General features: G+C 46.7%; 1 pseudogene; it reads left to right on the forward strand.

The window, feature by feature from the left end:
- Nucleotides 1-26784: 26784 nt before the first annotated feature.
- On the forward strand, nt 26785-49763 carry LOC140219575 (putative nuclease HARBI1; annotated as a pseudogene).
- Nucleotides 49764-72089: the final 22326 nt, after the last annotated feature.

The following is a 72089-nucleotide window of genomic DNA, read 5'->3' on the forward strand; positions in this document are numbered from 1 at the left end:
GCTTGTGCTGGAGTTCTAGGAAATCAAGTTCGTATTTCGATCTCTGGTGCGTGTTTTGTTACTTCTAAAAAGGATCTGTCACATTCTATGACCTGCCACTCCCAAGGCGGTAACAACTTGGTTGGATTCATTAGGCGAAGCTCGAGGAGTGGGACATGTATCTCATCACTAAACTCCCTCACTCGAAGCGAGAAAGGCTTTCTTACAGAGGGGCGATTATGGAAAAGTGTAGTGCTGGTCATATCGTTAACACTGTTAAAACATGGATGTTGATTATTAGGAGTGTATTTTTAGGAAATATGTAAGGCTGATGTAAGTTCTCTGTAGATGGAGGGACCATTCATATAAGCTTTCAATCGGGCTTGTTGTGAGAGCGCCAGAGGCTAAACGGATACCTAGATGGTGGACAGGATCTAGGATCTTTAGTGCGCTCGGAGCGGCAGAGTTATATACGACGGCACCATAGTCCAATCGTGATCGAATTAGGCTCTTATAAACATTCATCAGACGCTTCCTGTCGCTACCCCATGTTGAGTGCGATAGAATTTTAAGGAAGTTCATTGTCCTTAGACATTTGTCTTTAAGATATTTAATGTGCTGTATAAAAGTAAGCTTGGAGTCAAGTATAATACCTAAAAATTTGTGTTCTTTGTTGATAGGCATTTGATGTACACACAGTTGAACACAAGGATCTGGAACCAGGCCTCTCTTTTTATTAAAAGAACACAAGAACTTTTGTGGGGGTTAATTTTAAACCCGTTTTCGTCTGCCCACTTAGATATCTTGTTCAATCCCTGCTGTACTTGTCTTTCGCACACCGCCAGATTACAGGATTTAAAACCTATTTGTATGTCATCTACGTAGACGGAGTAAAAAATAGCTGGTGGTAATGAAGCGCGCAGTGTGTTCATCTTAACTATAAAGAGGGTGCAGCTGAGCATACCTCTTTGGGGTACACCAGTTTGCTGAATAAACGGACGTGAAAGTACACTCCCGACTTTCACGCGGAATGTACGATTGGACAAATAGCTTTCTATTAGGGCTAGCATATTGCCACGGATGCCCATTCCCGACAAGTCTCTCAAGATTCCGTAGCGCCACGTTGGGTCGTACGCCTTCTCCATATCGAGGAATACGGATAGGAAATATTGTTTATGTAGAAAGGCGTCGCGAATGTTTCCCTCAATGCGCACAAGGTGATCGATTGTGGACCGCCCTTCTCTGAAGCCACACTGAAAGGGATCAAGCATTTGGTTTAATTTCAGGAAATGTATGAGTCGCCGATTAAGCATTTTCTCAAACAGCTTACAAATGCAACTTGTGAGGGCTATCGGGCGGTAACTTGACGCCAACGAAGGATCTTTACCTTGCTTCAAAATGGGAATCACAATTGCTTCTCTCCATGCAAGTGGAAGATATGCAGCAGCCCAAATCGTGTAGAAAAGTGCAATTAAAGTCAGTTGTGCATCAGTGTGTACGTTCTTAATTATGTCGTACATAATTCTATCAGCTCCTGGTGCAGAGCTGTTGCATGTGATCAAGGCAGCTCTCAGCTCGGCAATACTAAAGGGACGGTTGTAAGGCTCATTCTCTCGACTTTTTCTTGCTAATGGCTTACGTTCTTCTATTTGTATTTGAGAAAGGTTTGTGAATAATTTGTCGGATTTGACACGCTCTCAAAAAAACTCCCAGAGTGAGTCTGCCTGATCTTGCAGTGTATCGCCCTGTGTGTTTACCAGTGGGAGTGAATATGCTTGTCGCCCTCTTATCCTATTGACCCTGTTCCAGGCTTTGGCCTCATCAGGAAACTAGTTGATACGCGACAGAAACTTCTGCCAACTTTCTCGTCTGGCCTGTCGACGGGTTCGCCTGCCTTGGCATTTTACTTTTTAAAGTTGCTAAGATTCTCCGCAGTGGGAGAAGCGCGTAGCAACTCCCACGCCCTCTTCTGTTTTTTACGAGCGATCCTACAATCGTCGTTCCACCACGGGACACGCCGTTTGCACGCCAAGCCATTTACTTCTGATATGCAGTTAGAGGCGACGTCAATTATGAAGGCTGTAAAGAACTCCACTGCAGCATCAATTCCTGACGAAGACATGTCAGCCCATGAGATACTAGTAAGAGATCGAAATTTCTACCAATCGGCTGTCTCATTCTTCCACCTAGGAGCGTGTGGTGGATATTCGTTTTCTTTAGGTGATCTTAGCAGTATAGGGAAGTGGTCGCTGCCGTAAGGGTTGTCGGTAACTTCCCATTCAAGTTCAGGCAGTACAGACGGGGAGACTATGCTAAGATCTATTGAAGAATAGGTTCTGTTTGCAAGAGAGAAATATGTGTGTTCCTTCTTATTCAACCGGTATGCACCAGAAGAATAAAGGAACTGTTCAACAAGACGTCCACGCGCATCTATACGAGGGTGCCCCACAGGTAGTTATGTGCATTGAAATCGCCAAGAACAACATCGGGTTCTGCCAATTCATCTATAAAGGACTGAAATGATGATGAATGTGGTGTTTTGTGGCGCAAGGGCCAATTATGGCCAAAGAGCGCCAGGCCGGTGCTAATGAGTTAGCAATGGAGCTATGAATAACGAAAGGCAGATGCTACGGTGGCTGTATAGGGGCCTAAAAACAGTTGCTCTAAAGTACATAAAACTTACAGAAGATAAGATTATGCCAATGATTAATGGGCTGCACAATGAACACGAAATACACATTGTAAGATAATGATCAGATAATGACATATCTCACAGAGAAACGTTTTGCAATAAGCACTACTGCCTTAACAGAGCCCTTGGGATGCAAGGGCCTGGAGGCATGTGCTTTACAATACAACCATCACAGCGGCATCCTCTAAAAAGAGGATGTGCTATGAATTTATGGGGCTAAAAACTTGCAAGTCTACATCTTTCAGGAAAGCTATGACTGCTGTGGTGTCAAAGAACGCTTCTTCCCCAAGAAACATTGCTGGATGGAGAGGGGTGTGCTGACGATATACAAGAGGAAAATGTCTCTTTCTCTCAGCTTCGGATTCCCGACACTGCAGTAGTACGTGGAGAACGGTCAGCCTCTCAACATCTACCACACGTTGGAGGCTCATTTCCTGTCAGTAAAAAATTGTGGGTGCCATAGGTGTGTCCCATCCTGAGTCGACAGAATAGGACATCAGTACGTCGTGTTTTCGTTTTCGGGGGCCAGAAACCTAACTTTGGCTTAATCAAGTGAAGCTTATTCTTAGTTTCAATGTCCCATAAGCGTTGCCAGTGGCTTCGCAGATTCTTCCGTAAGAGAGGCTTCAGATCTGTAACAGGTACAGCAGCCGTAGGAATAATTGCTTGCGAGGTGAGTGATGTAGCCATTTCGTCAGCTAGTACATTCCCCTCGATGCCTCTATGGCCAGGTACCCAGCATATAATGACATGCTGGTCAGACATATACGCTCTACAGAGAATGGAGTATAGCTCAGTAAGTACAGTGTTTTTGTGTTTACAGAGTGACTTCAATGCTTTTACGACGCTTAATGAGTCTGTGAATATAATTGTATTTTGAAGATTTGATTTTCTTGTATGTTTCACAGCCGACAATAGTGCGTGGGCCTCAGCCGTAAATATACTTGTTTCAGTGTGCAGTACACCGGATTCAGAGAAAGATGGACCAATGGCTGCATAGGACACCCCGGCATGCGACTTAGAAGCGTCAGTGTAAAACTCTGTGCACGAGTACTTGTACTGTAGTTCTAAGAAGTGCATTTTAATATGTGTCTCTGGCGCATGTTTAGTGATCTCTACAAAGGATGTGTCACACTCTATCAGCTGCCACTGCCATGGCGCTAACAGTTTCGCTGGAGACATAAGACAATATTCAAGCACCGGAACACCCATTTCCTCACTAAGGTTCCTTGCACGCAAAGAGAACTGTCTTCTCGCTGCAGGTCGGTTATTGAAGAGCATGGCATCGGTCATATCGTTTACGCATGAATAAGAGGGGTGTTCAGGGTTTGAAATTACTTTGAGGAAATATGTAAAACTGCTATATGATCTCTGAAGATGGAGTGACCATACATTTGCTTCTGCATAAAGGCTTTGTACGGGGCTTGTCCTGAAGGCTCCGGTCGCGAGGCGGATTCCTAAATGATGGACAGGATCCAGCATCTTTAAAGCACTTGGTGTAGCGGACTGATATACTATAGCGCCGTAGACAAGACGTGAGCCAACAAGACACCTATACAAGTTCAAAAGACATTTCCTGTCACTGCCCCATGTTGTACTTGATAGAAGTTTCAATAGGTTCATTGTCTTGAGGCACTTAGCCTTCAAGTATTTGATATGCGGGATGAATGTCAGTTTAGAGTCTAATATAATGCCGAGAAACGTTTGCTCGGCGCGTACCGGTAATCTGCTACCAGACAGCTCAATAGCAGGACATGATACTATTCCTCTCTTGTTCGTGAAAAGGACGCATGTACTTTTCTGTGGGCTCAACCTAAAACCGTTTTCTTCAGCCCATTTTGCCACTTTATTTAGGGCATGCTGGACATGTCGTTCGCAGATAGTTAAATTGCACGATTTGAAGCCAAGCTGCACATCATCTACATATACAGAGTATGACATTGTTCGTGGGATAGCCATGCCCAAAGAATTTATTTTCACAATAAAGAGTGTGCAGCTTAGCACACCGCCTTGTGGAACCCCAGTTTCCTGGGTGAAAGACCTTGACAAGGCATGGCCCACCCTTACACGATATGTGCGGTTAGAAAGGTAACTTTCAATTATACTTAACATACTCCCGCGGATACCCATAGCGGAAAGGTCTCGAATAATGCCGAAGCGCCATGTGGTGTCGTATGCTTTCTCCAAATCAAGAAATACGGAGAGAAAAAACTGTTTGTGTATGAAGGCATCCCTTATATTTGCCTCAATGCGGACAAGGTGATCTACGGTCGATCTGCCTTCCCTGAAACCACACTGGTGAGGATCTAGTAGTCCATTGCTCTCAAGGATATAGATTAGGCGTCGGTTTATCATCTTTGCAAAGAGCTTACAGAAACAGCTTGTCAAAGCGATAGGTCTATAACTACAAGGTACGGAGGGGTCCTTACCTTGTTTGAGTATGGGTACTATTATAGCTTCTTTCCAAGAAGATGGAATATATCCAGCGGCCCACATGAGATTAAAAAGTGAGAGGAGTGTTTTCTGTGTTTCAGGGTGCAGATACTTGACCATTTCATATATGATACGGTCACCACCTGGTGCTGAGCTGTTACAACAAGCAAGAGAATTTTTGAGCTCAGCTAAACTAAACGGGCGGTTGTACTCTTCATAATGGCCACATTTCCGATCAAGGGGCTGTCGCTCTGCACGTTCTTTGAACTTGAGGAATGATTGCGTGTAATGAGATGCACTGGAGATATAGGCAAAGTGTTCACCCAGGCAGTCTGCCTGGTCTTCCAGGCCATCTCCTTGGGTACTTAATAAGGGCAGGGGGTTCGTCTCCCGGCCTTTTAGCTTATTTACCCTATTCCACACCTTTGCCTCGTCTTTGTAAGAATTTATCCCTGATATGTACCGCTCCCAGCTCTCTCTCTTTGCACGTCGACGTGTTCTCCTGCCTTGTGATTTGACCTGTTTAAAGTTAAGATTTTCAGCTGTTGGAGAATTGCGAAGCAATCCCCAAGCTTTGTTTTGATTTTTGCGTGCTTCTCGGCATTCGTCATTCCACCAAGGGATGCGGCGTTTCTTTGCCAGTCCGTTAAATTGTTTAATGCATTTTGTTGCAGCGTCAATAATAAAACCAGTTAGGTATGCCACAGCATCGTCTATATTAAAATTAGAAATGTCATCCTCGCCTAAATATGTGAGTTCTCGAAACAGTTCCCAGTTTGCTGCTTCGACGTTCCATCGAGGGAAATGGGGCGAGCATGTATCTGGTTTTGTTAGATTTAATGTAATTGGGAAGTGGTCTCTCCCATAGGGGTTCTTGAGAACAGACCACTCCAGGTACGGAAATAGTGAGCTGGAAGCTATGCTTAAGTCAATGGACGAGTACGTTTGATGTGTAACATTATAGTACGTTGGTTCTTTTTTATTCAATAAACATGCACCTGAGGAAAATAGAAAGTTTTCTATCAGTCGTCCACGTGCATCGGAACGCGTGTCGCCCCACAGGGGGCTATGTGCATTTAAATCACCAACGACTATATATGGTGGAGGAAGTTCATCGATGAAGCTTTCAAAGCCTGTTTTAGTAAGGTGACAAGATGGGGAGACGTAAATCGAACTAACCGTTATTAGCTTACCAAATAGCACAGCTCGTACTGCAACTGCCTCGAGGGGGGTCCGGAGACTTAATTGCTTACATGCAACACCCTGATCGACTAATATGGCTACACCCCCCGAGGAGGTGAGTGCATCATCGCGGTCTTTGCGAAAAGTGGCATATTGCCTTAGAAAGTTAGCCTGCGTTAGTTTTAGCTGTGTCTCCTGAACACACAGCAACTTGGGATTGTGTTTGCGTAGGAGTTCTCTAATGTCGTCGAGGTTATGGAGAAGTCCTCTCACATTCCATTGTAGTATTTGTGTATCCATTATGCTATATGTGTAGGGTGCTGTGTGTTTAAGAGACTGAGGTTAGCTCATGGGCCTTTTTCAGGCGCCGTGACGGGAGTTTTGTCTCTTTTGGAGCGGTCGAGAGTACCTCGCCGCTCCTTAGGCGCTGGTGGCGCCGTCTGGCTGGTCGTTGTGTCCATCGCCTCTTGCGAGGCGCTGGACACGCGCTCTTCCGAGCGCTTTGTTTGACGAGAAGGCCTCGGCACGTTGGACGAGGCCTTTTGGGGCACCTGCCCGGAGGTGGATGGCCCCTTCTGCTGGGGTGACGGAGCAGCGCTCACTGATTGTGGGTCGGACAGCTGCCGGAAGCCGTTGTGGCGCTGCCCCCTGACGCACCACCTCGGCAAAGCTGTTTGGCAGGTTGGACACCCGCCTACGCGCTTCTTTGAATGAGAGGTTCTCCTTTACTTTAATTGCTACGATTTCTTTCTCTTTTTTCCAGGATGGACAAGACCGCGAGTATGCCGCGTGGTCCCCATCGCAGTTTACACAGTGTAGAGGTTTATCACAGGATTCAGTGGGGTGTTCGTGTGCACTGCACTTAGCACAGGTCAATCGGCCTCGGCAGTTTTGCGAGCTGTGGCCGAATCTTTGGCACTTGAAGCAACGGAGAGGGTTAGGAATGTACTGCCTTACTCGGATCTTAATATAACCTGCTTCTATTGTTTCTGGTAATACACTGGAGCCAAACGTGAGAATTAGGTGTTTGGTATCGATTTCTTTCCCGTCGCGCCTGATTCTAATTCGTTTTACGTTGATAATATTTTGGTCCTTCCATTCTTCCAAAAGTTCAGGCTCGGTCAGGTTCATTAGGTCGTCCTCAGAGATCACACCACGGATGGTGTTCATGGTGCGGTGTGGGGTTACTGAAACAGGATTGTCCCCAATAGACACTAGGTTACTTAGTTTTTGGTACTGGTTTTTGTCATGCAGTTCTAAGAGGAGGTCGCCACTTGCTAGCCTAGATGCATTATAGCCTGGGCCAATTGTTTGCGTTAGACATTTGGAAACCAGGAAAGGCGAGATCATTCTCGTTGTCTGTCCAGGTTTTTCAGAATGAATGACTTGATAGCGGGGAAAGTTTTCAGTGTGTCGGCCAAAAAATTTAAATACTTCTTCGGTGCGCCCTCGCTTCTGGGGGCGATCAGGGAGTTTTGGAAAGGAATAGTCCATAAGGGAATGTTCAGTTTTCGGCAGTAACGGCAGCCGCCCACCATGGAGCCCAACAAGGGGACGCCACAGGTCTTATAAAGAAACAAGTCCTGCGGACGCCAACTGTACGTTTCCGCTATAACAAGATATGTACAACCAAGGTTGATTGCAGCACACATGGTTAACCCTTGCTGCCGGGAAGAGCGGAAGTAAAAAAGAAATGAAGAGAAGACAGGAAAGATCAAAAGTTAGAGAGAAAGACGAAGATTGGAGAGAAGGACAGGAAAAGGCAACTACCGATTTCCCCCGGGTGGGTCAGTCCGGGGGTGCCGTCTACGTGAAGCAGAGGCCAAAGAGGTGTGTTGCCTCCGCCGAGGGGCCTTAAAGGTCCGAACACCCGGCATCGGCTCAACCCCCAGGATCCCCCTTTCCCCGGACACGGCTAAGCCGCGCACGGTTACACGCGGGAGGGTCCGACCCTCGTGTGCTCGGGTCCGTGGTGTCGCAACACACCAAACGCCTGCTGACGCAGACGCCCCTGCGGGGGATTAGCATTATGAAACATCGTTCCAGCGCACAATTGAACACGGACGAGAAAAGAAAGACAACACGAACGCCGGTTTCGGTAGGCTAGTACATTGGGCCCTTTCTCCCCTCCTCCTTTATGTGCAAACCCTTGTCAACCTTTTAGTTCCGGCGTTAGTGTTGTCTTCCTTTTCTCGTCCGTGTTCAATTGTGCGCTGGAACGATGTTTCATAATGCTAATCACAACCAACTAGCCCAGCTGTCCATACTTTGCGATATACTTTCTAGTACATTGTGCCCTTTCTCCCCTCCTCCTTTATGTGCAAACGCTTCCTCTACCCATGTCAACCTTTTAGCAGTGACCACATGCCGTGCAAGAGAACTCACGTTTGCCCTTGACCACCGTCTTGTTCTTCCTGGTGTTCATACCTTGTTTGCGCCCTGCTTCCCATCTGCCCGACATTCAAGAAGGATAATGAAGATAATGCGCTCCGAGCTGTGGCGACAGATCAGACGCCTGCAGAACTGCCTGCGCACCTACTCCGCTTCGTTAGTGCCTGGACAGAATGGTGACCCACTTTTCCGAACGCTGAACCGTGAGGCGACAAGGACTTCCGAATTTTTGTGGTGCATGTGTCTTACAAATCTGTGTGCGTTGAAGAAAGCGCAAGTGCGACAGCAAGTTGCACCAAAGCAAGTTGCCCGCATCGGTGAGTGTGACCTACCTGAAAGGGTTGTCCGGCGTTCGTGTTGTCTTTCTTTTCTCGTCCGTGTTCAATTGTGCGCTGGAACGATGTTTCATAATGCTAATCGAAGAAAAACATACACGACTGCTGCGAGGCGCTCGAGGTGCGTAGCGAATGTTGAGGAGAATACTATAACGTCATGCAAGTAGCACAGGCACGTGGACCATTTGAAACCGTGAAGACGGGAGTCTATCATACGTTCAAAAGTGGCAGGAGCGTTACATAGACCGACCGGCATCACTTTGAATTGATAAAGACCGTTGGGTGTTACAAAAGCAGTCTTCTCGCGGTCGAGATCGTCCACGGCAATCTGCCAGTAGCCGGAGCGAAGGTCAATAGAGCAGAAATAGCGAGCACCGTGGAGGCAGTCAAGGGCGTCATTAATCCGAGGTAGGGGATACACGTCCTTTTTGGTAACCCTGTTAACGTGCCGATAATCCACGCAAAAGCGCCATGAGCCATCCTTTTTTACCAGTACAACAGGTGACGCCCATTGACTATATGACGGTCCAATAATGTTCTTGGCAAGCATTCTGCGAACTTCGGCGTGAATAACTTGACGCTCAGCCAGTGACACTCGATACGGGCGGCGATGAATAGGAGGGGCATCGCCGGTATTAATGCGATGTTTAACAGCTGTAGTTTGGGCCAAAGGACGATCGTTAAAGTAAAAAATATCATGGTAGGAAAACAAAACGCGGTAGAGCTCACAAGCGTGCTCGGACGGCACGTCGAGCGCAACCATTTTCTGTAAGTCGGCGATGGTACAAGTTGCCGACTGCGATGGTAGAGGAGGATCGGCTGAATTGTCTGCTGCAATAGATGCTACTGAGTGATCCCCGAATGGGAGCAAAGCTGGGCCAGAGACATCCCGCGTGGCAGCACTTGTGTCGTCAAGCCAAAATTGACCACTGGCAGGCAGACGCAATTCGCTGTAATAGATAAAACTGTATGAGGTACTGTGATCCCGTGTGTAAGGAGGACGTCTTGCATAGGAGCCGCGATGTAGTGACCGTCGGGGACTGGTGGGGAAGACACTAGGTCAACGTAGGTCAGTGCCGAAGGTGGCAAGCGAACGAAGTCGACGGAACTGAGGCGACTGGGGTGTGGTTCTGCGGGAGCCAGAACATGCAGGTCAAGGCGGAGAGTACTGGCGGAACAATCGATGAGAGCAGAATGTGCGGAGAGGAAGTCTAAGCCGAGGATGATGTCGTGGGGACAGTGGGCGATGACTGTGAATAACACGATAGTGGAGCGATCGGCGAAGGAGGCGCGGGCGGCACACATACCAATTACGGGGGCTGTTTCGCCATCGGCGACACGGACAACAGGCGTCGTGGCGGGCGTGACTATTTTCTTCAGCCGGTTACCAGCGCTCATTACCGACAAATGCGCCCCAGTGTCTATAAGACAAGACACAGAAACACCGTCGACTTGCACGTCAAGAAGGTTCAGATTAGTGGGCAACGTCAGTAGAGGATGATTTGGCGGCGTAGGGAGCAATGCAGCGTCACCTCGAGGCGCTGCATCGTCTAGTTTTCCGGCTAGGAGCGGCGTCCGAAGGGAGTCGGCGAATAGGAGCGACGGGGCTGGGGAGAGCGAGATTGTCGTCGTTGGGGCGAAGGCGAACGAGAATAGGGGCAGTTCGGCGCAGGAGAAACAGTGGCGGCATTATCGGAGCGTACGGCATCGGGACGAGAAGGGCCACCTGGGGGGCGAGAGTAGGCATTATAAGGAGACCGGGTCGGGGAACTCTAGCGACTGCAACAGTGCCGGGAAATGTGCCCGATTCGGTGGCAGTGTTTAAGCTTCAATGTGGTAATGCTAAAATGACGACATAGCGTACCTTTGCTTAGGTGACCTGGCAAGTTTGAAATGCTGCAATAAAGGTCGCAAGAAATGTAAGGTGCAAAAAGAAGCCTTGTTGTGGTTTATTCATCGAAATTTCGCAACAAAACGTCATGAGCTACAGGGGCGCTTCGCCGTTTAGTCTCGAAAACGTGAAGTGTAAATGACGGCTGCTTTAATGGTTAGCTAAAAAAAGTGAGATAAAGAAATTGTCTTCTACCTATGTGATGGGCTTCACAAACATGTGCTGCTTGAAAGAGTTGCTTCACAGGGGATTTCGCTTCGCTGTCATTATCAGGGATGCCGCAGAAAACACCCGTTCGACGTCAGCTGACATCGTATTCACATTGAAAACTGCATTTTCATTTTGCCTCATGTTTATAAACATCAGTCTGTTTGGCCCTGCTTCAGAGTCTGCATTCACGACGGTGCTGACGCTGTCCTGCCCTAACAGAGCCCCCCTCGCCAGCACAGCAGAAAGCATCTGCCCCGTTGTTGCAACTGAACACCAGGAAGACTTAAACCGTGGATCTAGGAGGGTACCCATAAAAAAAGCAGTCAGTCCACTTGCGAACCGCATCTCCAGGCTACGCTGTAGGCTTTTAGCCACCTCTTTACAAATAAGTGCACCTTTGTTTTAAGATTTGTTCGATATTTCGCAACGCGGAAAGGCAAGGTCCGACTGTCTCCTGCCTTTTCTGCAACTCCGTGGCTCCCTCTACAAAGGACAGATGCTCAATCAAGTGTGTCGCCAGCCTCAGTTCATATTTAGACAGTTTAGCCTTCTTGCAGGCGTGCAGAGTTTCTGTCAGGCTGGATGACTAAAAAAAGCGGTAACGAGCTTTCTCATCATTTGCAGCTGCAAGTTCCACCTCTTCGTATTGTGAGATTCCAAATGCAGACCGGCCACAATCAACACTTGTTCCGTGACGGCCATGCTGTTGCGTATAGATGCAATGATGACGCCGCATTTTGGTACGAGTTCCTCGGCATTTGGGTCATAAGATAAAGCGAGGACGACAATCAGTGAATCTTGCCACTGCAAGTACAGGTGGCGCAAACGGCAAACATGCAATGCAAGATTTTCAGAAAAGGAATGATGGCTTTGTAATCGTATGGTTTTGCACTCGACGACACAGTCACACTCTTTAACACTGCATTAGACAAAATAATGTGGGACCAGACAGAGCCATTTTCTCCAGCCCTTCGATCAATTGAGTGCACAATAATGGATAGGCTGCACCTTCCTGTTCTGTAGGAATAAATGTCGCGCACGTAGTGTCATGGCTACGGCACTTCACCTGGTATTGTCTTAATGAAATGCGCTTCGTAATTCAAATAAACAGACTAGCAGCAGACTGCCGCCTCGCTGACTGCTCTTATATGCCACGCAACTGTGTTTACGGGCAGAGCGATTTATACTAGGAGTGACGTATGCAGGATTTCATTTTCCCGGGCGGGGAGGCGTGGTGTAAGCCACAGAAGAAAAGGAGAGGGAAATCACGAAAGGAGAAAAATAGCAAGGAGCGCAAAATACAGTAAGACAAAAATAGCTTAAACAAGGAATCAACCACATCGAAATCTTTGGAAATGTAACTTCGGGACAACGTGGGCGTTCTTTACATGATGCGCCACTTTTTGTTACCCCGCAGGGGCGTCTGCGCAAGCAGGCGTTTGGTGCGTTGCGACACCACGTACCCGAGCACACGAGGGTTGGACCCTCCCGCGTGTAACCGTGCGCGGCTTAGCCGTGTCTGGGGAAAGGGGGATCCTGGGGGTTGAGCCGATGCCGGGTGCTCGGACCTTTAAGGCCCCCTGGCGGAGGCAACACACCTCTTTGGCCTCTGCTTCACATAGACGGCACCCCCGGACTGACCCACCCGGGGGAAATCGGTAGTTGCCTTTTCCTGTCTCTCTCTGCCTCTAGTCTTCGTCTTTCTCTCACTTTTCATCTTTCCTGTCTTCTCCTATCTTCCGCTTACTTCCAGTTTTTCCAGGCAGCAAGGGTTAACCTTGTGTGAATAGCCAGCCTAGGTTATATCATATTTGGTTATAGTGGTAATGTACAGCTGGCGTTTGCAGGCCGTGTTTCACAGGTCCTGCAGCGTCCCCTTGTAGGACTCCACGGTGGGTGGCTGGCGTTACTGCCGAAATTACAATCTCTTATGGCTTCTTTCCCCCCCTTACCTGATCGCTCCCTCAAGAGGGGGCGCACCGATGATGTCTTCGAATTTTTTGCCCGTCAAAAAGAAACTTTTCCTCGTTTCCATGTAGTGCACTCCGAAACACCAGACAAACCCGTGCGAACAATCTCACCATTCCTCGTGTCCAAGTCTCTTACCCAAGTTTTTGGTACAGGTTATAAAGCATCTAGGATGGCAAGCGGCGATCTCCTCTTGGAACTCCGCAACCAGAAACAGTATGAAAAGCTACCCAATCTAGTTTCATTTGGTGACGCCAAAGTAACCGTAACTCCTCATCGTACAATGAATACCACCCGTGGCGTAGTGTCTGATGATGATCTCTTGGAGCTGACTGAGGCTGAGCTCTTGGAGGGCTTTAGCGAGCAGAACGTCATCAACGTTAGGCGAATTAAGATGAGGCGTGATAATAAGGAAATTCAGACCAAACACCTGATACTTACTTTTGGCACAAGTGTTCTGCCCGAGTCCATCGAGGCCGGCTATATCAAGCTCCGTGTTCGGCCATATGTTCCGAATCCCCTGCGTTGCTTCAAATGCCAGCGTTTCGGTCACAGTTCACAGAGCTGTCGAGGCCGCCAAACCTGCGCGAAATGCAGTGCTCATGAGCACACCTCTGAAACTTGTGAAAACTCTCTCCGTTGTGTAAACTGTGAAGGGGAGCACGCTGCATACTCGCGGTCGTGCCCATCGTGGAAGAAAGAAAAGGAAATAGTTACAATTAAAGTAAAAGAAAACATAAGTTTCAAAGAGGCACGCAGGCGAGTATCCTTCCTGCCAAAGCACACCTTTGCCGATGTGGCGCGTCAGGGGGCAGCGCCACAACGGTCCCCGGCGGCTGTACGACCCACACCCAGTGAGGCGGCAGTGACGCCATCCGCCCCCTCGGTGGCTGCAGCTAACGCTGCTACGCCAACACAGCAGACGGGGCCATCGACCCCGAAGGTGGGCGCAGCCGAGGCTGCCCCAACCTCCCCGGCCCCTTCCAGCGCTGGCAACAGCCGGCGCAGCCAGATCCCTCAGGGAGCCCCATCGACCTCCGGGCTGGTGGGCGCAGGGGTCTTGCCCTCCAAGGAGGGATTCTCTCGAGAAACATCTCGCTCGCAAGAGCACGTGTCCGGCGCCTCACAAGAGGCAATGGACACTACACCCATCCTCAAGGCGCACCAAGCGCCTAAGGAGCGGCGAGGCTCCCTCGAACGCTCCAGAAAGAACAAAACGAAAGGGCTCTGTAATCTAAGGCATCACTTCCGTTTCCGTACACACAGCACTAATTTACATTAAATATGGATACACAAATCATACAATGGAACGTCAGAGGTCTCCTTAGAAACCTTGATGATGTACAAGAACTGATCCACCAACACAATCCAAAAGTGCTGTGTTTACAGGAAACACACTTAAAACCACAACACACAAACTTTCTACGACCGTATGTCACGTTTCGGAAAGATCGCGATGATGCTATCGCATCATCGGGCGGTGTTGCCATTTTTATCCATAAGAGCATTGCATGTCAACTTTTACAGCTACAAACGCCTCTCGAAGCAGTGGCGGTTCGAGCTGTACTCCTAAACAAACTCATCACCATTAGCTCTCTTTACATACCCCCACATTACAAATTAACGAAACATGAATTCCAATCCTTTATAGATCAATTGCCAGAACCTTACGTTGTACTTGGCGATTTCAATGCGCACAGCTCCCTGTGGGGCGACTCTCGTATAGATGCGCGAGGTCGTCTTGTTGAACAGTTCCTTTTTTCCTCTGGTGCGTGCCTTCTGAATAAGAAGAAACCCACATATTACTGTCTTGCAAACAATACCTTTTCTTCAATAGATCTGAGCATAGTTTCTCCGTCCATACTACCTGAACTAGAATTGGAAGTTACGAATGATCCTTACGGAAGGGACCACTTCCCCGTACTACTAAGAACACTTAAAGAATACGAATATGCACCACAGGCTCCTAGGTGGAAGATTGACACAGCAGACTGGGAGAGGTTCCGAAACTTAACTAGTATATCATGGGATGACATGTCTTCTTTAGAAATCGACGCTGCTGTGGAGTACTTCACAGCCTTTGTAATAGATGCCGCATCTAAATGCATACGTGAATTAAGCGGCTCGGCATGCAAACGGCATGTCCCGTGGTGGAACAATGAATGCAGAATCGCACGTAGAAATCAGAACAAAGCGTGGGGGTTGCTACGCGCTTCGCCCACTGCAGAAAATCTTGTCAACTTTAAGAAAGTAAAGTCCCAAGGCAGGAGAACCCGCCGACAGGCTAGAAGAGAAAGTTGGGAGAAGTTTTCATCAAGTATGATGATGTATGGGGTTTTGTGGCGCAAGGGCCAGGTGTGGCCAAAGAGCGCCATGTCTGTGGTAGTGGGTGTGCAGTGTAACTATGATTACTATGAAATTGGTGTGACGTGGCTGTAAAGAGGCCTTAAAATATACGCTCTAAAGTGCGTAAAATATGTGTAATAAAATTATGGCGATGACGTATGACTTGTACTATGAACATATAGATGGTACTATGAACATATAGATGCATATAAAAAGAATGATGCGATAGGTAAAATATATCAGTATATAAGAAATGCTAGAGCACTACTACCTCCTTAGAGCCCTTGAAGCACAAGGGCCTGGAGGCATGTGCTATTCAAAACAATTATCGCAGCGGCATCCTCTGGAGTGAGGATGCTCTACGAATTTAATGGGCTTATAACGTGTAGAACTACATCCTTTAAGAAGTCGAGGACTGCCTTGGTGTTAAAAAGCGGTTCCTTACCAATAAACATAGCCGGGTGTAGAGGGATGTAATTACGGTATGCAAGCGGAAAATGTTTCATTCTTTCAGGTTCGGCTTTCCGACACTCCAAGAGGACATGGAGGACGGTCAGCCTCTCACCGCATCTACCACAGGTTGGAGGTTCAATTCCAGTAAGTAGAAAATGATGGGTCCCAAAAGTGTGTCCTATTCTGAGGCGACAGAATAGGACATCTGTTCGCCGACATTTCGTTGGGGAGGGCCAAAAACCTAACTGGGGCTTTATGACGTGCAGTTTGTTATTTGTTTGCGCGTCCCACGTGCACTGCCAGTGATTTCGCAGTTTATTTCGTAAGAAAGGCCTCAGGTCTGTGACAGGCACATCAGCGGTACGGTTAACAGCTTGCGATGTGATAGACGTGGCCATCTCGTCCGCGAGAACGTTACCTTCGATTCCCCTATGGCCAGGGACCCAGCATATTATGATATTCTGGTTAGATGAGTAGGCTTTACATAATACCGAGTACAGTTCATTGCATACGGGATTTTTATGTTTGTAGAGTGACATTAAGGCCTTCACGACGCTTAGAGAGTCTGTATAGATCGCTGCTTTTGAGAGTTTTGATCTTCTTATGTGCTTCACGGCAGAGAGTACTGCGTAGGCCTCAGCCGTAAAGATGCTTGTTTCCGGATGTAGTACATCGGATTCCGAGAAGGATGGGCCGACGGCTGCATAAGATACCCCGGTATTTGACTTTGAAGCGTCTGTGTAGAAATCTGCGCAGGAGTGTTTGTACTGAAGTTCTAGGAAATGCATTCTGATTTCGTCCTCAGGAGCGTGCTTTGTAACTTTTATGAAGGATATGTCACATTGTATCACCTGCCACTCCCAAGGAGGTAAGAGCTTGATTTTGTGCATTAAGCGATGCTCGAGGAGTGGGACATGCATTTCATTGCTAAGCTCCTTCACACGCAGCGAGAAAGGCTGTCTTATAGAGGGGCGATTGCTGAAAAGTGTAGCGCACGTCATATCGGTAACGGTATCAAAACATGGATGTTCAGGATCTGAGCGTACTTTAAGGAAATACGTAAAGCTGTTGTATGATCTCTGTAGGTGGAGAGACCATTCATTTGATTCGGCATATAGACTTTCAATCGGGCTTGTTCTAAAGGCGCCCGTGGCTAAACGGATGCCTAGATGGTGAACCGGGTCTAGCATCTTTAGCGCGCTTGGGGCGGCAGAGTTATATACCACGGCACCATAATCTAATCGTGACCGGATGAGGCTCTTATACAGATTCATTAGGCACTTCCTGTCACTACCCCACGTAGTCTGGGATAGAAGTTTCATTAGGTTCATTGTTTTCAGACACTTTTGTTTGAGGTGTTTAATGTGTGGGACGAACGTGAGTCTATTGTCAAGTGTAACACCTAGAAATTTGTGCTCTTTGTTTACAGGTATCTGTTGTCCACACATTTGTAAGCAAGGATCCGGAACAAGGCCTCTCTTCCTTGTAAACAGCACACAAGAACTCTTTTGAGGATTGATTTTAAAACCATTTTTCTCTGCCCACCCTGACACCTTGTTCAAACCATGCTGTACCTGTCTCTCACATACTGTGAGGTTACAGGATTTGAAGCCTATTTGAATGTCATCCACATAGACGGAATACAAAATGGCTGGTGGTAAGGAAGCACGAAGCGTTGTCATTTTAACAATAAAAAGTGTGCAACTGAGCACGCCTCCCTGGGGTACACCTGTTTCTTGTGTAAAAGGACGTGACAGCACATTGCCGACTTTCACCCGGAAGGTACGATTGGACAAGTAGTTTTTTATTATGTTTAGCATATGACCATGAATGCCCATTTCCGATAAGTCTCGCAAGATCCCGTATCGCCACGTCGTGTCATAGGCCTTTTCCATATCGAGAAATATCGAGAGGAAGAACTGTTTATGTATAAATGCGTCCCGGATATTTCCTTCAATACGTACAAGATGGTCGGTTGTGGAGCGCCCTTCTCGGAAGCCACACTGATAAGGATCAAGCATTTTGTTCTGTTCAAGGAAATGGATCAATCGCCGATTTATCATTTTTTCAAATACCTTACACATGCAACTTGTGAGGGCTATCGGGCGGTAGCTTGCCACTGAGGAAGGATCTTTCCCTTGTTTTAAAACAGGGACCACAATGGCTTCTTTCCATGCGGTCGGAAGGTACCCTGCGTCCCAGAGAGTGTTGAAAAGTGTAAGTAGTGTCACTTGCGTGTCATTGTGTAAGTTTTTCAGCATTTCGTACATGATTCTGTCAGATCCTGCTGCAGAGCTCTTGCATGAGCTCAAGGCAGCTCTCAACTCTGCAATAGTAAAGGGGCGGTTGTACGGTTCATCCTGCCGACACTTTCTTATGAGTGGCTTGCATTCTTCTATTTGTTTATATTTGAGAAAGGGGTTTGAATAATTAGTGGAACTTGACACGCTCTGAAAGTGCTCCCCAAGTGAGTCTGCTTGTTCAAGCAGGGTATCGCCTTGAGTGTTTACCAGGGGGAGTGAATAAGTTTGTCGTCCTTTTATCCTGTTAACCCTGTTCCAGACTTTCCCCTCCTCTGTATAAGAGTTGATACCCGATAAGAACTTCTGCCAACTCTCTCTTCTGGCCTGTCGGCGCGTTCTCCTTCCTTCGGATTTTGCTTTTTTAAAGTTAATGAGATTCTCCGCAGTGGGAGAGGTGCGTAGCAACCCCCACGCTTTGTTTTGTTTCTTACGGGCGGTCCTACATTTGTCGTTCCACCACGGGACGCGCCGTTTGCATGCGAAACCGTTTAGTTCAGATATGCATTTAGATGCGGCATCTATAATGAAGGCTGTAAAGTACTGAACGGCAGCATCAATTTCTAAAGAGGACATGTCATTCCATGAGATCCTGGTGAGAGTTCGGAATTTCTCCCAGTCGGCTGTATCGATTTTCCACCTGGGAGCCTGTGGTAGAGATTCGTTTTCTTTATATGTTCTTAGTAGTATAGGGAAGTGGTCGCTCCCGTAAGGATTGTCGTTGACTTCCCATTCAAGTTCAGACAGTAGTGACGGGGAGACTAAGCTAAGATCTATTGAAGAAAATGTTCTGTTTGCAAGAGAATAGTATGTCGCTTCCTTCTTATTCAGAAGACAAGCACCAGAAGAGAAAAGGAACTGTTCGATAAGACGTCCTCGCGCATCTATACGAGGGTCGCCCCACAGGTAGTTGTGTGCATTGAAGTCGCCAAGAACAACATAGGGTTCTGGCAATTCATCTATAATGGACTGAAATTCATGTTTAGTTAACTTGTAATGTGGGGGTATATAAAGCGAGCAAATAGTGATGAGTTTGTTTAGCAGAACAACTCGCACCGCCACTGCTTCAAGGGGCGTTCGAAGCTGTAAAGGCTGACATGCTATATTTTTATGAGTGAGAATCGCAACACCACCCGATGATGCGACGGCATCATCGCGATCTTTGCGAAACGTAACATACGTACGGAGAAAGTTTGTGTGTCTGGATTTTAAATGTGTTTCCTGTAAACACAGCACTTTTGGATTATGTTTGTGGATGAGTTCTTGCAAATCATCAAGGTTTGTAAGGAGACCTCTAATGTTCCATTGAATAATTTGTGTATCCATTTTTAATGTAAATAAGTGCTGTGTGTACGGAAAGGGAGGTGATGCCTTAGGTTACAGGGCTCTTTCGAGGCCCTGTAACGGGGGTTCTGCTCTTTCTGGAGCGTTCGAGGGAGCCTCGCCGCTCCTTAGGCGCTTGGTGCGCCTTGAGAATAGGTGTAGTGTCCATTGCCTCTTGCGAGGCGCCGGACACGTGCTCTTGCGAGCGAGATGTTTCCCGAGAGAGTCCCGCCTTGGAGGGCAAGACCCCTGCGCCCACCAGCCCTGAGGTCGATGGGGCTCCCTGAGGGATTTGGCTGCGCCGGCTGTTGCCAGCGCTTGAAGGGGCCGGGGAGCTTGAGGCAGCCTCGGCTGCGCCCACCTTCGGGGTCGATGGCCCCGTCTGCTGTGTTGGCGTAGCAGCGTCAGCTGCAGCCGCCGGGGGGGCGGATGGCGTCGCTGCCGCCTCACTGGGTGTGGGTCGGACAGCCGCCGGAAACCGTTGTGGCGCTGCCCCCTGACGCGCCACATCGGCAAAGGTGTGCTTTGGCAGGAAGGATACCCGCCTGCGTGCTTCTTTGAAACTTATGTTTTCTTTTACTTTGATCGTTACAATCTCTTTCTCTTTTTTCCAAGATGGGCACGACCGCGAGTACGCGGCGTGCTCCCCATCACAGTTCACACAGTGGAGAGTGTTTTCACACGATTCAGCGGAGTGCTCATGAGCACTGCATTTTGCACAGGTTTGGCGGCCGCGGCAGTTCGATGAGCTGTGGCCAAATCGCTGGCATTTAAAACATCTCAGAGGGTTTGGAACATATGGTCTGACCCGGAGCTTCACATATCCTGTCTCAATACTCTCAGGGAGCACACTTGTACCAAAGGTGAGAATTAGATTTTTTGTTTTAATCTCTTTTCCATCGCGCCTTAGCAGAATTCTCTTAACATTGATTACATTTTGGTCGCTCCAGCCTTCTAATAGTTCAGCGTCCGTAAGTTCCATCAGGTCATCATCCGAAACTACACCACGGGTGGTGTTCATCGTGCGGTGCGGGGTAACTGTGACTGGGACATCTCCAAATGATAGAAGGTTAGGCAGTTTCTCGTGTTGTTTTTTGTCGCGGAGCTCCAAAAGGAGATCACCGCTAGCCATCTTTGATGCTTTATATCCTGGTCCAAATGCCTGAGTTAGAGTTTTTGAAACAACAAAAGGTGAGATTGTTCGAGCTTGTTTTCCTTGTTTTTCAGAATGGATTACATGGAATCGCGGGAAAGTTTCTTTTTGGCGTCCAAAAAATTCAAAGATTTCTTCGGTGCGCCCCCTTTTCAGGGAGCGATCAGATAGTGGAGGGAAAGAACTAGCCATAAGTGGGAGTGTATTTTTCAGCAGTAGCGCCAGCCACCCACCATGGAGCCCAACAAGGGGACGCTGCAGGGCCTGTAAAACAGGGCCTACAAGCGCCAGCTGTACGCTACCGCTATAACCAAATATGATATAACCAAGGTTGGCTACTCACACAAGGTTAACCCTTGCTGCCTGGAAAAATGGAAGTAAACGGAAGCTAGGAGGAGACAGGAAAGATGAAAAAGTAAGAGAAAGACGAAGATTAGAGGAAGAGAGAGACAGGAAGAGGCAACTACCGATTTCCCCCGGGTGGGTCAGTCCGGGGGTGCCGTCTACGTGAAGCCGAGGCCAAAGGGGTGTGTTGCCGCCGCCGAGGGGCCGTAAAGGTCCAAACACCCGGCATTGGCTCAACCCCCAGGATCCCCTTTTCCCCGGACACGGCTAAGCCGCGCACGGCTACACGCGGGAGGGTCCAACCCTCGTGTGCTCGGGTACGTGGTGTCGCAACGCACCAAACGCCTGCTTGCGCAGACGCCCCTGCGGGGTTCATCAAGTATAAACTCTTATACAGATGAGGCCAAAGTATGGAACAAGGTAAATAGAATTATAGGGCGACAAACATATTCGCTTCCTCTGGTAAATACACAGGGCGATACACTGCAAGATCAGGCAGACTCACTTGGGGAGCACTTTGAGAGCGTATCAAGTTCAAATCATTATTCGCAATCCTTCCTGAAATATAAGCAAATAGAAGAACGTAAGCCACTAACAAGAAAATGTCGAGAGAATGAGCCTTACAACCGTCCATTTAGTATTGCCGAATTAAGAGCTGCCCTGAACGCATGCAAGAGCTCCGCACCAGGATCTGATAGAGTCATGTATGAAATGCTCAAAAACTTACACAATGACACGCAACTTACACTACTCACACTTTTCAACACCATCTGGAATGCAGGGTACCTTCCAACCGCGTGGAAGGAAGCCATTGTGGTCCCTGTTTTGAAACAAGGCAAAGACCCTTCCTCAGTGGCAAGTTACCGCCCGATAGCCCTCACAAGTTGCATTTGTAAAGTGTTTGAAAAAATGATAAACCGGCGACTCATTCATTTCCTTGAACACAGCAAAATGCTTGATCCTTATCAGTGCGGCTTCCGAGAAGGGCGCTCCACAACTGACCATCTTGTACGTGTAGAAGCAAATATTCGGGACGCATTTGTACACAAACAGTTTTTGTTATCCATATTCCTAGATATGGAGAAGGCGTATGATACGACGTGGCGTTACGGAATCTTAAGAGACTTGTCGGAAATGGGCATCCATGGTAATATGCTAAACCTCATAGAAAGCTATTTGTCCAGTCGTACATTCCGGGTAAAAGTCGGTAATGTACTTTCGCGTCCTTTTACGCAAGAAACGGGTGTACCCCAAGGAGGCGTGCTCAGCTGTACACTCTTCATCGTGAAGATGAACACGCTTCGCGCTTCATTACCACCGGCAATCTTTTATTCTGTCTACGTGGACGACATTCAGATAGCTTTCAAATCCTGTAACCTCGCAGTGTGCGAGAGACAGGTACAGCATGGCCTGAACAAAGTCTCAATGTGGGCAGACAGGAATGGATTTAAGATCAATCCTAACAAAAGCACTTGCGTTCTTTTTACAAGAAAGAGAGGAATGATCCCAGACCCTTGCTTAGAACTGGGTGGACAACAAATACCTGTAAACAAAGAGCACAAGTTTCTAGGTGTTATACTTGACTGCAGACTCACTTTCGTCCCCCACATTAAACATCTTAAAGAAAAATGTCTGAAAACAATGAACATAATGAAACTTCTATCCCAGACTACGTGGGGTAGTGACAGGAAGTGTTTAATGAATCTCTATAAAAGCCTCATTCGATCGCGACTTGACTATGGTGCCGTAATTTATCACTCTGCCTCCCCGAGCGCACTAAAGATGCTAGACCCAGTGCATCATCTAGGAATCCGACTGGCCACTGGCGCTTTCAGAACGAGTCCCATACAAAGCTTATATGTAGAATCGAATGAGTGGTCACTTCATCTGCAGAGAACATACATCAGCCAAGCATATTTTCTGAAAGTCCACTCAAATCCTCAACATCCGTGTTTCAATACCGTTAATGACACAACATATGCTACACTTTTTCGCAATCGTCCCTCAATAAGACAGCCTTTCTCGTTGCGTGTGAGAGAGCTTAGTGATGAAATGCATGTTCCACTCCTCGAGCTCCGCCTAATGCCTCCAGCTAAGCTGCTACCTCCTTGGGAGTGGCAGACGATAAAATGCGATATATCTTTCATGCAGGTTACAAAACACGCTCCAGAGATTGAAATCCAGATGCATTTCCGGGAACTGCAATACAAACACTCCTGCACGGAGTTTTACACAGACGCATCGAAGTCACGCGAGGGGGTGTCATATGCAGCCATCGGTCCATCCTTCTCGAAATCCGATTTACTGCATCCCGAAACTAGTATCTTCACGGCTGAGGCCTACGCAATATTGTCGACCGTGAAGCATATAAGGAAATCAAAACTCAGAAAATCAGTTATATATACGGACTCCCTTAGTGTTGTGAAGTCTTTGATGTCGTTCTGTAAGCACAAAAATCCTATAATAATCGAACTCTATTCCGTCCTATGTAAAGCATATGTATCTAACCAGCATGTTGTTGTTGATGTTGAGTTTAATGGCGCATAAGCAACTAAGGCTATCATGCGCCAATCGCAAGGTATAATGTAGGAAAAAGCTGGGTAACCTCAGAAGGTCCTTTTCTGATAGAGGACCCCGAGGATTTCAACAAATTAAATAAACACCTCAGCCTTCTTCTCTGACATGAGAAGTTTAATGAGGTGTGTCACTGGATGTAAAAGAGAACAAGGTCACGCTTTACAATTTTTCAAGAAAACCGGCTTCTTTTAAAAAGCTAAATACATGAATTGTCCCAACCAGCGCATCTTCACTTAAAATCAGTGAAGGATGAAAAGGAATACGTTCGCTGTAAAATGGCTTAAAATATTTTTTTCTTAATGTCTCAAGTTGTCTGCAAGAGAGTAAAATGTGGGTCACTGTAAGTTCGTCTCCGCATTTCTCACAGACTGGCTTGTCTTTTTTTTGTCAGCAAGTAGTTATGGGTAGTGTGTGTGTGTCCAATGCGGAGGCGACATAAGACAACTTCAATAAAACGTTCTTGGTGTGAACATGACTTCCACTCTTCTATGATGGGTTTAACAAGGCGTAGCTTATTGTTAGTTTGATTGTTCCATGCGGACTGCCATTTTTCTTTCAGTTTATGGCACACTAATTTCATGCAATCTCTGTAAGGGATTCTTATGTTTTTTTATTTCCTTCTTTCGAGCTTTAGCTGCACTCGTCTGCTTTCTCATTTCCACAGATTCCTACGTGGCTCGGCACCCAACAAAATTTGATGTTTTGTCCCCGCCTCATGGCTCCTGTTATGTTGTGTAGGATGTCACCGATTATTGGCAGAACTGCATTCCTAGGCTGAAGGGCTGTAAGTATGCTTAGTAAGTCTGTATAAATGATGCTGTTTTCAATGTTTTCATGGATTATTCTTTCCACTGCCATGGAAATTGCATGACCCTCTGCAGTGAGAATTGATGCACATTGCGGCAGCCGTACGATTTTTTCCCAGCTATCCTGTATCACAGCACATCCCACGTAGTGTGCAGCTTTGGAACCATCGGTATAAAATGCTGTATATTCCGCATATTTTTCTTTTAGTGCTAAATATTCTTGTAATATATGTTCCTGCGGCGTTAGGTTTTTCTGAAATCGTGTTAATGCGAGGTCAGAAACAGAAGGCAAACAGTACCATGGTGGCAGTGGTTTGGGTTTCTGGGCAATATTAGGCAGTGTGTCCGTTACATCTAACTCTTGTAATTTCTCTTCAAAACGGAGAAGGAGTGGTCTGATAGCCTGGGGTTTGTAAATAATATTCTAGATGGGCATTTGTTAACTATTGGGTAACATATATGTTTTGGCAAGGAACGGATTTTTAGAACATATGAGCATGTCAGCATGCTTCTTCTGTCGGCAAGAGGGGGTTCGTTAGTTTCTACATACAAACTGGTTATTGGCGACGTCCTGTAGGCACCAGTTGACAAGCGTAAAGCTAAATTGTGTACTGGGTCCAATCGTTGCAAATAAGATGATCTGGCAGACCCATACACTATACACCCATAGTCCAAGGACGGCCGTATGACGGAGCGGTATATTTGTAAAAGGCATGCCCTATCAGAGCCCCAGCGTTTCCGTGAAAGGACTTTAAGTATGTTCAGTGCTCTAGAGGCCTTGTTTTTCAAAGTGTTTATGTGGGGTAGGAAAGTGAGCTTTTTGTCAAATGTAATGCCAAGGAATTTGTGCTCGTTTTTTATTGGGAGTTGGGTTTCATTAAGGTGTAAGGTGGGATCAGGCTGTAAACCTCGTTTCAGCGAGAACATAACAGCTACTGTTTTCTGTGGGGAAAACTGGAATCCATTTTTATCTGCCCATGCTGATAGTTTGTTTATTGTTAACTGTAGTTGCCTCTCGCATGTTGCTGTGTTTGATGATGTGCAAGCAATCTGGAGATTATCAACGTAAACTGAATACATAATGGATTTCGGAATTATTTGTGCTAGGGAGTTCATTTTTACAATAAAGAGGGTAGTGCTTAAGATACACCCTTGTGGTACCCCATTTTCCTGACTGAACTTCCTTGAGAGAGTTGAACCGAGGCGCACATGGAAGGAACGGTTGGACAAAAAGTCACGCAAGCAATTTAGCATCCTGTCGCGAATGCCCAGGTCTGCTAGGTCGCGGAGAATGCCATACCTCCAAGTAGTATCATAAGCCTTGTCTAGATCGAAGAAAACGGCAAGGCAGTGTTGTCTATGGATGAATGCCTCTCGGATTGTGTTTTCAAGTCGAATGAGGTGATCAGTTGTAGAGCACGTTTTTTTTAAAACCACACTGATGGATGTCAAGTAGTTCACGGGAGTCTAAAATAAACAGCAATCTAATATTCAGAATGCTTTCGAAAGATTTCGCCAGACAGCTGGTAAGGGCTATTGGCCTGTAACTACCGGGAGATGTCGGTGGCTTTCCGGTTTTCAAAAAGGGTACAATAATAGCTTTTTTCCAGGCCTCCGGTATTTTCCCTTGTAACAGTATCTTGTTAAAAAAATGCAGAAGTACATTTATAGCTGATTCGGAAAGATGTGCCAGCATTTCATAGTGAATTTCATCAGGCCCTGGTGCAGTTTGTTTCCCTGCAGACAGTACTCTAGTGATTTCTTGATGAGTGATTAAACTATTATACGGCTCATTTATGCTGCCACTAATCGGAAGCCTTTGCTTTTCAGCCACGTTTTTATATTTTAAAAATGACTCCGTGTAGTGTGAAGAACTAGAGACTGCAGCGAAATGTTCTAATATGTTGGCCTGTTCCTCTATACTTGTTTGGATGCCAGGGGTTGTCAGGAGAGGAATTGTAAATGGGGAGTAGCTACCATGGAGCTTACGTACCTGCTCCCACATTTTTTTTTGATGTGACTGTGCTATTTATTGATGAAACGTATGCTTGCCATGACGTCTTTTCGGCATTACGGCGGACGTATCGTGCTTTAGCTCGTGCCTTTTTAAAGATTAGGAGGTTGTCCTGAGTTGGATATCGGCGAAGGACACCCCAGGCTTTATTTTGTTTTCGCTTTGCTTCTTTGCATTCCCGAGTCCACCACACCTTGTGATTTTGTCTCACCACTCCTGAAGTCTGGGGGATAGCTAAACGGGGAGCGGCTAAAATACAGGTTGTGAATTTTTCATTTAGATCATCGACACTAAGGTCTTCAGAAAAGACTTCATCTAGATTGGCCTTTTCTCTAAACAGTGTCCAGTCAGCTGCTTGGAGCTTCCATCGTCGTGGTTTGTTTGGAATGATTTCAGGTGAGGATGGAAGAGTGATTATGACTGGTAGATGATCGCTTCCATATAGGTTATCTATGACGTCCCATTTAAAATCGTTAAAAATACAAGGTGAACTAAAAGATAAATCGATACAGCTCATCTTTCCTGAGCTTGGGGAGCAGTATGTTGATTTGCCAGAATTCAACAAACAAACATTATTGCTCAAAATGAAATTTTCTATGATTTGGCCTCTTACGTCTGTTTTCTCGCTTCCCCCAAAACCGGAATGCGCATTAAAATCCCCAACTACCAGATAGGGTTCTGGTAATTGTTGGAACAGGTCCTCTAACTCATGAAGGGCTATTTTTAGGTGTGGTTCTAAATACACAGAGCACACCGTAATCGTTTTCTAAGAGAGCAAAGTGGCTGCCACAGCTTCAAATTTAGTTTTTATTTTTACTTCACGAGCTGCAATGCCACTTTGTACAATGATGGCTACCCCTCCTGAGAGCCTGTTTGCCTGCTCTCGGTCACGGCGAAAGACTTTATATTTCTTCAGTACACTTGTATGCTGAGGACCTAAGTTCGTTTTGTAGGCACATTGCTACAGGAGAGAAGGAATTTATGATCTCTTTTATATCGCTAAAATTATTTAGGAGTCCTCTGCAATTCCAGTGTATTAGGAACGCCATATTGATTTATGTGTGTGGAGTTGGGATACGTTTAATTGGTTTTCGCCCCGTGATTCGGGGGTTTTCTTTATACGCAGTATCCAAGGAGTTCTGCCGTCCCTGTGACGTTGACGGCACGGAACCACCCTGGCTCGTCTCCATCACCTCATCAGAGGCGCTGGAGGGTCGTGCAGACTGCACGTCGGCACTTTTTTCAGACCTCCCCTCGTGGGCAGAGGCCTTGAGGCTTGCCAACTCGAGGGATGGCATAGCCTGCTTTGCGGCTGGTGGAGCAGCGTGAGCTGCTACCACCGGGGGCGAGGATGGCTCCGTCCCAGCCTCACTATGTGTGGTCTCGGCAGGTGCCGGAGGCCGGTGTGGTGGATCGCCCTGTCGTACCACATCGGCGAAGTTCATGTTCGGTTTGAGTGAAAACTTATTTTTGACTAGGATGCGGTTTCTAGCCTCTTTGAATGAAATGTTCTCAATTGTTTTCAATGTAATAATTTCTTTTTCTTTCTTCCATGAGGGACAAGATCTGGAGTATGCAGCATGGTCTCCTTCACAGTTCGCACAGCGAGGTGCTGCTTCGCACATTTCGGAAGTATGGTCTTTGGATGCGCATTTCGCGCAGGTTTTGCGCCCACGGCAACTCTGGGAGCCGTGGCCAAATCTCTGACAGTTAAAGCAACGTCGAGGGTTCCGTATGTATGGGCGAACTGCAACTTTCGTATACCCAACTTCAATTGTCTCTGGAAGTGTGCAGCAGGTGAAAGTCAAAATTAGGTCTTGGTAGGTAACTCTTTGTTATCTTTTCTTATCTTAATTCTCTGAACATTGCTCACATTTTGTTCGGAAAGACCATTTAACATTTCTTCTTCGGAGAGATCCAGAAAGTCAATTTCAGAAATCACCCCACGCACTGTGTTCAGCGATCTGTGGGTTGAAATTGAGATGGGGATGTCTTCAAACGACAGGATATTAGCAAGTTTGCACACTTGAGCTTTGCTTTGGATTTCTAGCAGTAGGTCACCGCTAGCAAGCTTTGTTACTTTATAGCTAGTGCCTATGGCTTCTTTCAGACATCTTGCAACTGAGAACGGAGATATCTTTCTAGCCGGTTTTTCTGGCATTTCACTGTGTATCACGTGATACTTAGGGAAGACTTCTTTGGTTGTTTGGAAAAAATCAGCAGTGACATCGGTCCGCCCTCTTTTCTGAGGGCGATCTGGTTTGGAGAGAGGAGGTGCCATGGGAAAAACGTATAATTCGGCCGCGGTGCCAGCCACCCACCATGGAGCCCTACAAGGGGACGGGAGAGGAACTTGTAAGCAAGTCCTGCCCACGCCAGCTGTACAGCGCAACTATAACCAAATATGGCTGAACTCAGGACAGCTCGCCACACAAGGTTAACCCTAGCCACCCAGGAAAAAAGGGAAAATGCAAGAAGAGATGAGGAGACAGGAGAGTTGTGAGAAAGGAGACAGGAAAGTGAAAGATATAGGGGAGGACAGGAAAAGGCGACTGCCGATTTCCCCCGGTCGGGTCAGGCCGGAGGTGCCGTCTACGCGAAGCAGAGGCCAAAGGAGTGTGTTGCCGCTGCTGGGGGGGGGGGGGGGCGTAAAGGTCCAAGCACCCGGCATTGACTCAACTCCCAGGATCCCCTTTTCCCCGGACACGGCTAAGCCGCGCACGACTACACGCGGGAGGGTCCAACCCTCGTGTGCTCGGGTCCGTGGTGTCGCAACACACCAAACGCCTGCTGACGCAGACGCCCCTGCGGGGCTAACCAGCATGTAATTATATGCTGGGTGCCTGGCCATAGCGGCATCCAGGGTAACGTTCTAGTGGACCAGATGGCCACATCAACTGCATCACACACTGTTAATTCTACCGCTGCAGTCCCTGTCACAGACCTGAAACCTTTCTTAAGAAGAAAACTGCGAAACCACTGGCAACGTATGTGGGACGCAGAAGTAAATAACAAACTGCACATGATAAAACCACACTTAGGTTCTTGGGCCCCCGTAACAAAATCACGGCGAACAGATGTCCTAGTCTCTCGCCTGAGAATAGGACACACTTTTGGCACGCATAACTTTTTACTCACTGGAAATGAGCCTCCAACCTGCGGTAGATGCGGGGAGAGGCTGACCGTCCTCCACGTCCTTCTGGAGTGTCGGGAAGCCGAATATGACAGAAAGAAACATTTTCCCTTAGCATACCGGCAGCAGATCCCCCTTCATCCCGTAATGTTACTCGGCCCAGAACCGCTATTTGACGCCAATGCAGTCCTAAGTTTCCTGAAAGATCTTGTGTTGCATGTTGTTAGCCCCACATGTTCGTAGCGTCTCCTCTCTTCGGAGGATGGCGCTGTGATAGCTCTTTTGTATAGCACGTGCCTCTAGGCCCTTGTGTTTCAAGGGCTCCGGTGAGGCAACAGTGCTCCAGGTATTTTTATTATCTCATATATCTTTTATTCTGCATCATTCTTTTACGATGGATTTTAATGTTCAAAGTATTCGTCATGACTCATCGCCATAATTTTATAGCACGTAGATTTTATGCACTTTACAGCGACAATTTTTAGGCCAGTTTACAGCCAAGTCACATCTCCATAATACATCGTCAACATCACAACTAGTCATGGCGCTCTTTGGCCAAACCTGGCCCTTGCGCCAATAAACACCACATATTATCATCACTTTTTGTTAGTCTGTAGAGGTATTTCAGGACGGTTGATTCACGTATCGAGATGAGGATGATGTGTCGTGTTTAATGGCGCAAAGGCCAGGTATGGCCAAAGAGCGCCATGACAAATGGTAACTTTGACGGTTTATTGCGAATGGCGTGGACAGTGAATTCATCATGCTAGATGTGACATGGCTGTAAAAGGGCCTAAATACTGTATCTGTAGTTGGCGTAAAATATATAGGCAGTAAAATGATGACACTGGTTAGTTAGGGACGGGGCCGATGACAATTGTGTTTTCGTAAAAACATACAACAAAACAACAGTGACACTAGAGCTTCAAGGGGGCCCTCGAATACAAGGGCTGTTGACCACGCGTAAAAAAATTCCTGGCCAAATCATTTTTAGGGTTTCGGTTCCGGCTAGAAAATCCACGACTATTTGCAGATTAAAAAGCGGTTCATCGTTAAGAAAAAATACAGGGTGAAGAGGTGTATTTTCGCGATATGCAGTAAGGAAATACTCTTTCCTCTCTGTTTCTATTGCAGGGCACTGAATAAGGCCATGGAGGACTGTCAGTCTATTGTCGCATTTAGTACAAGTCGGAGGATGGCCCCCTGTCAAGAGGTAGGAATGAGTACCGTGTGTCCTATTCTTAATCGGCAAAGGCGTACTTTCTTAGCATGGTGTGTTAGTAACCTGTTGTCACTAGTGGCTTGAATTACTGATTGGTTTTCATAAGTTATGCTAGAACCGGATGATGATGATGATATTTGATGTTTTATGGCGCAGGGGCCAGGTATGGCCAAAGAGCGCCATGTCTGTGGTAGTGGGTGTGCAGTGTAACTATGATTGCTATGAAATTGGTGTTACGTGGCTGTAAAGGAGCCTTAAAATATACGCTCTGAAGTGCGTAAAATCTCTATAATAAAATCATGGCGATGACGTATGACTTGTACTATGAACATTTAGATGCATATAAAAAGAATGATACGATAGGTAAAATATATCAGATCATAAGAAATGCTGGAGCACTACTACCTCCTTAGAGCCATTGAAGCACAAGGGCCTGGAGGCATGTGCTATTCAAAACAATTATCGCAGCGGCATCCTCTGGAGCGAGAATGCTCTACGAATTTAATGGGCTTAGAACGTGTAGAACTGCATCCTTTAAGAAGTCGAGGACTGGCTTGGTGTTAAAAAGCGGTTCCTTACCGATAAACATAGCCGGGTGTAGAGGGATGTAATAACGGTATGCAAGCGGAAAATGTTTCTTTCAGGTTCGGCTTTCCGACACTCCAAGAGGACGTGGAGGACGGTCAGCCTCTCCCCGCACCTAACACAGGTTGGAGGTTCACTTCCAGTAAGTAGAAAATGATGGGTCCCAAATGTGTGTCCTATTCTGAGGCGACAGAATAGGACATCTGTTCGCCGTGATTTTGTTACGCAGGGCCAAGAACGTAGCTGTGGCTTTATAACGTGCAGTTTGTTATTTGATTGCGCGTCCCACGTGCACTGCCAGTGATTTCGCAGTTTATTTCGTAAGAGAAGCCTCAGATCTGTGACAGGCACATCAGCGGTAGAGTTAACAGCTTGCGATGTGATTGACGTGGCCATCTCGTCCGCGAGAACGTTACCTTCGATTCCCCTATGGCCAGGGACCCAGCATATTATGATATTCTGGTTAGATGAGTACGCTTTACACAATACCGAATACAGTTCATTGAATACTAGATTTTTATGTTTGTAGAGTGACATTAAGGCCTTCACGACGCTTAGAGAGTCTGTATAGATCGCTGCTTTTGGAAGTTTTGAATTTCTTATATGCTTAACAGCCGAGAGTAATGCGTAGGCCTCAGCCGTAAATATGCTTGTTTGCGGATGCAGTACATCGGATTCCGAGAAGGATGGGCCTACGGCTGCATAGGATACCCCGGCATTTGACTTCGAAGCGTCTGTGTAGAACTCTGCACAGGAGTGCTTGTGCTGGAGTTCTAGGAAATGCATTCTGATTTCGATCTCGGGTGCATGCTTTGTTATTTCTAAAAAGGATAAGTCACACTCTACGATCTGCCACTCCCAAGGCGGTAACAACTTGGTTGGCTGCATTATGCGAAGCTCGAGGAGTGGGACATGCATTTCATTGCTAAGCTCCATCACACGCAGCGAAAAAGGCTGTCTTATGGAGGGACGATTGCTGAAAAGTGTAGCGCACCTCATATCGGTAACGGTATCAAAACATGGATGTTCAGGATTAGAGCGCACTTTAAGGAGATATGTAAAGCTGTTGTATGATCTCTGTAGGTGGAGAGACCATTCATTTGATTCGGCATATAGACTTTCAATCGGGCTTGTTCTGAAAGCGCCTGTGGCTAAGCGGATACCTAGATGGTGAACAGGGTCTAGCATCTTTAGCGCGCTCGGGGCGGCAGAGTTATATACCACGGCACCATAATCTAATCGTGACCGGATTAGGCTCTTGTATGGGTTCATTAAACACTTCCTGTCACTACCCCATGTAGTCTGGGATAGAAGTTTCGTTAAGTTCATTGTTTTCAGACACTTTTCTTGCAGATGTTTGATGTGTGGGACGAAAGTGAGTATTGTCAAGTATAACACCTAGAAATTTGTGCTCTTTGTTTACAGGTATCTGTTGTCCACACAGTTCTAAGGAACGGTCCGGAACCAGGCCTCTCTTCCTTGTAAACAAAACACAAGAACTCTTATGAGGATTGATTTTGAATCCATTTTTCTCTGCCCACCCTGACACCTTGTTCACACCATGCTGTACCTGTCTCTCGCAGACTGCGAGGTTACAGGACTTGAAACCTATTTGAATGTCGTCCACATAGACAATACAGAATGGCCGGTGGTAAGGAAGCACGAAGTGTTGTCATCTTAACAATAAAGAGTATGCAACTGAGCACGCCAGCCTGTGGTACACCAGTTTCTTGTGTAAAAGGACGTGAGAGCACATTGCCAACTTTTACCCGGAAGGTGCGATTGGACAAGTAGCTTTTTATTACGTTTAACATATTACCATGAATGGCCATTTCCGATAAGTCTCGCAAGATCCCGTATCGCCACGTTGTGTCATACGCCTTTTCCAGATCTAGAAATATCGATAAGAAGAACTGTTTATGTATAAAGGCGTCCCGGATATTTCCTTCAATACGTACAAGATGGTCGGTTGTGGAGCGCCCTTCTCGGAAGCCACACTGATAGGGATCAAGCTTTTTGTTCTGTTCAAGGAAATGGATGAGTCGCCGATTTATCATTTTTTCAAATACTTTGCACATGCAGCTTGTGAGGGCTATCGGGCGGTAACTTGCCACTGAAGAAGGGTCTTTCCCTTGTTTCAAAACAGGGACCACAATGGCTTCTTTCCATGCCGTTGGAAGGTACCCTGCGTCCAAGATGGTGTTGAAAAGTGTAAGTAGTGTTACTTGCGTGTCATTGTGTAAGTTTTTGAGCATTTCGTACATGATTCTATCAGAGCCCGGTGCAGAGCTCTTGCATGCGCTCAAGGCAGCTCTCAACTCTGCAATACTAAAGGGGCGGTTGAACGGTTCATTCTGCCGACAGTTTCTTGTGAGTGGCTTGCATTCTTCTATGTGTTTATATTTCAGAAAAGATTGCGAATAATTGGTGGAACTTGACACGCTCTGAAAGTGCTCCCCAAGTGAGTCTGCTTGTTCAAGCAGGGTATCGCCTTGGGTGTTTACCAGGGGAAGTGAATAAGTTTGTCGTCCTTTTATCCTGTTAACCCTGTTCTAGACTTTCGCCTCCTCTGTATAAGAGTTGATACCCGATAGGAACTTTTGCCAGCTCTCTCTTCTGGCCTGTCGGCGGGTTCTCCTGCCTTGAGACTTTACTTTCTTAAAGTTAACAAGATTCTCTGCAGTAGGCGAAGCGCATAGCAACCCCCACGCTTTGTTCTGTTTCTTACGGGCGATCCTACATTCGTCGTTCCACCATGGGACGCGTCCGTCTACATGCCAAGCCACTTCAGATATGCATTTAGATGCGGCATCTATAATGAAGGCTGTAAAATACTCCACAGCCGCATCAATTTCCAAAGAAGACATATCAGCCCATGAGATGCTAGATAGAGTTCGAAATTTCTCCCAGTCGGCTGTGTCTATCTTCCACCTAGGAGCTTGTGGAGGAAATTCATTTTCTTTAGATGTTCTTAGCAGTACGGGGAAGTGATCGCTCCCGTAAGGATTGCTCGTAACTTCCCATGCGAGTTCGGGCAGTATAGATGCGGAAACTATACTAAGATCTATTGACGAAAAGGATCGGTTTGCAAGAGAGTAATATGTGGGTTCTTTCTTATTGAGAAGGCACGCTCCAGAAGAAAAAAGGAACTGTTCAACAAGGCGAATGAATGAATGAATGTGTGGTTTTTAGTGGCGCAAGGGCCAGGTATGGCCAAAGAGCGCCATGCAAGTGTTAGTGATTTCGCAGTGGAGTTATGAATTCTGTGAAGTTGAGGTGACGTGGCTGTAAAGGGGCCTAAAATATAGTCACTGTAAAGTGCGTAAAATGTACGTGTAATAAAATTATGGCGATGACGAATGACGTGTACTATGTGCATTAAGGTGCATTGCAAAATAATGATATGATATAAAGAAATGCATAGGTTTCTAAAATTAACTAGAGCATCATGGCCTCGTTAGAGCCCTTGAGACACAAGGGCCTGGAGGCATGTGCTATATAAAACAACTATCACAGCGGCATCCTCTGGAGAGAGGATGCGCTACGAATTTATTGGGCTCATAACATGTAGGACAACCTCATTTAAAAAATTGAGGACTACTTTGGTGTTGAAAAATGGTTCTTTGCCAAGAAACATAGCTGGGTGAAGAGGTATGCAATAACGATATGCTAGAGGAAAATGCTTCTTTCTTTCAGGTTCGGCTTCGCGACACTCCAAGAGGACGTGGAGGACGGTCAGCCTCTCACCACATCGACCACAGGTTGGCGGTTCATTTCCAGTAAGGAGAAAATTGTGTGTACCAAATGTGTGTCCTATTCTGAGGCGGCAGAATAGGACATCTGTTCGCCGTGATTTTGATGGCGAGGGCCAAAAACCTAGCTGTGGCTTTATAATGTGCAGTTTATTGTTTATTTCTGCGTTCCACATGCGTTGCCAGTGTTGTCGCAGTTTCTTACGCAAGAAAGGCCTCAGATCTGTGACCGGGACAGCAGCTGCAGAAGAAGTGTTTAGTGATGTGAGTGATGTGGCCATTCTATCAGCCAGTACATTACCCTCGATACCTCTATGGCCAGGTACCCAGCATATTACTATATGTATATGTGATATATAAATACTGCATAAGAGGGAGTAAAGTTCAATGAATACAGGATTTTTAGGCTTTTGTAATGAAATTAACGCCTTTACGAGACTTAGCGAGTCTGTGTATACAATTGCTCTGTCGAGTTTTAATTTCTGTATATGTCTTACTGCAGACAGTACTGCATAAGCTTCTGCAGTGAAGATACTTGTTTGCGGGTTCAGTAAGTCAGATATAGAAAGAGAGGGACCAACAGCAGCATAAGATACACCAGCATGTGATTTAGACGCGTCTGTATAGAATTCAGAGCAGTTGTACTTCGATTGAAGTTCGCGGAAATGCATAGCGATTTCGATATCAGGTGCGTGTTTTGTGACCTCTGCAAAGGATACGTCACAGTCTATCACCTGCCACTCCCAGGGCGGTAATAGCTTAGTTGGAGGCATTAGGCGATGTTCAAGAACAGGGACATCCATTTCCGTGCTAAGTTCTCTTGCACGCAGTGAGAAAGGAAGTCTCATGGAGGGTTTATTATTAAAAAGTGTTTGACACGTTAAGTCATTAACAGTTTTGAAACACGGATGTTCTTTATTGGAGCGCACATTGAGAAAATAGGTAAAGCTTATGTACGTTCTCTGAAAATGTAGTGACCATTCGTCTGACTCTGCATATAGACTTTCAACAGGGCTTGTTCTAAATGCGCCAGTGGCGAGGCGGATACCCAGATGATGAACGGGGTCTAAAATTTTTAGCGCACTAGGTGCAGCAGAGTGATATACTACGGCACCGTAATCTAACCGTGATCTAACTAGGCTCTTGTAAAGATTCAACAGGCACCTCCTGTCACTACCCCATGAAGTGTGGGATAGGATTTTAAGTAGGTTCATTGTTTTTAGACATTTTGTTTTTAGACATTTTATGTGTGAAATGAATGTAAGCTTGGAGTCAAGTATAACACCTAGAAATTTGTGCTCTTTGTTAAAAGGAATTTGTTGTCCGCCCAGTTCTACACAAGGATCTGGGACCAGGCCTCTCTTCCTTGTGAAGAGAACACAGCAACTTTTGTGGGGGTTGATTTTAAATCCATTTTGATCTGCCCACATGGACACCTTGTTTAGGGCCTGCTGTACCTGTCTCTCGCAGACTGTGAGATTGCAGGATTTGAAACCTATTTGTATATCGTCTACGTAGACGGAATAAAAAATAGCTGGTGGTAATGATGCCCGAAGCGTGTTCATCTTTACGAGAAAGAGCGTGCAGCTTAGTACTCCACCCTGGGGTACCCCAGTTTCCTGTATGAATGTACGCGACAGTGCAGGACCTATTTTAACCCGAAATGTACGGTTCGCTAGGTAGCTCTCTATGATAGTTAACATATTACCGCGGATGCCCAGCACCGAAAGGTCGCGCAGGATACCGTACCGCCAGGTTGTGTCGTACGCTTTTTCCATATCCAGAAATACAGATAAGAAAGATTGTTTGTGTACGAAGGCATCGCGAATGCTCGCTTCGATGCGCACGAGATGGTCGGTTGTAGATCGCCCTTCCCTAAAACCGCATTGAAATGGGTCAAGCATTTTACTAGACTCTAGGAGATGTATCAGACGGCGATTGATCATTTTTTCGAAAAGCTTACAGAGGCAGCTTGTAAGCGCTATGGGACGGTAGCTAGTGAGCAATGAAGTGTCTTTACCATGCTTCAATATAGGGATCACAATAGCCTCCTTCCACTTCGATGGGAGATAACCAGCAGCCCAGATAGCATTGAAAAGTGTAAGTAGCGTGATTTGTGCGTCGGATTGCAGGTGTTTAAGCATATCATACATTATTCTATCGGGGCCCGGTGCAGAGATCCGACATACTGACAAGGAGGTTTTAAGTTCGGCAATCGTAAAAGGACGATTATAAGGATCGTTTGGGACGGATTTCCGATTAAGTGGCTTAAGTTCTTCTATTGCTTTACGTTTAAGAAAGTTCGCCGAATACTGAGTGGAGCTAGACACGCGCTCGAAGTGTTCACCGAGAGCATCAGCCTGGTCTTGCAGTGTATCGCCTTGTGTGTTTACCAAAGGGAGTGCATGTGCTTGTCGCCCTCTTATGCTATTTACCCTGTTCCAGACTTTGGCCTCATCTGTATACGTGTTTATACCCGTTAAAAACTTCTGCCAACTGTCTCTTCTGGCCTGTCGGCGGGTTCGCCTGCCTTGTGATTTTACTTTCTTAAAATTGATGAGATTCTCCGCAGTGGGGGAGGCGCGTAGCAACCCCCACGCTTTTTGTTTTTTACGTGCGATCCTACAATCGTCGGTCCACCACGGGACGCGCCGTTTGCACGAGAGGCCATTTACTTTTGATATGCATTTAGATGCGGCATCTATTATGAAGGCTGTGAAAAACTCCACTGCAGCATCAATTTCTAACGAAGACATGTCAGCCCATGAGATACTAGTAAGAGATCGAAATTTCTCCCAATCAGCCGTCTCAATCTTCCACCTAGGAGCGTGTGGTGGATATTCGTTTTCTTTAGGTGATCTTAGCAGTATAGGGAAGTGGTCGCTGCCGTAAGGATTGTTGGCAACTTCCCATTCGACTTCAAGCAGTAGAGACGGGGAGACTATACTAAGATCTATTGACGAAAAGGATCGGTTTGCAAGAGAGTAATATGTGGGTTCTTACTTATTGAGAAGGCACGCTCCAGAAGAAAAAAGGAACTGTTCAACAAGGCGACCTCGCGCATCTATACGAGAGTCGCCCCACAGGGAGCTGTGCGCATTGAAATCGCCAAGAACAGCATAAGGTTCTGGCAATTGATCGATCAAGGAGTGAAATTCATGTTTGTTCAGTTGGTAATGCGGGGGTATGTAAAGGGAGCAAATGGTTATCAGTTTGTTTAGAAGGACAACTCGAACCGCCACTACTTCAAGGGGCGTTTGTAGCTGTAAAGGTTGACACGCAATACTTCTATGAATGACAATGGCAACACCGCCCGATGATGCTACGGCATTATCGCGATCTTTGCGAAAAGTTAGATACTGTCGACGAAAGTTTGTGTGTTTAGATTTTAAGTGTGTTTCCTGTAAACACAGCACTTTTGGATTGTTTGTGGATGAGTTCTTGCAAATCATCAAGGTTTCTAAGGAGACCTCTGATGTTCCATTGAATGATTTGTGTATCCATGTTTAAGGTAAATTGGTGCTGTGTTTACGGAAACGGAGTGGATGCCTTATATTACAGAACCCTTTCGAGGCCCTGTAATAGGTGTTTTGTTCTTTCTGAAGCGTTCGAGCGATTCTCGACGCTCCTTAGGCGTTTGGTGCGCCTTGGGGACAGGTGTAGTGTCCATTGCCTCGTGTGAGACGCCGGACAAGCGCTCTTGCGACCGCCTTGGAGGGCAAGACCCCTGCGCCCACCAGCCCGGAGGTCGATGGGGCTCCCAGAGGGATTTGGCTGCGCTGGCCGTTGCCAGCGCTGGAAGGGGCCTCGGAGGCTGGGGCAGCGTTGGCTGCGCCCACCTTCGGGGTCGATGATCCCTCATTCTGGGTTGACGGAGCAGCACTAGCTGCATCCGCCAGGGGGGCGGATGGCGTCACTGCCGGCTCACTGGGTGTGGGTCGGACAGCCGCCGGAGACCGTTGTGGCGCTGCCCCCTGACGCGCCACTTCGGCAAAGGTGTTCTTTGGCAGGAAAGATACCCGCCTGCGTGCCTCTTTGAAACTTATGTTTTCTTTTACTTTAATCGTAACTATTTCCTTCTCTTTCTTCCAAGATGGGCACGACCGCGAGTATGCAGCGTGCTCACCTTCACAGTTTACGCAGCGGAGAGAGTTTTCACAAGATTCAGAAGTGTGCTCATTAGCACTGCATTTAGCGCAGGTTTGGTGGCCTCGGCAGCTATGTGAGCTGTGACCGAAACGCTGACATTTGAAGCAACGCAGGGGATTAGGGATATATGGCCGAACACGGAGCTTGATATACCCGGCCTCGATGGACTCGGGCAGGACACTTGTGCCAAAAGTAAGTATCAAATGTTTGGTCTCTATTTCCTTGTTGTCACGCCTCATCTTAATTCGCTTAACGTTGATGACGTTCTGCTCACTGAAGCCCTCCAAGAGCTCAGCCTCAGTCAGCTCCAAGAGATAATTCATCGGAGACTACGCCACGAGTGGTATTCATAGTACGATGCGGGGTTATGTCACTTTGGCGTCGCCAAATGATACTAGGTTAAGTAGGTTTTCATATTGTTTCAGGTTACGGAGCTCCAAGAGGAGATCACCGCTTGCCATTCTGGATACTTTGTAACCTGTACCAAGAACTTGGGTCAGAGACTTGGACACGAGAAATGGTGAGATTGTTCGTACGGGTTTGTTTGGTGTTTCGGAGTGGGCTACGTGGAAGCGAGGAAAAGTTTGATTTTGACGGGAGAAAAATTCTAAGACATCATCGGTGCGCCCCCTCTTCAGGGAGCGATCAGGTAGTGGAGGGAAGGAGCTAGCCATAAAGATATGCGAGATTTCGGCAGTAACGCCAGCCACCCACCATGGAGTCCTACAAGGGGACGCTGCAGGACCTGTGAAACACGGCCTGCAAACGCCAGCTGTACATTACCACTATAACCAAATATGAAATAACCTAGGTTGGCTATTCACACAAGGTTAACCCTTGCTGCCTCGAAAATTGGAAGTAAGCGGAGGCGAGGAGAAGACAGGAAAGATGAAAAGTAAGAGAAAGACGAAGATTGGAGAGAGAGAGAGACAGGAAAAGGCAACTACCGATTTCCCCCGGGTGGGTCACTCCGGGGGTGCCGTCTATGTCAAGCAGAGGCCAAAGGGGTGTGTTGCCTCCGCCGGGGGGCCTTAAAGGTCCAAACACCCAGCATCAGCTCAACACCCAGGATCCCCCTTTCCCCAGACACGGCTAAGCCGCGCACGGCTACACGCGGGAGGGTCCAACCCTCATGTGCTCGGGTCCGTGGTGTCGCAACACACCAAACGCCTGCTGACGCAGACGCCCCTGCGAGGTGCTAGAACCGGATGTTTATATTTCAAATACCAAACGAAACATTTTACCAGGGGCCAAAACTTAAGAAAAGAAATAGCGCGCGCCGCCGGGCTTAGTGGTTGGCTGTCACTCCTGAAAGCCATTCGGTCCACTGCTAATTGTAGAAACTGGCAGTGTCATCTCTCCTTATACAGCATGGCGAGAATGTGCATCATAGTGTCACATTCGAGTCCATGAGTTTTACCATGATCGAGGGACTCCTCTCCTTCAATACAATGGCAGACGAATATTTTTACTCTGTAGCTCTACTTCGCCGCATAGTTGCCGAACAAAAGTGCCTCGAAAACCATTTCAGCCAGCGGAATCAAACGAAACGGATCCGAACATATTTTACAAAATTTCGTCTTGACTCACTTTTCTAGGCCGAATGCGCAGGATTTTGCAAAACTCAGGACGGCTTTCTTACACGCGGCAAGCGGCGTGGCGGAGATGAGAAGGAATATGGCGCTGGCGGACACCGTGTCCTCACCATGAAAAATGCCGGAAGCTGCGTGAGACAACTCGGTATTTTTTAAATGCGTATTTACTATTTACTATTTGTTTTTTACTACGCAACGACAAAACTTGTCCGTCCGTCACGGAAGAGGAATCGCTATGAAGAAAGAATGTTTGAAAAATTACACGCAGAAACTTGTGTCGGAGTTATCTAAATGATGCGTAAGCATCTTCTAGGAATCACCTGCTGCTTCGTCGTCGTATGCTGCTGCGTTTCGTATGTTTGCGAGAAACACATCGAAATAATTGTGGAACGCAGAAGCGCGGTTGCAACACAGAATTTGTTGTTGTTGCCTCATGCATCGACATGTTAACTTAGACCAGCATGAAACGACGAAGAAGGGGCGAGTAATAGCTATGTTCACTGATTTTTATATGGTGGGGCGTCTGGATGATGCTGCTGCTTCGTGGAAGATCAGCACTGGCCGATGCGTGCTGTAGTACGTGACGTAACTGAACAGTGCCACGTTTGACAGACCACGTCCATAGACATGGTCGAGGACGCTGCCTCTCGATGCGAACCATGATCAACAGTACTCCGGCGCGCGGCTACGCAAGGCGTGACTGCCGATCCCCTTCTTGAAAGCGATCTGCGTCGTGTGCTGATAGTGCACCGAGTGCTTCGTGTGCACCGTCATAGAGAAAGAAATTCAACTAAAGGGGACACTCGGCGAGAAGCGGCAACAGGAAATACGTCACGCTAGTGTTAACGCCGACCGTTTGCTGCCGCGAGCATTAAAAAAGAGAGAATGTGAAATGAGGTTAACAGAGATTGTTTCATTTTTATATTTTTTTTATTTTCCCGGTAAAGGCAAAAATATCTGCGTGTAAATTAAACTTTGCGGCTTACTTCCGTTGCTAAGCGACAAGAGTATCGGCGGGTGACGAGCCAGATGCATGCGTCATTCGTCAATACACTTCGACGTGACCCGGCGCGCGCGCGCGTGCGGTGGTGGCGTAGCGTCACGCCACGTCGGCTACACCGCGCCAGGCATATGTCCGTCCCCCTACAGTACAACGCCGCGCAGCTGCCGCCGCTGGAGTAGCGCATGCGCAGAACAACGCGCCGCTCCGTGCCGCCTGTCGTGGAACATCCAAACAAATCTTTTCGCACGCTTTCTCTGTCCGTAGCGATCGCCACTGTGGAACGGACTGTTGCTCGGTGATGGCACGGACGCAGACACTCCGCAAGACGAAACATTATTCTCGCTTTGTTGGTGCGTCGTCTGCGTCGCAAGAGGAACAGGTCTCTCTACATAAGGGATATATATGACAAGCGTCCAGAGTGTGGAGAGTACCACCACCTAGTACAGGAGCTGCGGAACAGTGATCCCGAATACCATTTCAAGTATTTCAGGTAAATGACAACGTTGCTCCTTTCGGAATTGTGTAGCTCCAGCTCGGCTAAATATACTATGCGTAACTTTCATGCATTTGTCGCACGCAGGATGACAAAGGCATCGTTTGACAAGCTGCTGAGCCTTGTTTACCGCAGGCTTGTTCATCCTCCAACTCACAGGAGACCCATCTCACCGACAGAAAGGCTCGCGGTGACATTGAGGTAAAATATATGTTGATCATATTTCCTAGACTTTAGCCAATGCGGCCTCGAGCCGACGTGCATCCATGTGTACTGTAGCTTTAGAAAATTACTTTTTTGGTAACATGTCGCAACAATTCGTTCCCGAAAATATGCTTTTTTTTTGTTCGTGTTTCCAACGTTTCGTAATTTCAGAAATACGGAACCCACGTATTCACCTCCCTGACCTTCCCCATGCATGAGATTAAAGTAAATACTGGCTCGTGTTAAGTTTTCTTTATTTGTTAAGTGATCGCTTACATTTCCAGAAATTTTCGTCGAGTATAATAGTAGTGCTTGCTAGGTTATGCTTATACTGAGTCACCGACGAGCCATTCTTGCTACTATTCGTGGCCTTATGGTGTCTGATGATGATGATGATATGTGGTGTTTAATGGCGCAAGGGCCAGGTGTGGCCAAAGAGCGCCATGACAAGTGGTGATGTTGACGATGTATTATGGAGATGTGACTTGGCTGTAAACTGGCCTAAAAATTGTCGCTGTAAAGTGCGTAAAATCTACGTGCTATAAAATTATGGCGATGACTCATGGCGAATACTTTGAACATTAAAATCCATCGTAAAAGAATGATGCAGAATAAAAGATATATGAGATAGTAAAATTACCTGGAGCACTGCTGCCTCACCGGAGCCCTTGAAACACAAGGGCCCAGAGGCATGTGCTATACTAAAGAGCTAACGCAGCGGCATCCTCTGAAGAGAGGACCCGCTACGAACACGTGGGGCTAAAACCATGCAAGACAACATCTTTCAGAAAACTTAGGACTGTGTTGGTGTCAAATAAAGGTTCTGGACCGAGTAGCGTTACGGGATGTAGGGGGATGTGCTGCCGGTATGCTAGGGAAAAATGTTTTCTTCTTTCAGATTCGGCTGCCCGACACTCCAGGAGGACGTGGAGGACGGTCAGCCTCTCCCCGCATCTACCGCAGGTTGGAGGATCATTTTCAGTGAGTAGAAAGTTATGCGTGCCAAATGTGTGTCCTATTCTCAGGCGACAGAATAGGACATCTGTTCGCCGTGATTTTGTTACGGGGGGCCAAGAACCTAACTGTGGTTTTATCACGTGCAGTTTGTTATTTATTTCTGCGTCCCACATACGTTGCCAGTGGTTTCGCAGTTTTCTTCTTAAGAAAGGTTTCAGATCTGTGACAGGGACCGAAGCAGTAGGACTAACTGCATGCAATGAAATGGATGTGGCTATCTGGTCCGCTAGAACGTTACCCTCAATGCCCCTATGTCCGGGCACCCAGCATATAATGACATGCTGGTTAGACATATACGCTCTACAGAGAATGGAATAGAGCTCAGTTATTACGGGGTTTCTGTGTTTACAGTGTGACTTCAAGGCTTTTACGACACTTAGGGAGTCTGTATATAAAATTGTCGTTTGAATATTTGATTTTCTGATATGTTTCACAGCCAACAATAGTGCATGCGCCTCAGCCGTAAATATATTTGTTTCAGGGTGCAGTACACCGGATTCCGAGAAGGATGGACCAATGGCTGCGTAGGACACCCCGGCATGCGACTTAGAAGCGTCTGTGTAAAACTCTGCGCACGAGTACTTGTGCTGGAGCTCCAAGAAATGCATTTTGATATGTGGCTCTGGCGCATGTTTAGTAACCTCTATAAAGGATGTGTCACACTATCAGCTGCCACTCCCAGGGTGGTACTAGCTTAGCTGGAGGCATTAAGCGCTGCTCGAGAACTGGGACATCCATTTCCGTGCAAAGTTCTCTTGCACGCAGTGAGAAAGGAAGTCTCATAGAGGGTCTGTTATGAAAAAGTGTTTCACACGTCAAGTCGTTAGCGGTTGTGAAACACGGATGTTCCTTATTAGAGCGAACCTTGAGAAAATATGTTAAGCTGATGTTTGTTCTTTGAAGATGGAGTGGCCACTCATCTGACTCTACATATAGGCTTTCAACAGGGCTTGTCCTAAATGCGCCAGTGGCCAGACGGATACCCAGATGGTGAACGGGGTCTAACATCTTAAGTGCGCTCGGTGCGGCAGAGTGATATGCTACGGCACCATAATCTAACCGTGATCGAACAAGGCTCTTGTAAATATTCAACAAACACTGTCTGTCGCTACCCCACGTTGTGTGGGATAGGATTTTAAGTAAGTTCATTGTTCTAAGACATTTTTCTTTCAGATGTTTTATGTGCGGAATGAAAGTAAGCCTGGAGTCAAGTATAACACCAAGAAATTTGTGATCTTTGTTTACAGGAATTTGTTGTCCGCCCAGTTCTGCACAAGGATCTGGGACCAGGCCTCTCTTTCTTGTGAAGAGAACACAAGAACTTTTGTGGGGGTTGACTTTGAATCCGTTTTGGTCTGCCCACTTAGAAACCTTGTTCAAGCCTTGCTGTACCTGTCTTTCGCATACTGTGAGGTTGCAGGATTTGAAGCCTATTTGTATATCGTCTACGTATACGGAATAAAAAATGGCAGGTGGTAGTGAAGCACGTAGGGTGTTCATCTTAACGATAAAGAGAGTGCAGCTGAGCACGCCTCCCTGGGGTACACCAGTTTCCTGGGTAAAGGGACGTGACAGTGCATTGCCAACTTTTACACGGAAGGTACGATTGGACAAATAGCTTTCAATTATTTTCAACATATTTCCACAGATGCCCATTCCCGACAAATCTCGCAGGATCCCGTAACGCCATGTTGTATCGTATGCCTTCTCCATATCAAGGAATATGGAGAGGGAGTACTGTTTGTGTACAAAGGCATCGCGAATATATCCTTCAATCCGCACAAGATGATCTGTTGTTGACCGCCCTTCTCGGAATCCACACTGATAAGGATCGAGCATTTTGTTGAGCTCAAGGAAATGTATAAGTCTGCGATTTATCATTTTTTCAAAAAGCTTACACAGACAATTAGAGCTATCGGACGGTAACTTGCCGCCAAGGAGGGGTCTTTCCCGTGCTTCAGAACAGGAACCACAATCGCTTCCTTCCATGTCGATGGGAGGTATCCGGAAGCCCAAATAGTGTTGAATAGTGTAAGTAGTGTAACTTGTGTGTCAGTATGTAGGTTTCTAATCATGTCATACATGACTGTCAGGTCCCGGTGCAGTGCTTTTGCATGTGTTCAAGGCAGCGTTCAACTCGGCAGTACTGAAAGGCCAGTTATACGGTTCATTCTGCCTGGATTTTCGAATGATTGGCTTACGTTCTATTATTTCTTTATGTTTAAGAAAGGACTGGGAATAATTGATTGAGCTTGACACACGTTCAAAGTGCTCCCCAAGTGAATCTGCCTGGTCTTGCAGGGTTTCGCCTTGCGTGTTTACCAAAGGAGTATGTTTGTCGCCCTCTTATCCTACTAACCCTGTTCCAGACTTTGGCCTCATCTGTATACGAGTTGATACCTGATAAAAATTTCTGCCAGCTCTCTTCTGGCCTGTCGACGGGTTCGCCTGCCTTGGGATTTTACTTTTTTAAAGTTTATGAGATTCTCCGCAGTGGGGGAGGCGCGTAGCAACCCCCACGCTTTGTTTTGTTTCTTACGAGCGATCCTACAATCCTCGTTCCACCACGGCACGCGCCGTTTACACCCCAAGCCATTTACTTGTGATATGCATTTAGATGCGGCATCTATTATGAAGGCTGTAAAATATTCCACAGCAGCATCAATTCCTAACGAGGACATGTCATCCCATGAAATACTGCTGAGAGTTCGGAATTTCTCCCAGTCAGCTGTATCAATCTTCCACTTAGGAGCCTGTGGTGTATATTCGTTCTTTTTAGGTGTTCGTAGCAGTATGGGGAAGTCGTCACTTCTGTAAGGATTGTTTGTAACTTCCCATTCGAGTTCAGGCAGTAGTGACGGGGAGACTAGGCTAAGATCTATTGAAGAAAAGGATTTGTTGGCAAGACAGTAATATGTGGGTTCTTTCTTATTCAGAATGCACGCACCAGAAGAGAAAAGGAATTGTTCAACAAGTCGTCCTCGCGCATCTATACGAGGGTCGCCCCACAGGTAATTGTGTGCATTAAAATCGCCAAGAACAACATAAGGCTCTGGCAATTCATCCATGAAGGACTGAAATTCGTGTTTAGTTAATTTGTAATGTGGGGGTATATAAAGCGAGCAGATAGTGATGAGTTTGTTTAGCAGAACAACTCGCACCGCCACTGCTTCAAGGGGCGTTTGTAGCTGTAAGGGCTGACAGGCTATACTTTTATGAGTGACAATCGCAACACCACCCGATGATGCGACGGCATCATCGCGATCTTTGCGAAATGTAACATACGTTCGGAGAAAGTTTGTGTTTTTGATTTTAAGTGTGTTTCCTGTAAACACAGCACTTTTGGATTATATTTGTGGATTAGTTCTTGCAAATCATCAAGGTTCCTAAGAAGACCTCTGATGTTCCATTGTATGATTTGTGTATCCATATTTAATGTAAATTAGTGCTGTGTGTACGGACACGGAAAGATGCCTTAGATTACAGAGCCCTTTCGAGGCCCTGTAATAGGTGTTTTGTTCTTTTTGGAGCGTTCGAGCGATTCTCGATGCTCCTTAGGCGCCTGGTGCGCCTTGAGGATAGGTGTGGTGTCCATTGCCTCTTGTGAGGCGCCGGACACGTGCTCTTGCGAGCGGGAAGTTTTCAGAGGGAGTCCCGCCTTGGAGGGCAAGACCCCTGCGCCCACCAGCCCGGAGGTCGATGGGGCTCCCAGAGGGATTTGGCTACGCTGGCCGTTGCCAGCGCTGGAAGGAACCTCGGAGGCTGGGGCAGCCTCGGCTGCGTCCACGTTCGGGGTCGTTGGCCCCGTCTGCTGGGTAGACGGAGCAGCGCTAGCTGCAACCGCTGCGGGGGCAGATGGCGTAACTGCCGACTCACTGCCTGTGGGTCGGACAGCCGCTGGAGGCCGTTGTGACGCTGCCCCCTTACGCGCCACATCGGCAAAGCTACTCTTAGACAGGTATGACACCCGCCTACGTGCCTCCTTGAAAGATATGTTTTCTTTGACTTTGATTGTCACAATCTCTTTTTCTCTTTTCCAGGACGGGCAGGCGCGCGAGTATGCGGCGTGCTCGCCATCACGGTTGACACAGTGTGGAGTCTTCTGGCATGTTTCGGAGGAATGTTCGGTGTCACTGCACTTGGCACATGTCAGCCGGCCTTGACAGTTCTGTGAACTGTGGCCGAACCTTTGGCACTTGAAGCATCTGAGAGGATTGGGCACGTATGGCCTAACACGAAGTTTGATGTAACCGGCCTCGATGGACTCGGGGAGGACACTTGAGCTGAAAGTGAGTATCAGGTGTTTTGTTTGGATTTCTTTTCCGTCTCGCCTAATCTTTATTCTTTTGACATTTATGACATTTTGTTCACTGAAGCCCTCCAAGAGTTCAGCCTCAGTGAGCTCCAGCAAATCATCGTCCGAGACAACGCCGCGTGAGGTATTCATCGTGCGGCGCGGGGTTACTACTACTTGGGTCTCTCCAAATGATACTAGTTTAGGCAGTTTCTCAAATTGTTTCTGATCGCGGAGCTCCAAGAGGAGGTCACCGCTGGCCATCCTCGACGCCTTATAACCTGGGCCAAAAACTTCGGTAAGGGTCTTAGATACCAGGAACGGGGAGATTGTGCGGACTTGTTTCGCTGGTTTTTCTGTGTGGATCACATGAAAACGAGGAAAATTGTGGACTTGGCGTCCGAAAAACTGAAATACTTCTTCGGTGCGTCCTCGTTTCTGAGGGCGACCAGGTAGTTTAGGGAAAGCATGTTCCATAAGTAATGTTGGGTTTTCGGCCGCGATGCCGGCCACCCACCATGGAGCCCAACAGGGGGACGTGACAGAAGTTCCTGCTGGAGAAACTCTGCCAACGCCAGCCGTACATCGTTGCTATAACCAAATACAGCATAACCAAGGCTGGCTAGCTACACAAGGTTAACCCTTGCCGCCAGGAAACTAGGAAGTGAGGAGAAGTGATGAGAAGACAGGAAAGATGTAAAAGGCGAGAGAGAAAGACGAAGATTGGAGAGGAGGACAGGAAAAGGCGACTGCCGATTTCCCCCGGGTGGGTCAGTCCGAGGGTGCCGTCTACGTGAAGCCGAGGCCAAAGGGGTGTGTTGCCGCCGCCGAGGGGCCGTAAAGGTCCGAACACCCGGCATTGGCTCAACCCCCAGGATCCGCCTTTCCCCGGACACGGCTAAGCCGCGCACGGCTACACGCGGGAGGGTCCGACCCTCGTGTGCTCGGGTCCGTGGTGCCGCAACCCACCAAACGCCTGCTTGCGCAGAGGCCCCGCGGGGCTTATGGTGTCTGTAAAACGCGATGCAGGCATTAACGAATAGAATTATGCTGATAACAATTTGGTTCAGTGTAAACATAGATGTCGAAATATCGGAACCATAATTTTACGGTCTGCTCTTTTAACATCTTTGCAGATTTTTGGCCACAGGAGGGTCCATGGAGGACATTTCATTGAGCTACCGAATGCATGCATCTACTGTAGCTAGCGTACTGAAGGAGACATTACCAGCGATCTGGGACTGCTTGAGGCCCCTGGTACTCGCACGGCCAAGCACACAGAGGTGGCGCGACATAGCAGAGGAATAGTATGACAAATGGGATTTTCCAAACACAATAGGGAGCATTGACGGCAAGCATTTTGCGATCAAATGTCCTAACAAGAGCGGCTCAGACTTCTACAATTACAAGGGTTTCTATTCACTAATTATGCTGGCTATAGCAGACGCCAACAATAGATTTATAATGGTGGACATCGGAGCCCAAGGCCGATATTCAGACGCCTCTTTTTTTAAGAGGAGTCCCCTCCAGGCAGTATTTGAAGAGGGTGCTCTGGGGCTGCCTTCAAATATTTCGAAGTGGCCACCTTGTTTGGTTGGCGATACAGCCTTCCCTTTGCGGACTTACCTGATGCGGCCCTACCCTGGGAGGAAGCTGGATGATAGAAAAAAAGGTCTTCAATTACCGCTTGTCGAGGGCACGCAGGTGCATTGAAAATGCTGTCGGCATTCTAGTCTCCCGTTGGCGGGTGTTTCTTGGAACGGTGGAAGGCGCGCCAGAGCTCCTCAACAACATGATTCAGGCTGCCGTGTGTTTGCACAATTTTCTTATGGCAGACGCTGCCTACTGCCCTGATGAGTACAGCGACACGCTGTGCGGTGAGACGGTGGATGGATGGATGGATGGTGGATGGATGTAAAGAGTGAAATGGAGTGAGATGGATGTAGAAAGAGTGAAACATATTTAGCTTAACCAGCGTTTCATATAAGAGACCTGTGTTGTGGTGAATTGAACTTTTGCGTGAGTGACATCGTATTTTGGTTGGACATTATGGTTCAGAGCAGTGTTGCGGAATAAGCGCCCCAATTCCATTCCAATTCGATAAAGGGGAAATAAAACTTTCCGCAATTCCATTCCTTTCAATTTCTTGGAATGAAGAAACTTAGCCCATTCCTACTCCGGGAATGGTCGAGGATCTCAATGGCATTCCTGTAATTCCTCAACGTAGGAAATGCATCTTGGTATTTTTATCGAGTTACCGATGAACGCACCATCAAGCTGATGTCATCAGACATGTTAAGAACTGCAAAAGTAAGCAAAACACGTTACCAAGGTCTAGGGACAGTAGCTTGGTGACATAGTGAATTGAATTTTATTCCGCAACACGAAAAAGTTACGAGGAGGACAGGTAAAAGCTGTAAGAACAGCTTGAGGAGCCCTGACTCCCTATCACACGGGGAAGCGTAAAAGTGTCCGGCTAAGGGGTACGACCTACTAAGAGGAAAACACAAGAGTTATAAAACGTCACTTGAAAAGGGGTATATACAGTAGTCAAAGAAATAGGAAATAATCGTGTCACATCATTATACAAACATTAAACGCAGTTGTTTTGGTGATGTACTAGATATGTCAATCTTATTTTCTTTTATCATGTGGTTTAGCAGTATAGGCAATTGAAATTTTAACATTTGATTTCCGCACTTAGTTCTACCATTTGGCGACGTACCACACTTCAGGATGGCGCACATTAAAAGCATGGGAGTTTTTTTCTAGCCTTGCTAGCTTTGTCATGGCATCATTATTTTTCAGCAAACCGAGTTTATATAAACGGCATAGCTTGTAATCATACAATGATGGAACCTGAATGATGTGGTGCTGCTTAAACAATTCTGCACGGTGGTAGCGATATGGGACTTTACAGGCTAGGCGTAGAGCATTTCCTTGCAAGACGGAAAGTTTGCTAATGTTTGAAGCTGTTGCTGTTAACCATACAAGAAACGCGTAATTCAATAGAGAAGAAAATAAAGAGTTATATATGAGTGTGTTAATAGAGGTAGGAAAATAGTAACAGTGGCGGCGCATAATGCCGGTTGTCCTAGATAGTTTATTAATAATGTAGTTCACGTGATCATCCCATGTTATGTTTTGTGAAAAATACACGCCCAGTGATTTGAAGCTTTTTACCACTTAACTTTTAGAGTTATTTAACGAAATGGTGAGTAACTGGACATATGTGTGGCGGGGGTGAAATAAAACAGCCTTCGTTTTTTTAGTGTTTAGTTTTAGGGAGTTCATTTGAGCCCATGCATTAATTTCAGACAGTGCGCTATTCACTCAACTACCCAAATCGGCACATGATTTGCCTGAATAGAATAAACTCGTATCATCAGCATAGATTATATGATCGGCTGTTTCATCAATGTGGACAATCTCATTCATACAAAGTATGAAGAGAAACGGTCCCAGGATGCTTCCCTGAGGGACACCTGTTTTAATAGATTTTATTGAGGAATGTTTTCCTTCAATGACTACAAATTGAGTACGGTATAGTAAGTTACTTGATTACTTGATACTTGATTAATTTGTGCGCGATACCTCTTAAGCCATAGTGATCTAGTTTTTGAAGCAGAATATCATGATTAATGAGGTCGAAGGCTTTTGGAAAGTCTAAAAGAAGCCCAAGTACCATATTTCTGTACTCGAAATTTTCTAGAAAGATTTCCTTTTGGGCCTGCACTACTGCGAGCTCTGTAGACTTGTTTCTCAACTTATCAAGCTGAAGCGGTCAGTGAAAGAGGTAAGGCGTTTCAAAAATTATCTTCTGCAAACCTTTCGAACATACAGGCAGAACTGATATAGGTCGGTAGTTGGACATGTCATTTCTATTACCCTTTTTATATACAACTGTTACTTTTGCTGTCTGCATATTTCGAGGGAAAAATCCCGTGGATAAACTCGTAATATAGATGTAGGTAAGGCAGGGTGCTAGTATATCAATGACATACTTTACTGGTTTCATTGGAATAATTGTCCGCATCAGTGGCTTTGCTATTGCTGAGAGTTAGAAATGTAGCTACAAGCCCACCATCTTAAACTGGCTCTAGAAATATGGTTTAGTTAGTTTGATCATTCATATATCTTAAGGTCAGCGCTGCTGGTGGTAGCGTCACCAACTGATAGGAAGAAGTCGTTAAATGCATTAGCTAGCTCAGGGCCTTGAATTTCTATTCCATCTACAATTTTGGTTACTGCCTCAGATGCACTGCTAATTACAGTGTTAAGTGCCTTCCAAACATTTTCCCTGCGTGCTTGTGTCGAATTGAACAGGTTAGAATAATATTGCTTTTTTGCATCACGAAGGTTTTTAGTGGCAAACTTTCTCTATTTTTTGAAAACTTTGAGCGCTTCAGGAGATTTACTCACTATAAATGCCTTAAACAAATGATCCCGCTTTCTTATAAGCTTGGGGCATTCATTATTTACCCAAGGTTTTCGACTTTTCTTGCATGTTTTAAAAGTCCTGACGGGAAAACATACAAAGTATAATTCAGAGAACTTCTTGACAAACTAATCGCATACGAAGTTGGGGTCACTCGTTGTGAATACTTCGTTCCAGTTTGTTCTGTCTAAGCGGTCTCTAAAAGCGGGCAGCGTTTCAGGAGTAACTAGTCTGTATGAAAATTCCGAATGCAGTCGTTTAGGTGCGTTAGTGAATTGACTGACAAACATAAATATAGGCAAGTGGTCGCTAATACTATGAAATAAAGTGCCAGCCTTAACAAATGAAGGATCAAAGTTGGTTATAAACAGATGTAAAAATGTTGATTGTGGAGTGATTCGCGTGGGGGATGTTATAAAATTTTGAAAAGAATGAGAGCTTAACAGCGATTCGAGTTCTAATTTAGCACTGATATCAGCTAACATCTTGATGTTGAAGTCACCACCTGGAAATAATGCGTATTTTCTTTCACTGATAAAGTCTAACAGAGAGTTCAAGAAGGATCAAAACAGATGTATATTATCTGAAGGAGGGCGGTAACAAACAAAAAAAACTGAAGTACGACATCTGATAGCAAGCGTTTCATAAAAAGGAGTGATACAGCACAATTCTGGCATTAGTTCAGAATCAATTAAGTTGGAGATTAGCATTGTTACGCCACCACCCCTTTTGCCTTTGCGGTTCATGTAGTAGGATTTACATGCTGGAGATGTAAACACGTTCTCTTCCGAGGCAAACCAGGTTTCTGAATACATCACAATATCAAAGCGTACTTGCGCTTCACTACAAAAAAATTATCGAGTTCATCCTGCTTATTTCTACCAGATCTTAAGTTAAAATGAACACAACTAAGGTATTTTTGGCAACCAGTATCGTAGAAGTTTTTAAGGTTTATAACGTCTACCTGCGCAGTTGAGGAAGGAAGCATGGTGAGAGGGATACTGAAAGAAATGTCAGGACACAGTGCCAGGTAAAATCATATCACAGCTTATCAAGGTCAGCCGCGCAACGAATGACCACGGCGCTATCGCCCTCTCATTTCCTTACAAGAATCTTGCCGTTACAATGCTATGAAAAACGATAGCCATTGCGCTCTGTCCAAGCTTTTGCGCAGCGGAGCAGCTCTCTGTTATGTTGGGGCATGTTCCGAGTGATTCCTAGATGGTGGACTTAGTCTAGCATCTTTAGCGCGCTCGGGGCGGCAGAGTTATATACTACAACACCATAATCCAATCGAGACCAAATTAGGCTCTTGTATAGGTTCATTAAACACTTCCTGTCACTACCCCATGTAGTCTGTGATAGAAGTTTCATTAAGTTCATTGTTTTTAGACATTTTTCTTTCAGATATTTAATGTGTGGAATGAAAGTGAGTCTGTAGTCAAGTATGATACCTAGGAATTTGTGCTCTTTGCTGATAGGTATTCGTTTTCCACACAGTTCTAAGGAAGGATCCGGAACCAGGCCTCTCTTTCATGTAAAAAGAACACAAGAGCTTTTGTTAGGATTGATCTTAAATCCATTCTTGTCTGCCCACATTGAGACTTTGTTCAGGCCATGCTGTACCTGTCTCTCGCACACTGCGAGGTTACAGGATTTGAAAGCTATTTGTATGTCGTCCACGTAGACAGAATAAAAGATTGCCGGTGGTAATGAAGCGCGAAGCGTGTTCATCTTCACGATGAAGAGCGTGCAGCTGAGCACGCCTCCTTGGGGTACACCCGTTTCTTGCATAAAAGGACGTGAAAGTACATTGCCGACTTTTACCCGGAAGGTACGACTGGACAGATAGCTTTCTATTAGGTTAAGCATATTACCATGGATGCCCATTTCTAACAAGTCTCTTAGGATTCCGTAACGCCACGCTGTATCATACGCCTTTTCCATATCGAGAAATATCGATAGGAAGAACTGTTTACGTATAAATGCGTCCCGGATATTTCCATCAACACGTACGAGATGATCGGTTGTAGACAGCCCTTCTCGGAAGCCGCACTGATACGGATCAAGCATTTAGCTCATTTCAAGGAATTGGATGAGTCGCCGATTAATAATTTTTTCAAATGCCTTACAAAGGCAACTTGTGAGGGCGATCGGGCGGTAACTTGCCACTGAGGAAGGATCTTTGCCTTGTTTCAAAACAGGAACCACAATGGCTTCTTTCCATGCAGTTGGGAGGTATCCTGCAGCCCAAATGGTGTTAAAAATTGTGAGTAGTGTAACTTGGGTGTCATTGTGTAGGTTTTTGATCATTTCATATATGATTATGTCAGATCCGGGTGCGGAGCTCTTGCATGAGCTCAAGGCAGCTCTCAACTCTGCAATACTGAAAGGGCAGTTGTAGGATTCATTCTGTAGACATTTTCTTTTGAGTGGCTTACATTCTTCTATTTGCTTATATTTCAGAAAGGATTTCGAGTGATGTTTTGAACTTGACACACTCTCAAAGTGCTCCCCAAGTGAGTCTGCCTGATGTCGCAGCATATCACCCTGTGTGTTTACCAGAGGGAGGGAATATGTTTGTCGCCCTCTAATTCTATTTACGCGGTTCCAGACTTTCGCCTCATCTGTAAACGAGTCGATGTTCGATAAAAACTTTTGCCAACTCTCTTCTGGCCTATCGGCGGGTTCTCCTGCCTTGAGACTTAACTTTCTGAAAGTTAACTAGATTCTCTGCAGTGGGAGAAGCGCGTAGCAACCCCCACGCCCAGTTCTGTTTTTTACGAGCGATCCTACAATCGTCGTTCCACCATGGGACACGTCGTTTGCAGGCCAAGCCTTTTACTTCTGATATGCATTTAAATGCGACATCTATTATGAATGCTGTAAAAAACTCGACTGCAGCGTCAATTCCTAACGAAGACAGGTCAGCCCATGAGATACTAGTTAGAGATCGAAATTTCTCCCAATCAGCTGTCTCAATCTTCCACCTAGGAACGTATGGTGGATATTCGTTTTCCTTATATGATCTTAGCAGTATAGGGAAGTGGTCGCTACCGTAAGGGTTGTCGGTAACTTCCCATTCAAGTTCAGGCAGTACAGACGGGGAGACTATACTAAGATCTATTGACGAAAAGGATCGGTTTGCAAGAGAGTAATATGTGGGTTCTTACTTATTGAGAAGGCACGCTCCAGAAGAAAAAAGGAACTGTTCAACAAGGCGACCTCGCGCATCTATACGAGAGTCGCCCCACAGGGAGCTGTGCGCATTGAAATCGCCAAGAAGAGCATAAGGTTCTGGCAATTGATCGATCAAGGAGTGAAATTCATGTTTGTTCAGTTGGTAATGCGGGGGTATGTAAAGGGAGCAAATGGTGATGAGTTTGTTTAGTATGACAACTCGAACCGCCACTGCTTCAAGGGGCGTTTTAGCTGTAAAGGTTGACAAGCAATACTTCTATGAGTAAGAATCGCAACACCACCCGATGATGCGACGGCATCATCGCGGTCTTTGCGAAACGTAACATACGTACGGAGAAAGTTTGTGTGTTTAGATTTTAAGTGTGTTTCCTGTAAACACAGCACTTTTGGATTATGTTTGTGGATGAGTTCTTGCAAATCATCAAAGTTTCTAAGGAGACCTCTGATGTTCCATTGAATGATTTGTGTATCCATGTTTAAGGTAAATTGGTGCTGTGTTTACGGAAACGGAGTGGATGCCTTATATTACAGAGCCCTTTCGAGGCCCTGTAATAGGCGTTTTATTCTTTTTGAAGCGTTCGAGCGATTCTCGACGCTCCTTAGGCGTTTGGTGAGCCTTGGGGACAGGTGTAGTGTCCATTGCCTCGTGTGAGACGCCGGACAAGCGCTCTTGCGAGCGAGAGGTTTTCAGAGGGAGTCCCGCCTTGGAGGCGCCCACCAGCCCGGAGGTCGATGGGGCTCCCTGAGGGATTTGGCTGCGCTGGCCGTTGCCAGCGCTGGAGGGGGCCTCGGAGGTTGGGGCAGCCTCGGCTGCGCCCACCTTCGGGGTCGATGGCTCCGTCTGCTCTGTTGGCGGAGCAGCGCTAGCTGCAACCACCGTGGGGGCAGATGGCGTGACTGGCGACTCACTGACTGTGGGTCGGACAGCCGCCGGAGGCCGTTGTGGCACTGCCCCCTGACGCGCCACATCGGCAAAGGTTTTCCTGGGCAGGTACGATACCCGCCTACGTGCCTCCTTGAAACTTATATTTTCCTTTACTTTTATTGTTACAATTTCCTTTTCCTTTTTCCACGATGGGCACGACCGCGAGTACGCGGCGTGCTCCCCATCACAGTTTACACAGTGGAGAGTGTTTCCACAAGCTTCAGTGGCGTGTTCAAGGGCACTGCATTTGGCGCATGTTTGGCGGCCTCGGCAGCTCTGCGAGCTGTGGCCAAAACGCTGGCATTTGAAGCATCTTAGGGGATTTGGCACATATGGCCTGACACTTAGCTTGATGTACCCGGCCTCTACAGACTCGGGCAGAATACTTGAACCGAATGTGAGTATCAGGTGCTTTGTTTGAATTTCTTTTCCATCCCTTCTTATCTTAATTCTTCTCACATTGACGACATTCTGATCACTGAAGCCCTCCAGGAGCTCAGCCTCTGTCAGTTGGAGCAAATCGTCATCCGAGACAACGCCGCGGCTGGTGTTGAGAGTGCGGTGTGGAGTTACTGTTAGTGGAACATCTCCAAATGATACTATACTGGGCAACTTTTCGTACTGTTTCTGATCATGGAGCTCTAACAAGAGATCACCACTTGCCAGCCTTGATACCTTGTAGCCTGGGCCAAGGATATCAGTTAGGGACCTGGAAACTAGAAAAGGGGAAATGTTTCGTACTTGTTTGTCGGAGTTTTCTGAGTGGATGACATGGTAACGTGGGAAGTTTGGTCTTTGACGTCCAAGGAACTGGAAAACTTCATCGGTGCGCCCTCTTTTGTGAGGGCGATCAGGAAGCGGAGGGAAAGAGGTTGCCATAAAGGGATTGAATTTTCGGCAATAACACCAGCCACCCACCGTGGAGTCCTACAAGGGGACGCTACAGGGACTGTAAGAACAGGTCCTGCAAACGCCAGCTGTACGTTATCACTATAACCAAATATGAGATAACCTAGCTTGGTTATTCACACAAGGTTAACCCTTGCTGCCTGGAAAATTGGAAGTAAACGGAAGCTAGGAGGAGACAGGAAAGATGAAAAAGTAAGAGAAAGACGAAGATTACAGGAAGAGAGAGACAGGAAGAGGCAACTACCGATTTCCCCCGGGTGGGTCAGTCCGGGGGTGCCGTCTACGTGAAGCCGAGGCCAAAGGGGTGTGTTGCCGCCGCCGAGGGGCCGTAAAGGTCCAAACACCCGGCATTGGCTCAACCCCCAGGATCCCCTTTTCCCCGGACACGGCTAAGCCGCGCACGGCTACACGCGGGAGGGTCCAACCCTCGTGTGCTCGGGTCCGTGGTGTCGCAACACACCAAACGCCTGCTGACGCAGACGCCCCTGCGGGGAGTTTGCTTAGGAGAACAGCTCGAACCGCCACTGCTTCAAGGGGCGTTTGTAGCTGTAAAGGTTGACAGGCTATACTTTTATGAGTGACAATCGCAACACCACCCGACGATGCAACGGCATCATCGCAATCTTTGCGAAAGGTAACATACGTTCGGAGAAAGTGTGTTTGGATTTTAAGTGTGTTTCCTGTAAACACAGCACTTTTGGATTATGTTTGTGGATGAGTTCTTGTACATCATCAAGGTTTCTAAGAAGACCTCTGACGTTCCACTGAATTATTTGTGTATCCATTTTTAAAGTAAATTGGTGCTGTGCCTACAGAAAAAAGGAAGTGATACGTTATGTTACAGAGCTCTTTCGAGGCCCTTTAATCGGGGTCTTGCCCTTTCTGGAGCGTTCGAGGGAGCCTCGCCGCTCCTTAGGCGCTTGGCGCGCCGTGAGGGCAGGTGTTGTGTCCATTGCCTCTTGTGAGGCGCCGGACACATGCTCTTGCGAGCGAGAAGTTTTCTGTGAGGGTCCTGCCTCGGAAGGCAAGATCCCTGCGCCCACCAGCCCGGAGGTCGATGGGGCTCCCTGAGGGCTCTGGCTGCGCCGGCTGTTGCCAGCGCTGGATGGGGCCGGGGAGGTTGGGGTAGCCTCGGCTGCGCCCACCTTCGGAGTCGATGGCCCCGTCTGCTGTGTTGGCGTAGCAGCGTTAGCTGCAGCCGCCGAGGGGCGGATGGCGTCACTGCCGCCTCACTGGGTGTGGGTCGGACAGCCGCAGGAGGCCGTTGTGGCGCTGCCCCCTGACGCGCCACTTCGGCAAATGTGTTCTAAGGCAGGTATGCCATCCGCTTACGTGCCTCCTTGAATGATATATTTTCTTTCACTTTGATCGTGACAATTTCTTTTTTCCAAGATGGGCACGACCGCGAGTACGCGGCGTGCTCTCCATCACAGTTTACATAATGCAAAGAGTTCGCGCAAGCTTCAGACGTGTGTTCATGGGCACTGCATTTTGCACATGTTTGGCGGCCTCGGCAGCTCTGCGAGCTGTGGCCGGAACGCTGGCATTTGAAACATCTTAGGGGATTTGGCACATATGGCCTGACACTTAGCTTGATGTACCCGGCCTCTACAGACTCGGGCAGAATACTTGAACCGAATGTGAGTATCAGGTGCTTTGTTTGAATTTCTTTTCCATCCCTTCTTATCTTAATTCTTCTCACATTGACGACATTCTGATCACTGAAGCCCTCCAGGAGCTCAGCCTCTGTCAGTTGGAGCAAATCGTCATCCGAGACAACGCCGCGGCTGGTGTTGAGAGTGCGGTGTGGAGTTACTGTCAATGGAACATCTCCAAATGATACTAGACTGGGCAACTTTTCGTACTGTTTCTGATCATGGAGCTCTAACAGGAGATCACCACTTGCCAGCCTTGATACCTTGTAGCCTGGACCAAGGGCATCAGTTAAGGACTTGGAAACTAGAAAAGGGGAAATGTTTCGTACTTGTTTATCGGATTTTTCTGAGTGGATCACATGGTAACGTGGCAAGTTTGGCCTTTGACGTCCAAGGAACTGGAAAACTTCATCGGTGCGCCCTTTTTTGTGAGGGCGATCAGGAAGCAGAGGGAAGGAGCTAGCCATAAAGGAATTGAATTTTCGGCAATAACGTCAGCCACCCACCATGGAGCCCTACAAGGGGACGCTACAGGGACTGTATGTACAGGTCCTGTAAACGCCAGCTGTACGTCATCACTATAACCAAATATGAAATAACCTAGTTTGGCTATTCACACAAGGTTAACCCTTGCTGCCTTGAAAAATTGGAATAAAAAGCCAGAAGAAGACAGGAAAGGTGGAAAGTAAGGAAAGGACGAAGGTTGTAGCGAGAGAGAGACAGGAAAATGCAACTACCGATTTCCCCCGGGTGGGTCAGTCAGGGGGTGCCGTCTATGTGAAGCAGAGGCCAAGGAGGTGTGTTGCCTCCGCCGAGGGGCCTTAAAGGTCCAACCACCCAGCATCGGCTGAACCCCCAGGATCCCCTTTTCCCCAGACACGGCTAAGCCGCGCACGGCTACACGCGGGAGTGACCAACCCTCGTGTGCTCGGGTACGTGGTGTCGCCACACACCAAACGCCTGCTGACGCAGACGCCCCTGCGGGGAAGGCATCACGGATATTTGTCTCGATGCGGCCAAGGTGATCTGTTGTGGATCTACCCTCTCTAAAACCGCACTGCAAGGGATCGAGTATCTTGTTGCTTTCAAGAAAATGGATGAGGCGACGGTTAATCATTTTCTCAAATAATTTGCATATACAACTTGTCAGAGCTATAGGCCTATAACTGTCGGGTGAGGAAGGGTCCTTGCCCTTTTTGAGAATGGGGATTACGATTGCTTCTTTCCACGCAAACGGAATGTGGCCTGCGGAGAACATAGAATTGAAGAGTGACAGTAATGTTTCTTGGGTTTCAGGGTGTAGGTGTCTGATCATTTTATACATTATTCTGTCACTTCCTGGGGCGGACTTGTTGCAACAATTCAGTGAGGCCTGGAACTCAGTCATTCCAAATGCACGATTGTATGCTTCATTGGATGAGCTGTTCCGACCCAATTTCATCTGTTCTGCAAGTCGCTGGTATTTTAGAAATGTATCTGTGTAATAAGATGTACTGGAAATGTGATCCTAGACAATCTGCCTGATCCTCAAGAGTGTCCCCTTGTGTATTTAATAAAGGTAAGGGATGAGTTTCGCGGGCTCTTATTTTGTTCACGCTGTTCCAGGCTTTTCGTTCGTCTGTATATGAATTGATACTGCTTATGTAGTTTTTCCAACTTTCACGTTTAGCGCGGCGGCGCGTTCTTCTACCTTGCGACTTGATCGCCTGAAATTAATCAGATTCTCTGTGGTTGGGGAGTTACGGAGGAGGTTCCAAGCCTTCTTTTGCTTTTTCCTGGCTTCCCTACACTCCTCATTCCACCACGGAATACGTCGTTTCGAGGGCGACCCATTTGTTTGGGGAATGCATACTGATGCAGCCTCAATAATGAACGCTGTTATGTATGCTACTGCGTCGTCTAAGCAAAGTTCAGAGGTATCATTCCAGGGCAGCTGTGTTGGTTCGCGAAACTTTGTCCAGTCGGCTGAGTCAACTTTCCATCGAGAAAGATGTGCATGACACTCACTTTGTTTTTTAAGGTTTGGAACGATGGGGAAGTGATCACTTCCATAAGGGTTATTAATGACATCCCACTCCAGATATGGCATAATTGTACTAGACGCTGTGCTAAGATCTATCGAAGAAAATGTTTTGTGTGTAGAGCTGTAAAATGTTGGCTTTTTCTTGTTCAGCAAGCAGGAACTTGAAGAGAACAGGATGTTTTCTACAAGCCGTCCTCTCGCATCACAGCGAGAGTCGCCCCACAATGGGCTATGCGCGTTTAGATCACCGACGACTATGTAGGGGTGATGCAGCTCATCAATAAAGCTTTGAAATGTTGTGCTAGAGAGTTAATAACTTGGGGGGATGTATACGGACGTGATAGTAACTAGTTTATTGAATAGCACTGCTTGGATAGCAACTGCCTTAAGAGGAGTTCGGAGTTGCAGTTGCCGACAAGCAACGCCTCTGTCTACTATTATTGCTACTCCGCCGGACGATGCAACAGCATCATCGCGGTCCTTCCGGGAAATAACGTATTGCCTAAGAAAGTTTGTTTGCGTAGATTTCAGATGTGTCTCCTGAACACACAGCACCTTTGGATTGTATTTGTGTAAGAGTTTTGATATCATCGAGGTTGTGGATCAGACCTGTCACGTTCCAGCGTAATATTTGTGTATCCATATTGTTTGTGTTTATGTGCTGTGTGTCAATGGATATCACTTACGTTGGCTCAAGGGACCTTTCCAGGCCCCTTGATGCGGGGTATTTCTGTTTTCTTGGCGCGCTCCTGGGAGCAACGCCGTTCCTTCGGCGTCTGAGACGCCGGAGAAGTTCTTGTTACATCCATCGCCTCGTCAGAGGCGCCGGATGACGCCCGCTCAGCGGGCACTCTTGGGAGTTTTTCGGGCCTGTCTGCACGAGCAGTGGCCCTGGGACCGGCAGGCTCTGAGCTCTGCTGGCCCTTCGTGGTAGGGGGCGGAAGAGCAGTGGCTGCTCCCGCCAGGGGGGCTGATGGCGTAACCGTCGTCACACTCCGTGTGACTTGAGCGGCCGCCGAAGGATGTAGCGCTGCCCCCCGGGGCGCCACATCGGTGTAGGAAGGACTAGACATGGTTGAGGAGAGCGAAACGTTTGCGTGCCTCTGGAAAAGATAGGTTTAGTTTGACTTTGAGTTCTATTTGTTTCTCCTTTTTCCACGAGCGGCACGATCGCGAGTAGGCGGGGTGATCTCCTTCACAGTTGGCACACTGGTTTGGTGAAGTGCAGATGTCAAGCGTGTTCAGAAGAACTACACTTAGCACAAGTAGCACGTCCTCTGCGGGGTTGCGACCCATGCCCAAAACGCTGACACTTGAAGCATCGACGCGGATTTGGGATTTTTGGTCTAACACTAAGCTTGCAGTAGCCGGTTTCTATTGTTTCAGGCAGGTTGCTGGTTCCGAAAGTAATGATTATGTGTTTGGTCGGTATTTGTTTGTCATCTCGCCTTAATGTTATTCTTTGCACTTTTACTACGTTCTGGTCTTTCCATCCTTCTAGTAGTTCGCTTTCACTTAGTTCGAGAAGGTCATCTTCCGAGACGACCCCGCGCACTGTGTTGATGGATCTGTGTGGGCCCACTGAGACTGGAATTTCCCCAAATGCTACAAGTTTCGAGAGTTTGTCACATTGCGCTTTGTCTCGAAGTTCGAGAAGATCACCCCTTCCCATCTTCGTTAATTTATAGCCTGGGCCAATTGCTTCAGTGAGAGATTTTGTTACAACAAATGGTGAGATCATTTTGACTGTTTTCTTATCGTGCTGACCATGTACAACATGGTATTTTGGAAAAGATTATTTTGGCTGCATTAAGAAAGTGAATGTTTCATCGGTGCGCCCCCTCTTCATGGAGCGATCAGGTAGCGGAGGAAAGTTGCTTGCCATATAGCATTGAAAATTTCGGCGGCGATGGTGGCCACCCACCACCGAGCCCAACAAGGGGACGCTACAAAGTTGGAAGAATACCTGCAGACGCCAGCCATGCATCGCCGCTATAACCTAATATATATATACCCAAGACAGGATATATTACACACGGTTAACCCTTGCCGCCAGGAAATACGGAAGTAATAAGTGAAGAGAAGACAGGAAAGATGGAAAAGTGGGAGAGAAAGTCGAAGATTGGAGAGGAGGACAGGAAAAGGCGACTGCCGATTTCCACCAGGTGAGTCAGTCTGGAGGTGCCGTCTGCGTGAAGCAGAGGCCAAAGGGGTGTGTTGCCTTCGCCGGGGGGCCTTAAAGGTCCAAACACCCGGCATCGGCTCAACCCCCAGGATCCCCCTTTCCCCGGACACGGCAAAGCCGCGCACGGCTACACGCGGGAGGGTCCAACCCTCGTGTGCTCGGGTACGTGGTGTCGCAACACACCAAACGCCTGCTGACGCAGGCGCCCCTGCGGGGACGATTACTTTTTGAAAAAAATGGGGAGTTGATGCGGATATGTGCCCTAAGCATGTATCGTCTGACGACTCAAGGCTGGAGTAGCCAGATACTCGTGCGCGTCGGCTGGACCACGCGCTCATTGAAGATAATAGCATCACCAACGTTACCGTCGGAGAATGCGTCTTTCGACAAAGACTTCAACCCACTCGGCGCTAGATACCATGCAAAACGAAGCTAGCCCTCACATCTGTGCACATTTTAAACAGCGATTCCCTCCTGAGGGAACTCATCGATACGTTCGGCAAGTTGAATGCTCCACACAAAAGGCAGAACTTGAGGAAAACGTGGTTATAGCGATTTACGGGGAAGCAACTTTCTTATTCCTTAACACTGTTGTAAAGAATTCGTTCTTAAATGTCCTACATGAGACGAACGAAGGACTGCATCCGCGTTGAGACAGCATTTTGGCACCCAGCGGGCCTGTGAATTATGTCTCGATTGCCGCTAGTAGAGAACGCGTTCGACGCCACATATGAACCTGACACGTGCTGCACAGAATGGAACGCCCTCACTTTCCCTGCACAATTAATACGGTGCGAGTTGTCGCTTACTGCAGCACCGCTGCGAGTTGAATAAGGTACTCCTCGGCGATGGCTTAGCTTGGAGGTCAGGGAAGGCATGTGACGGAACAGCAGACGTTATGGCCTCATTGCCGTAATTCAGTCAAGCACTTGCGGGTGTGTCTTGTATGAATGAGAGGAAGGCTCCGCAAAGCGAAAGCACTGAACCTTGAATGAATGTGTGTGATTTAGTGGCGTAAGGGCCAGATATGGCCAAAGAGCGCTAAGACAGTGTTAGTGATTTAGCGGTAGAATGATGAGTTCTGTGAAGAAAATGTGACTTGGCTGTAAAGGGGCCTAAAAATAGTCGCTGTAAAGTGCGTAAAATCTACGTGCTATAAAATTATGGCGATGACTAATGACGAATACTATGAACACTAAAATGCATTGGGAAAAATGATGCAATGTACAAAATACGTGAGATGCTAAAATTTTCTAAGAGCACTACTGCCTCGCCAGAGACCTTGAACCCAAGGGACGACAGGCATGTGCTATACCAAACTATCACAGCGGTATCCTGTATGTGGGGCTAACAACATGTGGGGCTAACAACATGCAACACAACAACTTTGAGGAAACCTAGGACTGCGTTGGTGTCAAATAGCGGTTCTGGGCCGAGTAACATTGCAGGATGAAGGGCGATCTGCTGCCGGTATGCTAGGGGAAGATGTTTCTTTCTCTCAGATTCGGCTGCCCGACACTCCAGGAAGACGTGGAAGGCCTCTCCCCGCATCTACCGCAGGTTGGAGGATCATTTTCAGTGAGTAAAAAGTTGTGTGCCAAATGTGTGTCCTATTCTGAGGCGACAGAATAGGACATCTGTTCGCCGTGATTTTGTTACGGAGGGCCAAGAACCTAACTGTGGCTTTATCACGTGCAGTCTGTTATTTACTTCTGCGTCCCACATACGTTGGCAGTGGTTTCGCAGTTTCCTTCTTAAGGCTTCAGGTCTGTGACAGGGACCGAAGCAGTAGAATTAACTGTATGCAATGAAATTGATGTGGCCATCTGGTCAGCTAGAACGTTACCCTCGATGCCCCTATGGCCAGGCACCCAGCATATAATGACATGCTGGTTAGACATATACGCTCTACAGAGAATGGAATAGAGCTCAGTAACTACGGGGTTTCTGTGTTTACAGTGTGACTTCAAGGCTTTTACGACGCTTAAGGAGTCTGTAAATAAAACTGTTTTTTGAATATTTGATTTTCTGATGTTTCACAGCCGACAATAGTGCATGTGCCTCAGCCGTAAATATACTTATTTCAGGGTGCAGTACACCGGATTCCGAGAAGGATGCACCAATGGCTGCGTAGGACACCCCGGCATGCGACTTAGAAGCGTCTGTGTAAAACTCTGTGCACGAGTACTTGTACTGGAGCTCCAAGAAATGCATGTTGATACGTGTCTCTGGCGCATGTTTAGTGACCTCTACAAAGGATGTGTCACACTATCAGCTGCCACTCCCAGGGCAGTACTAGCTTAGCTGGAGGCATTCGGCGTTGTTCGAGAAGTGGGACATCCATTTCCGTGCAAAGTTCTCTTGCATGCAGTGAGAAAGGAAGTCTGATAGAGGGTCACTTATGAAAAAGTGTTTCACACGTCAAGTCGTTAGCGGTTGTGAAACATGGATGTTCCTTATTAGAGCGAACCTTGAGAAAATACGTTAAGCTGATGTTGGTTCTCTGAAGATGGAGTGGCCACTCATCCGACTCTACATATAGACTTTCAACAGGGCTTGTCCTAAATGCGCCAGTGGGCAGACGGATACCTAGATGGTGAACGGGGTCTAACATCTTAAGCGCGCTCGGTGCGGCAGAGTGATATACTACGGCACCATAATCTAACCGTGATCGAACTAGGCTCTTGTAAATATTCAATAAAAGCTGTTTGTCGCTACCCCACGTTGTGTGGGATAGGATTTGAAGTAAGTTCATTGTTAGACATTTTTCTTTAAGATGTTTTATGTGAGGAATGAAAGTGAGCCTGGAGTCAAGAATAACACCTAGGAATTTGTGTTCTTTGTTGACAGGAATTTGTTGTCCGCCAAGTTCTACGCAAGGATCTGGGACCAGGCGTCTCTTTCTTGTGAAGAGAACACAAGAACTTTTGTGGGGGTTGACCTTAAATCTGTTTTGGTCTGCCCATTTGGACACTTTTTTTAAGCCCTGCTGTACCTGTCTTTCGCATATTGTGAGGTTGCAGGATTTGAAGCCTATTTGTATATCGTCTACGTATACGGAATAAATAATGGCAGGTGGTAGTGAAGTGTATTGTATTGTATTGGGTTTTATGGCGCATAAGCAACTGAGGCTATCATGCGCCAAACACATGGTATAGTTTATTTCAAAAATTGGGTATCCTCAGCGAAAGTCCTTGACCGGACAAGGACTGAGGAGCCCAACAGACCAAATGAAGACCTCAGCCTTCTTCTCAGGACTGAGAAAATGGGTGAGGTGCATCATAATATGCGCGAAAAAACTGGGTAATAATTTTTAGAATTAGTAGTTCTGTGATATATTATATTTCGTTTAGGATTGCTGCGTCTTTCAAAAAACTAAAAAGAGATGAAGTTCCTACAAGTGGGTTATCTCCTAAAAGTAGACTGGGATGGAAGGGAATGCGCTCATTGTAAAATACAGTAAAATATTTTTTCCTTAGCCGTTCGAGTTGTGTGCACGAGAATAAAATGTGATTTACAGTGAGTTCATCTCCACATTTCTCACATAAGGGTTGCTCTTGTTTTGTCAGTAGAAAGTTATGTGTTAGGTGTGTGTGTCCGATGCGCAGGCGGCATAAAATTACTTCTATAAAACGTTCCTGATGCCTGCATGATCGCCATTCTCCTAGAATAGGTTTTACTAAATGTAGTTTATTTTCTTCACTATTCCATGTACACTGCCATTGTTCTTTCAGCTTGTTTTTCACTAACTTCATGCAATCTGTATAGGGTATATTTACAGTACTGACCTCCTTATGGCAGGCTTGAGCGGCGCACGCGTCAGCTCTCTCGTTGCCTCTAATTCCGTGATGGCTTGGTATCCAACAGAGCTTAATTTCGTGTCCTTGTGTTTGAGCGGTTATTATGTTATGAATTATATTTCCTATTAAAGGTTCCCTTACGTTTCTGGCTTTCAGTGCTGTTATTGCACTCGGCGAGTCCGTGTATATAATGCTGTTTTGAATGTTCATCTCGACTATTTTTGATACCGCCACCGAAATGGCATGACATTCGGCTGAGAAAATTGACGTGCACTGAGGCAACCTGACTACCTTTTCCCATTTATCTTGTACTACAGCACTTCCGACGTAAAGTGATGTTTTAGAACCGTCAGTATAAAATGCTGTGTGTCCTTTGTACTTTTCGTCTAGCGCCAAAAATTCCTGTATTATATGTTCACGTGGAGTTTGCTTTTTATGAAATTGTGTCAGTGTGTAGTCACCTACACTGGGAAAGGTGTGCCAAGGTGGCAGTGGTTCGGGTCTCTGGGCAACATCAGGCAGCGTGTCTAGAATACCTAATTCCTGGCAAATTTCTTCAAATCGGAGAATAAGGGGTCTCGTCGCATTCGGTTTGTTGTTAAAAAGCTGCTTAGACGGGCACATCGTAACTATGGAGTAGCAGAGATGTTTTGGTAGTGAACGGGTTTTTAGGACATATGCACATGTGAGCATTGCTCTTCTATCTGCGAGGGCTGGTTCGTTACATTCGACATATAGGCTATTTATGGGTGATGTCCTGTATGCCCCACTTGCAAGGCGCAGACCTGAGTTATGAACTGGATCTAATTGCTTCACGTAGGACTGTCGAGCCGAGTTGTATACTATGCAACCATAATCGAGGCAAGAGCGAACTATACTGCGGTAGATGTGTAAAAAGCAGGTCCTATCAGCCCCCCCAGCGTTTATGTGAAAGCACCTTTAATATGTTTAATGAGTGGGAGGTTTTCTTCTTCAGGTTCTTTATGTGTGGCAAGAAGGTCAGTTTTCTGTCAAAAGTTATGCCCAGAAATTTGTGTTCACTTTTTACCGGCAATTCTGCTTCGTTCAGGTATAGTATAGGATCTGTCTGTAGGCCACGTCTGAGTGAGAAAAGGATGGCCACTTTTCTGTGGCGAGAACCGGAAACCATTTCGGTCAGCCCATTTTGAAAGCTTATTTATTGTTAACTGTACTTGTCTTTCGCATGTTGCTATGTTTGAGGACGTGCAAGCTATCTGAAGATCGTCGACATAGATTGAATACATCATTGACCTTGGAATCATTTTACCGATTGAATTCATTTTAACAACAAAGAGGGTCGTGCTTAAAACACTCCCTTGGGGCACTCCATTTTCTTGAATGAAAATTCTCGACAGGGTTGAACCGAGGCGTACATGGAATGAACGGTTTGACAGGAAGTCTTTTAGGCAGTTCAGCATCCTGCCCCGAATACCAAGTTCAGCCAAATCGTGAAGAATTCCGTACCTCCAGGTTGTGTCATAAGCTTTCTCTAAATCGAAAAATACAGCAAGACATTGTTGTTTGTGTATAAAGGCTTCACGGATAGTGTTTTCAAGACGAACCAGGTGGTCTGTTGTGGAGCATGCCTTTTTGAAACCGCACTGATGGACATCGAGTGGCTCACGGGCTTCTAGCACAAAGGTTAATCTCATATTCACGATACTTTCAAAGGATTTTGCGAGGCAGCTGGTGAGCGCTATGGGCCTGTAACTACTGGGAGAGGTTGGTGGTTTTTCGGGCTTTAAAAATGGAACGATGATGGCCTTCTTCCAGGCTTCGGGTAGTTTACCCGATACCCAAACCTTATTAAAAAAACTTAAGAGTGCCTCTACGGCAGGTTCAGAGAGGTGGGACAGCATTTGATAGTGTATTCCGTCAGGGCCGGGTGCAGTCTGTTTACCAGCGGATAAGACTGTTGATTTCTTGAACTGTGAATAATTTATTATATGGTTCATTTGTATATCCACTTGTAGGGAGTCTTTGTTTCTCGGCTCTGTTTTTGTACGTAAGAAATGATTCTGTGTAGTTTGATGAGCTGGTAACTGCCGAAAAATATTCACCTAAAATGTCTGCCTGTTCTTCGATGTTTGTCTGTGCACCAGGGGCTGTTAGAAGGGGAAGTGTGAAAGGGGAGTATTTACCATCTAGCTTACGTACCTTCTCCCACATTTCTTTTGATGTGGTTGAGCTATTTATGGAAGTCACGTAATTTTGCCATGAAGTCTTTTCGGTTCTACGGCGGATATATCGGGCTTGTGCTCTTGCCTTTTTAAAGTCTATGAGATTTTTCTGCGTGGGGTACCTTCGAAAGTTTCCCCATGCTTTGTTCTGTTTCTTTTTTGCTAACCTACATTCTTTTGTATACCAGTTTTTGCGGTTTTGTTTCACCACTCCAGAAGATTGAGGTATGGCCAGGAGCGCGGCAGAAATAATGCAGTCGGTGACAATTTCGTTAAGTTCATCTATACCTAAATGATGTGGATCTATTTTTTCTAAGCTCGCATTTTCTCGAAACAGCGCCCAGTCGGCTAAATGAAGCATCCAACGTCGTGGTTTTGGAGGAATGATTTGCGGAGATGATGTTAGGTTGATAAAAACAGGTAAATGATCGCTACCATACGGGTTGTCCAAGACTTCCTATTTAAAAGCATTAAAAATAGAAGGCGATGTAAGAGACAAATCTATGCAGCTCCATTTTCCGGAGCTTGGAGAGCAGTATGTGTGTTTGCCCCTGTTGAGCAGGCATATATTATTGCTGAGTATAAAATCTTCTAAAATACGGCCTCTAGTGTCCGTTTGTTCGCTTCCCCACAAATTGGAGTGAGCATTAAAATCGCCGACTAACAGATATGGCTCTGGTAATTGTTTTAAAAGGTCTTCTAAGTCATGAAGCGTTACTATCAGGTTTGGTTGGATATATACGGAGCATACTGTAATTGTTTTAAAGTGTACTACAGATACTGCAACGGCTTCAAGTGCAGTCTGAAGCTTGACTTCACGAGTAGCCACACTACTTTGAACAATTATGGCAGTACCTCCAGAGAGCCTATTTGCTTGCTCTCGGTCGTGACGAAAGACTATTTACTTAAAATATTTTTATGTTTTGATCCCAAGTTTGTCTCCTGGAGACACAAAACAACCGGGGAATATACAGCAAGGATATCTTTTATGTCGCCGTAGTTTTTTTAATATGCCTCGACAGTTCCAGTGAATTAGGAACGCCATACCTAATAAATTTGACGAATGTATTTTAAAACCTATGCTCCCGGTTTCGTGGGGCCCGTTATTGGAGTTTTTCCTCCCTTTTTGTGATCAAGGGAGTTGCGCCGCCGCTGCTGCGGAGGCGGGCTACTGCTTTTATCCATCGCCTCCAGCGAGGTGATGGGTTTCCGCGGGGAACCCGCAGGGGTACGGATTTGTGGCTTCTCCAGATGGGGGGAAGCCCTGCGGCCTACCGGCTCAGGGGCCAGCGAGCCTTTTCTCTGTGATAGTATGGCAGCCTTGGCTGCACCAGTCAGAGTTGTGGATGGCCCTGCCTGGGCAGTGGCCTGAAGTTGGAGTGGTGTGTCGCCACTCCCACTAACTTTGGTTGTGCCAGAGGCCGCCGTCAGGTGAACCTCCGGGATGTCAATGGTGCCGACACCGGAGTGCCGTTCGGGTGGGGGACGGGGCAGGCACACATCGACAATGGTGTACTGTGTGCCCACTGTCACCAGACGCCGCTCGGCCCCCCGGCGCACGGCGTCAACATATGACCTGGATGTCTCTTGACTGAACTTTTTCCTTGCCTCAGGGTAAGATATGTTTTCTCGTACTTTTAGATTGATTATTTGTTTTTCTTTTTTGAATACTTCACAGGTTCGTGAGTACACTGCATGTGGACCGTTGCAATTTGCACACTTTGTTTCACTTGCTTGGCAGTTGTCAGTATTGTGTTCGGTTTCGGCGCATTTCGCACAGGTCTCCTTGCCTCTACATGTGTTGCTGCCATGGCCATACCTTTGGCATTTGAAACATCTCCTAGGGTTAGGGATGTATGGGCGCACTGGGCACCTGATGAATGCAACCCGGACAGACTCGGGCAAGCGAGTGCTGCCGAATGTTAGCACGATGTGAGGTGTTTTTTCTTCGCCATTGCGCTTTATATTTATGCGGCGCAGGGACGTTACTCCTTGGTCTCGCAAATTCTCGAGGAGCTCATTTTCGTTTTCTGTCATTAGCAGCCGCTCAGAAATTACTCCCTGAACGCTGTTCAGGCTTCTGTGAGGTGTTACAGTAATGTTAAGGTCAGCAAGCTTCTTTTGTGCGATTAACGCATCACTGCTTTTTGGATTTGACTTCTACAAGCAGATCTCCTGAGGACAGTTTTTTTGCTTCATATTCTTCGCCTATGTTAGCTACTAGCCACTTTTGTAGTACAAACACTGATAGAGTGGCCACTGGAACCTTTTGCTCAACAGCGTGAACTACCAGGAACTGTGATGATGATGATGATTGATGTTTAATGGCGCAAGGGCATCTAAGGCCAAAGAGCGCCAGTACATGTGTTATGGTTTAGTAAAATTGTGAGATTAGGACTATGATTTAAAATAAAGGCTGTATAGAGGCCTATACGTAAGATCTTTAGATAATAATGGATGAATTCTAAAATAATTACTAAGATAAATATAGGGCTTTAAAAACAATTGCTACAGGCACACATGTTAATTTATTCTGGATTGTCCAAGTCCCTTGGTGTACAATTCTTGCTTACGCAAGAAGCGCAAGAGCTCAGACATACTTTTGTGCATCAGACTGTGCCTCACCTGTGAGGCGCAATCTGAAGGTTAGGATGGTATGAGATGATGTTGAGAAAGTTAACTTGCGCAAGATAATTAAGCACTCTTTTAAAATTAAAAAGTGCATCCTCTGATAAGAACATCGAGGGATGGGGTGGTATATGGTGTGAGTAGAGTTCTCTAAAATGAGTCAATCGGTGTCGGTGAAGTTCAGGACATTGAATAAGGACATGTAGGACGGTTAGGTTCTCACCGCAGCGTGTGCACGTCGGTGGGTCAGTTGCTGTCAAGAGGTATTTGTGTGTGCCA

The sequence above is a fragment of the Dermacentor andersoni genome, chromosome 1 (assembly GCF_023375885.2).
Source record: "Dermacentor andersoni chromosome 1, qqDerAnde1_hic_scaffold, whole genome shotgun sequence".
NCBI lineage: Eukaryota > Metazoa > Arthropoda > Arachnida > Ixodida > Ixodidae > Dermacentor > Dermacentor andersoni.